This window comes from Capricornis sumatraensis, chromosome 8 (assembly GCF_032405125.1).
Source record: "Capricornis sumatraensis isolate serow.1 chromosome 8, serow.2, whole genome shotgun sequence".
NCBI lineage: Eukaryota > Metazoa > Chordata > Mammalia > Artiodactyla > Bovidae > Capricornis > Capricornis sumatraensis.
Genome location: NC_091076.1, coordinates 4,148,443 through 4,217,528, shown reverse-complemented (window position 1 = coordinate 4,217,528; position 69,086 = coordinate 4,148,443). Strand labels below are relative to the sequence as shown.

The 69,086-nt window shown below is 54.2% G+C and overlaps 3 protein-coding genes across 5 annotated transcripts; 2 read left to right on the top strand and 1 right to left on the bottom strand.

Moving 5' to 3' along the window:
* Positions 1–17,702: 17,702 nt before the first annotated feature.
* On the top strand, positions 17,703–30,188 carry CCND1 (cyclin D1). The gene is made up of 5 exons (XM_068976303.1): positions 17,703–18,035; positions 19,618–19,833; positions 20,331–20,490; positions 24,368–24,516; positions 26,904–30,188. Exons 1-5 carry the CDS (start codon positions 17,838–17,840, stop codon positions 27,066–27,068), a joined length of 888 nt encoding a protein of 295 aa, XP_068832404.1. The 5' UTR covers positions 17,703–17,837; the 3' UTR covers positions 27,069–30,188.
* Positions 30,189–38,636: 8,448 nt separating this feature from the next.
* LTO1 (LTO1 maturation factor of ABCE1) lies at positions 38,637–45,977 on the bottom strand. Of its 3 annotated transcripts, XM_068978288.1 has the most exons (6): positions 45,835–45,871; positions 44,872–45,038; positions 44,265–44,370; positions 43,127–43,197; positions 40,250–40,367; positions 38,637–40,006 (listed from the first exon to the last, which is right to left on the bottom strand). In XM_068978288.1, exons 2-6 carry the CDS (start codon positions 44,898–44,900, stop codon positions 39,938–39,940), a joined length of 393 nt encoding a protein of 130 aa, XP_068834389.1. In that variant the 5' UTR covers positions 44,901–45,038; positions 45,835–45,871; the 3' UTR covers positions 38,637–39,937. The 3 variants fall into 3 exon arrangements, with proteins under 3 accessions (XP_068834389.1, XP_068834388.1, XP_068834390.1); XM_068978287.1 differs by lacking the exon at positions 44,872–45,038 and having other exon boundaries at positions 45,835–45,977; XM_068978289.1 differs by lacking the exon at positions 44,872–45,038 and having other exon boundaries at positions 44,265–44,392; positions 45,835–45,930.
* A 3,778-nt stretch (positions 45,978–49,755) lies between these two features.
* On the top strand, positions 49,756–51,750 carry LOC138083404 (outer mitochondrial transmembrane helix translocase-like). The gene is made up of 2 exons (XM_068977285.1): positions 49,756–50,483; positions 50,571–51,750. The coding sequence occupies exons 1-2, from the start codon at positions 49,794–49,796 to the stop codon at positions 50,877–50,879; spliced, it is 999 nt and encodes a 332-aa protein (XP_068833386.1). The 5' UTR covers positions 49,756–49,793; the 3' UTR covers positions 50,880–51,750.
* The last annotated feature ends 17,336 nt before the right edge of the window (positions 51,751–69,086 follow it).

The following is a 69,086-nucleotide window of genomic DNA, read 5'->3' as shown; positions in this document are numbered from 1 at the left end:
GAGTACTGGAGTGGGGTGCCATTGCCTTCTCCGAAGAGTGTGTGACATATACCCAGTTAATTGGCCCTCAGAATCTTTTTTATGGTAACTTTATTGGCATCCCACAGCACACTAGACTACTATAAAATCAGACAGAAAATAAGAGAAGCATTTTGTCTAAAGATGTCATTTCTTAAAGTGAAATCTTGGAGACAGTCTTAATTTACCCGAACACGGGAAAGGTTGTCCAATTCACTTGTACCTGGTAAGAGATCTTTTGCGTGGAAGTTCCCTCTTGTCTGCCAGGTAGATAAGGAGGTTTTTTCGACTCCTAATTGAAATCATTGAGAAAGACTTGAATAGGACGAGAGCCCTGCGCTTGTCGCTGGAGCTCCGTTTCCTGAGATGCGCTGCTCAGGGGTCCTTGTTTCATCGGGAAAACTAACTGGATTCCATTATCATCTTATCCAGAGATATTATCAAAAATCACATGCCCTACTGCAGGCAGACCGGAAAAGTATTCTCAGCATTAGATGCACGCATATCTCGGTTAACCTTCAGAAAGGGGAAGAGACAGAAGCCCGGTTCCCCATTGATGGTGTCAGCTTAGCCAGCTGACCCCTGATTAGATCTCAGTTCGGGCTGGGATCGGAAGGATAGATACATGCGCATCTTACTCAGTCTTGCATTCTGCCCATATGTTTGCCTTCAGGTTTCCTAGAAAGCATTCCTGTTTGAAAATGTCCAGTCTTCTCCCAGCCACGTGGAGGGAAAGAGGAAATTCACACTGCTTTGGTCACTGGTGGGGGTGGGGGATTGAACCAAAGAAATATAAGTGAAAAACCAGAGCATCGAAGATTCACCCGCAGGTAACATACGTTTACAAGGGCAGTGGCGAGGAACGCAGCCCATGCCGCCCTGCAGGGACAGAGAGGCTGCGGACCCACAGCTGTGGACAGCATTCCCCCCACCCCCACCCCTCACCTCATTCAACCACTTGAATCCCATGCCTCCCACAACGTTTCACACACACACACACACACATGCATGCTCGCATGCACAGAGTTTGTCTGTTTTCTCAGTAGCCTGATCTTCGTAATTCAGGAAGCAAGAGAAAGTACCAAAGTGGTCACTAGCCATAGAGAACCCATGTGTTCCCAGCAACATTCAAATGACTTTGGCCATCAGGAAGACCTCTTGGGGCAGACCTCAGCCTGGAATGACCCTCGAAGGCCAGAACAGATGTTCCCCCTTCATCCCATTCACTCCTCATTCCTTGGCCCAACACATCAGTGCAGAGCCCCTCAGTGTGCATGACCCCAGAACGGGCTGACTTTTCTGTCTCCCCTCCTGCCGCCAAATGTTCACAGTCTAGGACACGGAGCATCTCAAAGGCCCATGTCCAGCAAAAATGAAGCCGGCCAGCTGAGTGCATTTAGAATGAGATGGCAAATGAGACTTGCATTTCCAGGTTTCCAAAAGCAGCCATTGAAAGGGCCGGTCTCCATGGCCCAGGAAGGCCCAGCCTTCCCGGCCTGTCTCGGCTGCAGGAGAAGGGGCCTGTGTGCCACCGGCTTTGATGGCTGCCCCTGGGGGCCGAACTCCGTGGCTGGTCACCAGCGGAGGTTTGCAAGTTTATCACATTAACTGTGTCTGATCCCTGAATCCAAATTACAGGCCAAAGCCACAAAATTGTCTCCCAATCAGAGGCCTCTTGCTCAAGTCCCCCACAAACACCAAATCCCCCTTAATCAGGACCCAGGGGACAGGCCAGGCACTCTGCAATGGGGAGCACACTCATTTTTTCTTTTTTCCAATTTTACAAAGTTCTTCTGCAGCCTCCCTCTAATTTTCCAGCTCAAGTTCTTTTGAGGCGGTTTTGTGCCTTGAGAGCCAGAGTCCCACGGCAAACGGAACAACAGCAGCAGCACAAGGCCAAGCTAGAGCCCTAGCGGGCCGCCAGACCAGCCGCCACCCTCGAGGCCTCCTGCGGGCTTGCCGTTCACGTGGTCTTGGTGCTTTAGTCTGGGCATCTGATCACGAGACGCTCGAAAGCTATGAGCTCCGTGCGTCTGCGTGATTTCCAAAGAGCCACCTTTGCGGGCAGAACCCCTCCTCCTTGCATCCCAGCCCTGCATCCAAATTCAGAGGGAGACAGCTTCCCTGGAGGACAACCTGGGTTTCTTTTTCCCTTGAGCTCCTGGCAAGGCCAGGATGGTGGTGGGAGGGGGCAAGTGGTCACCAATTCTGAAGGGAACAACTTAGGCCCAGCCATGTGGGTGGGCCCCACAGTGTGAGAGGCAGACCGCAGAGCAGCCTTTGCACACAGCACTGGGGTCTCGCGCGAAGGCCAAGCTGTCATGCACTTGGGGACGAAGGACCATTGCAAAGGGAGGCTGGATGCCAAAGGCAGAAACAGAGGAGTGGTGCCCGCGTGGAGGTTTTATAGGAGGAGTGGGAGGGAAGGGAGGAGGCGTGGTCATGGGCAAAGAGGGTCTTGGAACACCAGGCTACTCACCGGAGAAAGTCTTCAGGGGGCCTTAGGGGGGCCACTAGGGGGTTCCTGAGCTTGGACACAGAGGCCTCAGGTGCGGCCCACAGGGAGAGTGGGAAAGAGGAACAGTTACACCAGAGCAGTGGAACAGTCCTAACGTCAAGCCAGGCGATCATTATAGTAACAACTCACACCTTACTCTCACGGCGGCTCTACTTGTCTGCACAGCTTTATATTAACTCCTAAGGCCAATAGTATCAGTCCTCAGACTTTGTTCTTTATACCGTGCTGGGTTTCACCTGTCCATAGAAACTTCAGAATCAGTGTGTTGGTATCCACAAAAGAACTTGCTGGAATTTTGATTAGATAGCATTGACTCTCTAGACCAAGTCGGGAAGGAAGAACTGATATCTTGAGAAGTTTTTTTCCTGAACATGGAATTTGTTTATTTTGTTCTCTGATTTTTTTCATCAGAGTGTTGTAGTTCTTCTCAGACAGAGCTCATACAAATCTTGTTAGATTTATTACCTAAGTATTTTATTGGGGAGGGGGTATGCTAATGTAAGGGCTTCCCATGTGGGTGCTAGTGGTAAAGAACCCATCTACCAACGCAGCAGATAAAAGAGATGGGGGTTTGATCCCCGGGTCGGGAAGATCCCCCGGAGGAGGGCATGGCAACCCACTCTGGCAGTCTTGCCTGGAGAGGCCCATGGACAGAGCCTGGAGAGCTATGGTCCATAGGGTCACGAAGAGTCAGACATGACTGAAGCGACTTAGCACAGATGCACGCATGCTAATATAAACAATATTGTGTTTCTCATCTCAAATCCTACTTGTTCATTGCTGGTACTTGGTAAGCAGGACTGACTTGTATATTAACCTTGTATACTGCAACCTTGCCACATGCCTTTGCCTTTTAATGATTCAGCCCAAAAGGTTTACTCATCACTTTTACTCATAATTTGTTGGCTAGGACAAGTCACATGGCCCTACCAGCAGCCAGGGAGACTGGGAAATGTCATCTGTCCGTGAATAACAGGTACCGAGGAAAAACCCCATTTTTGTAGGGAAGGGATATCAGAGGATGCAGTGATACCCGGCCCCTCGCCCCTTCCCCGGGCAGTCTCTCCTTGCATGATTCTCTCTCCACGATGCCCTTGTTAGGAATCCAGCCTCCTTCTAGGTATCTTTATTTGTCCTAGTAGACATCAGGTAACTGGGATCAGCACACATGTGCCTCCCAAGTTCAGTTCAGTTGCTCAGTCATGTCCAACTCTTTGCGACCCCATGGACTGCAGCACGCCAGGCCTCCCTGTCCATCACCAGCTCCTGGAGCTTGCTCAGACTCGTGTCCATTGAGTCAGTGATGTCATCACCAGCTCCCAAAGACCACTTGAATTGTTAGAGATGATGCGGCCCACATCCACATCAAGGAGAGGACAGCCACGCCAACCGCTTCTCATTCATGCTCTCAGCACCAGCGCAGCCTCAGAGGGAAGAGTATTTTAAACGTTGGTCTCTATCTGCAGGCTCCTCTTTGCATTTCCTCCTGCCTTCAGCCAACACCCTGCACCTTAGGGGGCAGAGGCTGGGCCTCCTCTGCTCTGAAATGGTCACTGCCCAGCGATGATCATACTGGCTATGTGTTTACAAGTATCGTCTACGCTGGGGCCCAGTAAACTCTGCCTAAGGCACCAGCTTCCCACCCCTTTGTCTGCGGGAGCCATGTGTGAATTCAGGCTTCTCCTGGCCTGGCACCTGGGATGCTCGTTGGTGACAAGGAGAACCCCATGAGGCCGCGTCCTGATGAGCCACAGGGAGTCTGGCTCAGGGGTCCCCAGGACAGACAGGGGGCCTGAGGGTCTGCAAAATGCCTGGGCATCCTTTGGAGTTGTTTCGGGTTCGATTCTTTTTTTCTGGTTTTAATATAAATATTTGTTCATAAGAGGATAGAGTATATGGAAAGGATGTGGTAGAACATAGAAGGAAGGGGGGAAAAAATCAACCTTATCAACCCCTCAAAGCTCAGCTCCTTCAATTTTGTGATATGTCCTTCAAACCAGTCACGTGCGTCTTACGGTTGAGCTAGTGCGGCACCTGCGCATCTGTATCTTGCTGTATTTCAAGCTCCGGATGCTCCATAATCCACCATCCCCTATGATTGGACATGAGATCATTTCTAGGATGACTCTTGTAAGTTTCTTGTTTGGCAGTGAAGTCATAGGTCTTCGTGCAAGCTGCAAATGTGCTCAATCATAGCTCCCTTCTCATCCAAGTGTTTGGTTGCAAGCAACTGAAAGCAATGCTGATGGGTTTAAGCGAAAAAGGAAAATCAGATGGAGAAAATGGGCAGGGACAGGGGAGGTACGGCAGCATGACTTCCAACCAGACTGGGCCCCGATCCTGTCTCAGGAGGAGCTTGAACCATCCCCAGCACCGGACCTGTGCTGGCCCAGACCCTGTCAGCAGATGCTGTGACCTTAGCCATCGCTGCGCCTGAATCTGGACGCCCTGCCAGCCCTACAGGAGGGATTTCCTGCCTCTTCTGATCCTGTCCATCAACGGTTCCCATTCAGCACAGTATTACCTTCACTGAGGCTGAGGGGACAAAGCAGAGGGCCACTGCATGGACACACCCCAAATCTTTCCCCGCAAGGGGTGCGGTGATAAGCCTCTGCTCCCAGATGAGTTGCACGTCCTGAGGGCTCTGCCAGCTGAGATCTACAGGCCGAGTTCAGTTCAGTCGCTCAGTCGTGTCCGACTCTTTGCGACCCCATGAATCGCAGCACGCCAGGCCTCCCTGTCCATCACCAACTCCCGGAGTTCACTCAGACTCACGTCCATTGAGTCAGTGATGCCATCCAGCCATCTCATCCTGGGTCGTCCCCTTCTTCTCCTGCCCCCAATCCCTCCCAGCATCAGAGTCTTTGCCAATGAGTCAACTCTTCGCATGAGGTGGCCAAAGTCCTGGAGTTTCAGCTTTAGCATCATTCCTTCCAAAGAAATCCCAGGGTTGATCTCCTTCAGAATGGACTGGTTGGATCTCCTTGCAGTCCAAGGAACTCTCAAGAGTCTTCTCCAACACCACAGTTCAAAAGCATCAATTCTTTGGCGCTCAGCCTTCTTCACAGTCCAACTCTCACATCCATACATGACCACGGGAAAAACCATAGCCTTGACTAGACGGACCTTAGTCAGCAATGTCTCTGCTTTTGAATATGCTATCTAGGTTGGTCATAACTTTTCTTCCAAGGAGTAAGCATCTTTTAATTTCATGGCTGCAGTCACCATCTGCAGTGATTTTGGAGCCCCAAAAAATAAAGTCTGACACTGTTTCCACTGTTTCCCCATCTATTTCCCATGAAGTGATGGGACCAGATGCCATGATCTTCATTTTCTGAATGTTGAGCTTTAATCCAACTTTTTCACTCTCCTCTTTCACTTTCATCAAGAGGCTTTTTGGTTCCTCTTCACTTTCTGCCATAAGGGTGGTGTCATCCGCATATCTGAAGTTACTGATATTTCTCCAGGCAATCTTGATTCCAGCTTGTGTTAGAGAGAATAATCTTGGACATGTTTCCAGATTCTTCCCCTTCCTCCCTCCCAAGTCTGTAAGTGTGTTTAGGAAAGTCTTGAAGTGTGTTTAGGATTTTCCTCTCCTTTCACAGGCTGGACCCTCTGGGTTACTCCTGGGATGCTAAAGGAGTGGGTTTATTTGGTAAGAGAGCTGACACACCCCAGATGACTGTCAGGGTCTCAGGGAAATCCTCAACCTAACCCATCTTCATAGTGCATGGACCTCCGCACGGCTAATTAGGACACATGCCCATCCTATCAAGTTTCTTAATGTCTCACACACCCACACACACACACACACACACACACACACACAATTTCTGATGCATTCTTATTCATGGTTCTAGACCTTAGGACCTCCCTGAAGATGGAGAAGGCGATGGCACCCCACTCCAGTACTCTTGCCTGGAAAATCCCATGGACGGAGGAGCCTGGTGGGCTCAGTTGGACACGACTGAGCACCTTCACGTTCACTTTTCACTTTCATGCGTTGGAGAAGGAAATGGCAACCCACTCCAGTGTTCTTGCCTGGAGAATCCCAGGGACTGGGGAGCCTGGTGGGCTGCCGTCTATGGGGTCGCACAGAGTCGGACACAACTGAAGCGACTCAGCAGCAGCAGAAGATGGAAAAGAAAAGATGAAAGAGAGAGGACCAGGTATAGAAGGGCCAGGCAGGAGGTTTGAAAGCACTGAGAAACCCTCTTTGGATGTGTCTAGATCTCTCCAGTCCCAGAGAACAACTCTCCCCCCTAAGACCGACCCTTCACTTGATTGTATAGAAAAGATGACCCCTGATACACAGAGAAATGAAAACATGAATGCTCAGAACAACATTATGCTCACAGTCCAAACACAGAAGTAACCCAGATGAATCCATAAAATCTGGCACATCCATACAGTGGAATATTACTCAGTATAAAAAGGAATTAAGTACTGAAATGTGCTAAAAACATAGATGAACCTTGGAAACATTATGCCAAATGAAAGAAGGCACAAAAGCCCCATATCAGAGGACTCCATTTATGGGAAACAGTCAAATTAGGTAAATCTATAGCGACAGAGAACAGATTACTGGTTTCCTGGGGTTTGAGGGGGTGAGGGGCAGAGGAAAAGGGTGTGTCTATTAATGGGTTCATGGTTTCTTTAGGAGTGATGGAAATGTTCTAAAATCAAAGAGTGGCACTGGTTGCACAGCTCTGCGAATATACTGAAAATCACTGACTTACACACTTTAAATGGGTGAACTTTATGGTATATAAATTATATGTCAATAAAGCTGTTTTTAAAATGGTGAACACTGCAGTTTCTAGGGGCTTCATAATTTGCCACTCCCTCCTCTGGGTTTTAGAGTCCGACAAAGCCAGAAGCACCCCAGCTTTGTCATAGCTAATGACCCTGTGGGCCTCGATTTCCTCATCTGTAAAATGGGGATGAAGTGACTGTCCTCAGAGGCTGATGTGACGATGAATTAGCTGCTCTCTGTAAAGCAGCTGCGTGGGTATAGAGGAAGAGGACTGTGGGGGGGGGGCAGGGTGGGGTGGTTCCTAACTTTCCTTCCTGCTCCCACTTTCCTGATCGCTGGATTCCCCCCTCCTCCCACCCACCTCCAGGCATCGCAGTCACACCTTCCTTGCCACCATCCTTATTTTTCATCTCTTCTTTCCAAACAGCCTCTTTCTATGACTGAAACTTGCACGGGAACTTGCTGGTGGGTGGACTCTGAGTTTGGACTCATCAGCCAGGAAGGGCAGGAAGAAGGGATGGGTGAGCCTTGGGAGGGGGCCAAGAAGAGCCTCTCAGGCCTCCCTTTAGGAAAGCTCAGATTCCTCTTCCCCGAGAGCTGCTCTGACGTCACCCTTGTGGCCCCCAACTCTGCCCTCTGCCCTCCACCCTCCATGACCCTCAGTGGCTCAGCTCTTGCTGTCGTAATCCCAACCTGGAAAGCCACAAGGAGTTCTGAGACCTATTGTTTCCAATCCATCCAAAAGCACAGAGCAAAGAGTGCATTCAGCCAGAACAAGGCAACAAAACCCAATTCCCGCGTATTTCCCTCAAGTCTGGAAGGCTGTTGACTTGGCCTGACAACACTGCTACTCACTGCGCAGAGCGGCGGCTTCTCGCCAGTTGCCGGTGCCTGGGCTGCTCATTGCGGTGGCTTCTCTTGTGGCGGAGCATGGGCTCTAGGCGCGCACGTTGACTGATCTTATTGGCAGTTACAGAAGCTTAGATTGAAAAAATGGGGAGATGAGTTGGCTGTGACTTAATGAAGGGGCCGTTTTACACGACTACAATTTTCAGATTTATTGTGAGCCTCAGGGCTTCCCTAAAGAATCTGCCTGCAATGCAGGAGACCCAGGTTCCATCCGTGGGTCAGAAAGATCCCCTGGAGAAGGGAAGGGCAACCCACTCCAGTATTCTTGCCTGGGGAATTCCATGGACAGAGAAACCTGGTGCGCTACAGTCCATGAGGTCGCAAAGAGTCAGACACTGCTGAGCAACCGCACTTTCACAGCTAATAACAGCTGCCCTCCCCGCGCCATCTGGATTCATCCACCCGAACTCATTTAGTCTCTGCGAAAACCCTGTGAGGTCAACACTATCCTTAGCAGTCCCTCACATCCACGGGTTCCCCATCGTGGATTCAATCAACCACAGGTCAAAAAATACTCCAAGAAAATGAGACTTCCAGAAAGCTCCCAAAAGCAGAGCTTGAATTTGCTGCACAGCGGCATCCACGACAGAGCACCGACAGTGTCGTGGGCGTCACCCGCAACCACGAGGCGGCTGCAAGCGTGTGGGAGCGGGGCTTCCCTGGCGGCCCGGGGGCTGAGAACCCGCCTTCCAACGCAGGGGACTCCGGTTTGATCCCTGGTCGGGGAACTAAGATCCCACTTACTGTGGGGCAACTAAGCCTGAGTCTCAACTAGAGAGCCTGCATTTGACAACTAGAGAAAGCCCGCGTGCTGCAAAGACCTGGCACAGCAACAGCAACAACAACAACAACAACAACAACAGCAACAGCAACAACAACAACAGAAAAAATTTTAAAATGAAGTACAATGGGAAGCTGTGCGTGGGTTACATGCAGACACCATGTCTTTATAAATGAAGGCCGCAGGTACTGGCAGACTGTGGCATCTAAGGGGCTTCTGGAATCGGCCTCCTGTGGATGATGACAATGATTTATCTCCGTTCCCCGCCCCCCCAGTCTGCTTTAAAGGGTTCAGAGACCCTTTGCTTTTCAGCCAAGTGCATACCCTGCAATTTCTCCTTGCAGGGTTTCCTTTATGCTGTTCAAATGCCTAGAACATTGTCTCCTCTCTCAGCCTTCCTCATTCTTGGATAAAGCCTTTCTCTTTACTCCTCCCTAAAATTCTAACTGTGGAACTTCCCTGGTGGTCCAGGGGTTAAGACGCTCCCTTCCAGTGCAGGCAGCGTGGGTTCAATCTCTGGTCAGGGCCACAGTCAAGATCAAACCCAGGTCTCCTGCATTGCAGGCAGATTCTTTACTGTCTGAGCCACAAGGGAAGCCCACCTAAGATTCTATGTGGCCAAAAATAAATAATATTTTTAAAAGAACATTTTAATTCCAACCATTCTTCTCTTGACTTCTCCCTGTCTACCTCCACAAAGGAATGAAGAGGACGGGGATAGTGGTTGCCTATAGAAGGCATCTGCCTATTTTGCCACAAACTCACATTTAAAAATAATATTTCCATGTATTATTTCTCAGGCCCCCAGTGGAGAGTCCTGGAAGACACACATCATAACTCAGTTATGTTTGGGCCCTGTCCCCCTGCCCCCTGACACAAATGAAGACCTTATCAAACACAAGGATTTGATGGCAGAACTTAAACTTTAAGACCCGTCCCATCTTTGCTCTTCTTCCCACCTGTAGCGGGCTGAATGGTGGCCCCCAAGAGTCATGTTCACCTCTTGACCACCAGAGCCTGTGAATTCGACTGTATTTGGAAATAAGGTCTCATCTTGGATTATCCAGGTGGTCCCTAAGTCCAATGACAGATGTCCTTACAAGAGACAGAACAGGACAAGACACACAGGAAAGAGAAGGTCCTGTGAAGACAGAGGCGGACACTGGATTGATGTGGCCACAAGTCAAGAGACAGGGGAGCCTCAGAAGCTGGAAGAAGCAAGCACGGGTCTCCCTGGGATTCTGCAGAGGGGACAAGGCCCTGCCAACATCCTGATTTGGGACTCTAGCCTTCAGAACTGTGAGAGAATCAGTTGCTGTTGTCTGAAGCCACCTAGTTTGTGGTCCTCTGTTAAGCAGCCAGGGAACCATACTCAGCTGGACTCGCCAGGACCAAAGATGGGTCGAGGCTCACAGCGGCGTGGCCAGCCCTCTCACCTCACTGGAGCTCAAGGAGCATGGATTTGCCTGTTGACCAAGCTGCCGGCACTAAGCTTGCATTTTGCTCGAAAACTTCCCAGCTGCTTTTTCCAGTTTCCTCTTTGGGTTAGAAAGGTGATTAAAACTTTCTAATCACCAAGAAATAAAAGAAAGAAAGTGAAGTTGCTTAGTTGTGTCCCACTCTTTGCGACCCCATGGACTGTAACCTATCAGGGGATTTTCCAGGCAAGAATACTGGAGTGGATTGCCATTTCCTTCTCCAAAGGAATCTTCCTGACCCAGGGATTGAACCCAGGTCTCCTGCCTTGCAGGCAAATGCTTTGCCATCTGAGCTACCAGGAAAGCTCCATTCTAAAGGCTATGACAAACCCAGACAGCAGCATATTAAAAAGCAGAGACACTTTGCCAACAAAGGTCCTTATAGTCAAAGCTATGGTTTTTCCAAAAGGCATGTATGGATGTGAGAGTTGGACCATAAAGAAGGCTGAGCACCGAAGATTTGATGCTTTTGAACTGTGGTGCTGGAAAAGACTCTTGAGAGTCCCTTGGACTGCAAGGAGATCCAACCAGTCAATCCTAAAGGAAAAATCAACCCTGAATATTCATTGGAAGGACTGATGCTGAAGCTGAAACCCCAGTACTTTGGTCACCTGATGCGAAGGGTCAGCTCATTGGAAAAGACCCTGATGCTGGGAAAGACTGAAGGCAGGAGGAGAAGGGGGTGATAGAGGATGAGATGGTTGGATGGCATCACTGACTCAATGGACATGAGTTTGAGCAAACTCAGGGAGATAGTGAAGGACAGGGGAGCCTGGCGTGCTGCTGTTCACGGGGTCGCAGAGAGTTGGACACAGCCGAGCGACTAAACAACAATCAAGGAAGGAGCAAAGGAAAAGGGCTGACCAGAGTCCTTCGGGCACCAGGAGGCCCTCCGGACTGGTGGTCCAGGAGTCCTCTCTCCGCAGTAGGCCCAAGCTGCAGCTAAATGTTTAAACCAGCCTCCCCTGTCTTCCCCTCCAGGGACCCTGAGGGGAGCCTGTGCCCTGGCAGTGGGCTGACGCTGTCAGTAGCTTCCAGTCCGATGGCTTCTTGACACTTCTGCCTCTTTGCTTCCGCCAGTGTCAGTGACCTGCACTTTTGGTGAGTTTCACTTCTGATCACCTCTCCCCACCCCCACCCTTTTTTTTTAATGACTCCGGGCCCCACCTATCCAAAGACCTGGGTAGGGCCTCAGGCTGTCCGCCCTCTTTGACCACCCAGAAATCCCCTTTTGTTTCTGACCCTCAGCCTTGCCTTGACACTTTAACCCTTATCTAACATGCTTCCTTTTTTAATCATTGGGGTTTCCCTGATGGCTCAGCAGTAAAGAATCTGCCTGCAATGCAGGAGACAAAGGAGACGTGGGTTCGATCCCTGGGTCAGGAAGATCCCCTGGACAAAGAAATAGCAACCCACTCCAGTACTCTTCCTGGAGAATCCCATGGACAGAGGAGCCTGCTGGGATATAGTCCATGGGGTCACAGAGAGTTGGACATGACAGCGTCTGAATGACAATTTTTAAAATTAACTTTTTTACTTCTTTTGCATGTTGAGAAGTAAGAGGGGAAGATTATCATAGTTAAACTTTTTTTTTAATGCGTGCTCTAGGATTTAAATCTCATGTCCACAGATAGCTCAGGAGAAGTCAGCAAATAAAAGTGAGTTTATAGACTATAAAGCCATTTTGTAATCCTCTTTCTGAATATAAACTGAAATGTTTAATTAATTCCACATACAGCCTGCATCACATGGCCTTCATTCTGCACAAGAACAAATACATGAATGAATAAATCCAACAGGCCTTGACATATGCCAGGCCCCACTCTAACGCCCCACAGGCGTTACCATAATTACTCGTCTCCACAGCCTTCCAGACACACAGTCATGCTCCCTTTTACAGAGGGAGAGAGATTTGCCCGATTGCACACCTACTGGCTGATACAGGTCTGTGTGTGACACTCTTCTGCAAGCTCACAGATATGCTTGCAAACTTCCTGGCACCCTGAAAAAGTGGTTTGGTTTTGCATGAATTTTTGAAAAGTAGATCATTATCCTGGTTCTCAGAAAAAGACCCCTAATGATTTTTTTTTTTAATAATATAGGTAGCAACCCACTCCAGCATTCTTGCCTGGAGAATCCCATGGGCAGAGGAGCCTGGCGGGCTACAGTCCATGGGGTCGCAGAGTCGGGCACGACTGAGATGACTGAGCACGCAGGCACTGGTGGTGCCGCGGGTAAAGAATCAGCCTGCAATGCAGGAGGTAAGGGAAATGAGGGTTTGATCCCTGGGTCGGGAAGATCCCCTGGAAGCGGAAATGGCAACCCACTCCAGCATTCTTGCCTAGAATCCCACGGACCCAGGAGTCTGACAGGCTACCGTCCATGGGGTCACAAAGAGTTGGACACGACTGAGCAGCTAAGTACAGGCAGCTTTATGGACGTTCCCTATGCTCTAAGGACGTCATAGGTTCTCTTTCCCAGTCTCACGGATATTGGGTTAAGCCACCGACTGATTCGGAATAGTCAGAAAAAGAATGCCCTCCTTGAAGGCTGCAAGTCCTCCACTAAGGTCTCACCGCTGTGAAGGCAGAATGGTCATCGGTCCGGTTCGGTGACGTTCCTGAGACGGACAGTCATCCTCCTGACATACCAGTGGGACCTACCAATGGATGTGTCTCAACTTCAGCTGTACGCTCCTTGTTACGTAAAAAGGAGCAACCTCTGTATTCACCCAGACAGAGTGGGCAGGTCGGGATTCACCCTGGGAGGTCCGCAGGCGCGCCCAAGCTGATGCGTGCGCCTCTCTTCGGAACCTTACGGTAAGCACGGCGCGCGCCGCGACCACGTGGCGGCGGAGCAGAGGCCGGGCGGGAATGTGCGGAATGCCCGGCGCGGCCCTGGAGCCCCGGCCCGGGTTCCCGTGGCGCGCGCTCTTCCCTCCTCTCTCTGCCTCCCCGCCAGGGCCGCACCCCGGTCCCCAACTTCGTTTCCCTGGACTCCCAGGGCAGGCGATTCTAGCGCAAGCAGGCGGGCGGGGCGGGGCCTTTCGAGCCCCTAGAACCCCGAACCCCAGAATTCCCCAAAGCCGTGTCCCGTCACTAGCCCCGACGGCGCGAGGCCAAGGGACCCTAGCGCGCTAAGTACGCAACCCCTCTCTCCGCACTTGGAACTCTGCCCCCGCCCCCACCCCCGAAGCACGTGTTGGGAGCCCTCGAATATCTAGATGGCCCTTAACTAAGAGCCCCCCGGCCCTTCCCCAGGGCCAATTCAAAGGATGGGAACGTTTTCAAGGCATTTCCACGGCACAAAGAAGCAGGCTGGAAGGCTCGAGTACAGGGGGTCCTCCCCGCGGACACTCTCCGGGAAAAGGCGAGGACAGGGGCGCTAGTGACAAGTCCTGAAGGAGGCGGAAGGGGTGTCGCGGGAGCCCACGGGGGTCTTAGAGAGGCTCCTTCCAGCGGAAGTTTTCCGACGCCTCGCGGATCTCTGCAGTGGCGCCCTGCTCTCTGGGCGGAGATTGGGCGTCGGGGACGCGGGGCGGAGGAGGGGGCGTGGAGTGGTGTCCTGTTCAGCCGTGGGTAGGCTTGTTCGAGGGAGACGCGGGAGGGGTATGGCCTCCTAGGTCTTTATCCCCACCCGCCGCCCAATTCCTTCGCCTTGGCGGGAGCTGGTTATCAACCTATATCAGCCGGGGCACCCGCCCCGCGGCCATTGGTTAGAGACCGCCCAGGAGGCCTGAGCCAAGAGGCCAGACAATTCCTGGTGAACTTTGGGGGTTCGTATTACTCAGAGCACCAGGCGATGCGTTTTGAGGGGCAGAGGTCAAGGAGTTCGAATCTCCTTTCATCTCCGAGCGTGCACCTTCTCCCTTGGGATCCCAGAGGCTTTGAGGGAACCGGGCCCCGCCCCCCAGCCTGTTGGGGTTTGCTTTTAGCTTCCGCGCGCACCTCGCCCACGGCCTTAAGGGCTGAGGGACGGTGGTCCCGTCCCCCGCTACCTGCCCGATAGCTTGGGGCGGTGGGAGGCGAGGCTGCCCCAGTTCCCAGCCTGTGAGTGTCCGGGTGGGACTTGGGGCCAGAGTTGGCTCCGGCTTGTTCGGCAGCTTTGGGGCGCAGGTGATCCGCATCGCGTATCCCCGGCGGAGCTATCTCAGCACGTGGACCGCCGTACGCGCCCCCCCCCAAAAGCGGGCACTTTGTGGGGGAAGTGAAGCCCCCGGAACCCCGCGGCCCGCACTCGGAAGCGTTTTCCAGAACGACTTAAGGGCTTAACAATGGAAAACTCGCAGAGCTGGAGCCAAGTCCTTTCAAGTCGCCGCCAGGTATGCGGCTGCAGGTGACCCCACCTGCACGCGCCCGCCCGCCGCCCAATCCTCTCCGGGGAGGGCGGGGGCCGGAGTTCTACTGCAGGGGGAAGGTCTCCGCTGGGCCCTGCACCCCCTCCCCAGAGCCCCCCGGCCCGGCGGCGCGCAGCCGCGGTGCGCCCGGGAGTCGGCGCCGCGGCGCGCTGGCTCCTGAATGAACGCGCTCCCTTCCCCCGCCGTGAATGAAGGTTCCCACAGCCAGGGACGGTGGCAAAGGCGCCCGCCGCGGAATTGGCCCTCTCGGGGCCGGCGTCCCTCTCGGCTTGCGGGCACTTCGGCAAGGGAACAGGGGGCGAGGAAAGCGGAAAGGTGATCTAAGTGACTTTTGCATTTTCTTCCCAGCCAACTTGGTTTCCCGTTGAGCCACTGGCCCTTTGTTTCAAAGGGTCACCAAGAAATAGCACAGAGCACTGTAAATGAGCCCAGAACTTGTTCCTGCTTCGCGGTGGGTTTTCTCAAGGCCGTGCAAAATTAAACCTTAAGCAGTGAAGTTTTTAAAAGTTGCTTTTCTCTCTCAAAAAAATAAAATAAAATGCGCCCCTGCTCTCCTATAAGCAGCCTTTATTAAAGGCCCGAAGCTGTTGCACGCCACCCCCACCCCCACCCCGGTTCTCCAGGGAACGCGGATCTGGGCTCCCTGGGGTGGGGGCTGGGCGGCGGGCTCTCCCCACCGGGCGCCAAATTCCAGCGCCTCCCCCCCCGCGGGTTCCTGGACGGCTCTTCACGCTCGGCAGCCGGGCTTGCACTTTTGCGCCCGTCCCTGAGCGGGGAAATCAACGAAGTTCCTAGTCTAGATCTGCCCGGCCCGCCTAGTAACAGCGCCGCGCCCCCATTGGCTCATGCTAATTCCAGTTTCCTCCGTCTTTCTCCGGGGTTAGGGGGAAGCTCCCTCCTGGACCTGGAGTCCGTCCCGCCGGAGTGGGCGATCCTCGTTACGACCTGCTGCCCCTCCCCGTGGCCAGTCTGCCTCGGGCCCGGGTCCGGGCACACGCGGGGCTCGGACCCCTTCGCCTCCCGCCCTCCGGGACAGAAGCAACCCGGTGGTAGCGCGCAACCCCATAAATCATCCCGGCGGCCGCCGGGTCGGGATTTTATGAATGAAAAGCAACCCCGCCGCCCTCGTGCACGGGCTGATGCTCCGAGGCTCCCGCGTGCCGGGGGCCAACGCGAGCCTGGGTGCCCAGGGAGGGGGACACGGCGGTGGGCGCTCCCTTGTCGGGCCATCCGCTCCTCCCGAGGCGTGAGCCCAGGGTAATTACCCTCCTGGACCCGGAATATTAGTAACCCTGATTCTCGGCGGGGGAGGGGCGCGGGAAGAATCAGCTCTGGAAAGTGAGGGGGTCTTGTCCTGTTGTGTGCGCCCTTGCGAAGGGGCGGGGGGCTCTTTAATCCGTTTTCTTTGAGCCTTTAACGTTAGGGTATCAGATGGTTTGATGACACTAGACTGTATTCAGAGGGAAGTTAATGAACAGTGTTCTTAATTTGGGGCAGGTAGAGTAAAAACTTTAAAAAAATGTTAAGACTGGGTAAGATGTCCTTTTATTTTAAAAAATAAGCACCAAAGAGACTGAATCTTTTCAGTCTCTGAAACTATATTCTTTTATATTATAAGTTTGCGATTAATATTGGGGACTCGCGTATAGCCACGAATATATATAGGTTTTGTTTAAAATCATCAGATCAATACACCTATTTCTTTAACTTGTAATTGTTCTGATTGTTGCCAGACCCCCGCCAACCGCCTCAGGCTCTCGAATGCAGCCCCCGGGCAAATTCTAAAGGTGAAGAGAGGTCCACACCCCCAACAAAGCCAATTAGGAAGTTTCCGGTGGTCTTCTCCCAGGCGGGGAGGCGACCAATATTTCCAGCGATTTAGCTTAATTTTTAATTAAAAAAACGAGACAGGACAGAGACCACTGTTGCAGCCTTCCTTTCAGAGTGTTTTTCTAGCTGTTAAATTGCCGGCACAGGGCGGGGGCGGGGGGGAAGTGTTGGGGGCCCCCCGCAAGAATGGACTAGGTAAGGTAGGAAGACAGCGCGCAGATCCCCCAGGCGAAGAGGACAGGGCGAAGGAAATGCTGGCCACCATCTTGGGCTGCTGCTGGAATTTTCGGGCATTTATTTTATTTTATTTTTTGAGCGAGCGCGTGTTAGGCTGAAAGCCCTTTAACTTTGGGGGTTACCCCTCCGGCATTTGCACAGACCCCCCTCGGTGCGGGAATGAAACCTCCACCGGGGTTGTCGGCTCTGCCCTGAGTCCCTGAATGGTAAATGGTTCCTGAAATTTACACGTGTTAATGAAAATGAAAGAAGACGTAGACGCTAAGATCCCTTGGCTGCCTCCGCCCGTGGGTGCCCTCGTGGCGTTCTCGGAAATGCGCCCATTCTCCCGGCTCAGAGTGTCACCGAACCCCAGCGTCCCCCTCCACACGGTCTCCCCCAGCTGCGTGTGGCCTGCCCGCCCTCCTAGTTGTCCCCCTCTGCAGAGCCACCTTCACCCAACCCCCCAAATCCTGCGGGACCCGCTCGGGGAGGACAGACCCCCCCCAACCCCCGCTCCTGCACCCCTCTTCCTCGGCGGGGAGAAAGGCAGCCTTAGGACGGTTTGCATTTCTATGAAAACCCGGCTTCGGGGGCAACACCGCGCGGTGCAGGCGCGGCGCCTCCGGGATGGCTTTTGGGCTCTGCCCCTCGCCGCTCCCCGACGCTCGGCGCCCGCGCCCCCTCCCCCTGCGCCCGGCCCCCCTCCTTCCCGCTCCCATTCTCTGCCCGGCTTTGATCTCTGCTTAACAACAGTAACGTCACACGGACTACAGGGGAGTTTTGTTGGAAGTTGCAAAGTCCTAGAGCCTCCAGAGGGCTGTCGGCGCAGTAGCAGCGAGCAGCAGCGTCCGCGCGCTCCGGCGAGGGGCAGACGAGCTCGAGGGAGCGCGGGGCAGCAGGAGCCCGAGCCGAGAGCCGACCCAGCCCCGGACCCACCGCCGCCCCCCGGCCACCTAGCCGAGCCCCCAACCATGGCACACCAGCTCCTGTGCTGCGAGATGGAAACCATCCGCCGGGCGTACCCCGATGCCAACCTCCTCAACGACCGAGTGCTGCGGGCCATGCTCAAGGCGGAGGAGACCTGCGCGCCCTCGGTGTCCTACTTCAAGTGTGTGCAGAAGGAGATCCTGCCGTCCATGCGGAAGATCGTGGCCACCTGGATGCTGGAGGTGCGGGGCTCCGGGCGGCTCTCTTAGCACTTTCCTGCGACTTGTTGCGCAAACCCACTTTTCTTTGCCACTCATCACCCTCCCTTCTCTCCCACCCGAACTTTGAAGTTTGCCAGAGTGTTGCTAGGAATCGTAGTTCCAAAATATATAGATATTCAGGGTATTTTTTTGAACAAGGAGGGAGTGGGGGTGGGGTCATTAGATAATTCCTTTCGTGGGGGGGGCGGCGGCGGCGGTCGAGGAGGGGTACCCTGGGGGAAAGCCACTGCCCGGGCACCCCAGTTGGCTTCAGGGTGCGGGCCCGCAGGCTGGGCGTCCTTTGTGGCCCCCGCCGGGACCTCCACCGCGCAGCCCCGCTGCGCCTCCTCTTGGGGCCGCGCGGCTGCTGAGCCGCCAGCTCCAGGGGGAGGGGGCATAGATTTGATTTTTAAATTAATATCCATGGACACGTATGCAAGGGCCGCTCGTGCCAGTATTATGCGCCATCTTTGTTCTTTTATTGCAAAGCAAAAGTGTTTATTAATAATTGGGGGCAGGGTGGGGGCGGGGAGCGGCCGGCCAGGCGCTTGGGGCCGCCGCGAGGGGCCGCGCCGCCACCGGGAACCAGCGGGAGGGGCGCGGGGACAGAGCTCGGGTAGTTGTGGGGGGACCCCTCTCGGGAAAGGGGGCCCCTTTGTTCAAGCAGTGGGTCCCGGGGCGTCCCGCAAGGCCAGCTTGGGCCAGAGAGCACGCCGGGCTGCAAGGTCGCGTGGCCCCCAAGACGCTAGGAATGGACCCTCATCTGCCGGGATCTCAGCTTGGGGGACCTGTCTGGAGCGAGCTGGGGGCCAGGGGCACGTTTTCAGGCCTTCAGAGGGCTCCCCGGGGCACCGCAAGTATTTTAAAATAATTTTTGAAAGTGCGGCGTGGTGCCCTTGCGAGAAGGAAACGGCGCCCGCGCCCAGGGGGAAGGGGGGCCCCCGAGTTTGAATTCCTGGGGCTCTCCCCTGAGCCCGCAACGAGCTCCCGACTCCCGGCCTGGGTAAAGGACAGTCTGAGGGTCATTTTCAGGGCATTTTTATGTACCCACTTAATTTTTTTATATTTTTAAATATTTTTTGAAAAGATGACGTCTGGGGAAATGCGGCGCGGCGGCCTGGGACGCCACCTTTGTGTCTCGCAGGCGCTGCGAGCGCGGCGCCCAGCCCCGCGGCCCTCCCCGCGGCCCTGCGCCCCATTTTTTGCCGACCCCAGGTCTGGCGGCTCCCGAAGCACCCACGCGGGCCGGGGTCCCCGGGACCCACAGCCCGCGCGCGGTACACGCCGCCCAGCTGTGCCCGCTCCCGCCCCCACTGTGCCAGCCTAGCTGGGACTTTCCCTTTCAGTTTCGGGGTGGGTGAGTATTGGGGACTCCCGGGGAAGAGGGGCGCGGCGGCGGCGGCTTCTGCTGCCCCTTGCCCCGACCCTCCGCGCGCTCAGAGACCTCGCAGTCCAGCCGCCCTGGCGCGAGCCGGGTCGGGGGGCGCGAGGTCTCCGCAGAGGGGGCCGGGCGCTCCCGGCGGCGGCGGCGGCGGCGGTCACGGCCCCCGGTCCCCCCCGGCAGGTCTGCGAGGAGCAGAAGTGCGAGGAGGAGGTCTTCCCGCTGGCCATGAACTACCTGGACCGCTTCCTGTCGCTGGAGCCCGTGAAAAAGAGCCGCCTGCAGCTGCTGGGGGCCACCTGCATGTTCGTGGCCTCGAAGATGAAGGAGACCATCCCCCTGACGGCCGAGAAGCTGTGCGTCTACACTGACAACTCCATCCGGCCCGACGAGCTGCTGGTAACCCTGGGACCCCCGCCACGGCCCCTGAACGCCCCGTTAGCCGCGGGACCCCGGGGTGGGGGAGGCGCGGGGGTCCCCGGCGGGCCGCCGAGAGACCCTCGGCCCCCAAGGAAGGCGGCCGCACGGGCGGGGCCCCGCAGCCGCGCCGCCGCCCCCCTCGCTTTCTCTCTGACTCCCACCACCTCTGCGCCCCCAGCGTTGCGAAAAGTGGGGGGCGCGCGCCCTCCAGCGGCGGCGGCGGGGCGGCGCCCGCGCGGTTGACCCGGCTCCGCGTTCCAGGTGTGGGCGGGCCCCTGGTCTCTGCTGGCCCAGGGTGGGCTGAGTTTAGGGCAGGACCCTTGGCGAGCAGCACCGTCCCTGCACGGAATGTGGGGTCGCGCGCTCTCCCCCTCACTTCCCGGACCCTCTAGCGACCCCCATCCCCTCTCTCCGACCCCTGCTCCACTGGGGTCCGCGCCTGCGCCTCTCGACACGCGTTTCCCCTGGGTCCGCAGCACATGGAGCTGGTCCTGGTGAACAAACTCAAGTGGAACCTGGCGGCCATGACCCCGCACGACTTCATCGAGCACTTCCTCTCCAAAATGCCGGTGGCCGAGGAGAACAAGCAGATCATCCGCAAACACGCGCAGACCTTCGTTGCCCTCTGTGCCACAGGTAGGGTGCTGGCCCCCGCCGCTGGTGCCCGGGAGGAGCTGCTTGGCCCGTGCCTCGGTTTCCACGTCGGGGGAGATGCGGGAACATCTCCCCCGGGCCCCTCCCGTTCTTGGAAGCGCTCCTCTGTCCCCTGTTCTGGGGAGCAGAGAGGGCTGGGCTGCTTTTAAGGGCTCCAGGGAGGGGGGCGTTGCCTCCTGGGCGGGGGCAGCAGAGGCTGGTCTGTTACCACCCAGTGCCTGGGGGCCGCGGAGGCGGGTGGCCAGCCTGCCTGTGTCCAGCTGCTGTGGCTCCTGCTCCCCACTGCAGGCAGGGGTCATTCTGTGCTGAAAGGGGTCTACCTTGGCCGTCCAGCCCCCACCGTTCCCCTCCCCACCCGTTCCTCCCATGTCCTCAAGGAGCCTGTGCTGCCGGGGCCCCCTCCTGGCCTCTCCCCGGCTGGGCCACCTGCCAGGGGCGCCTCCAGGGGTGGGGAGCGCCGGCCGGCAGCGCCTGGACCACGTGCTCTGGGCCGCAGGCCGCGGCCCTCGCGCGGGGGCGGCCAGCAGAGGTGCTTGGCTGCCTGAGGCCCCGCCAGGGGCTCCAGCTCCGCTCCCTGCTCTCCCTGGGGGCGGTTTCAGAGCGCCTGGGCTCAGGCCGCTGCTGTTGGCAGCAGGAGCACCCCCCCACAACTCCCCTGGCACCGCTCTGGACCATCCCTAGGGGACCCTCCCTGGCAGGGCCCTCTCCCCAGCCCCCAGGCGGCCAGTCACTCAGAACCCAGGGAGACACAGGTGCCGCCTCCTGCTTCTCCCAGCCCTGCCTCCTGAGCCCTGTGACCCCTTCCTCCCACTGATCCCATGCTCTGGGCCCAGGACCCCTGGGGAGCCTGACCAGGGACCCATGCCCCATCCTGCCCAGCTCTTCTGCGGGCCGTCTCTCCCCCTCACCAGGCCTCAGCAGTCAGACCTGTTGGGGGCTCCCTCTGGGCGATCTGAGGACCATGCTCCACCAAAGAGGACTTGACATCTTTCACCTCTTCCCCAGAAGGGGTGGGGTCACCCGCCCACCATCTGATGTCACCCTCTCCATGTCCAGGGGCTCTAGTGGCTGAGGTTTCCAGGTTAGGGGAGGTGGAGAGATTGTGCTGCCCCATTTTTCTGCCTGCTCAAGGCATGAACCCTTCTAAGAAGGACCCCTCAGAAGTCATCCTGCCAAGTGAGCCATGGGGTGGGGGCAGACGAGAGGCCAGAAACATCTCAGTTTGGATGGATCTGAGGGGTGAGGGTGCCCCCTCCCCTGGCTCTCCTGCCCCGCAGCACCCGCCCTTGGGCAGGGATGGTGTCGGGTGGGGGGGGGCTCTCACACGTGTCTCCCCGGCCTCCGGGGGCCAGCCCGGCAAGCGGGTAGGGAGGCATTCTCTGGCTGGGATACCTCCGAGAAGAGAAGCCTCCAGAGATCTGCAGGCAGCCTTTTATGGAGCTGAAAGTGGTTCGGAGAAACGACCAAGTTTCCCGCAGATAATGCAAGGAACGGTTCCTGCACGCGCTCCCCCGAGGATGGCTGGGACAGCCCGGAACACCCCCCCCCCTACTCCAGGGACCCCTGGGAAGTGGGGTGTGTGGCCTGGGAGGGGGTGCAGACAGCACAGAACCCCGGCACAGAGGCCGTGCCTGCGCTCTGGCGGTTGTCTGAGAACCGGCCCAGCCAGCGCCCCTGGCCTGGAGTTACAGATACCTGCACACACGTGGGGTGAAAGGCGGGGGATGGCCCGGGGTGACTCAGCATTTCATCTGCAGCAGCACTGGGGGAGCCGGGGAGCAGCACCCCCCAAAGCGGGTCCTGAGCTGTTGAACTTGAGTGGCACAGCTGTGTGCTTGAGTCACAAGCCGAGGTGGGGGTGTTTTCTTGAGGTGAGAAGGGCATGTTACAGCCTCAAACAGGTTTTGTGAAGTGGAGGCATGAGTATGTGCCCCAGCCCTCCACATGGCAGGGGTCCCTTTGAAAGGTGCTAGGGAGGGGGGTGGGTGTCTGCTCTTCCTGGTCCATGCCTGGCAGACCTAGGTTCCTGACTAGGTGCCCAGGGGTGGTGGGGCACGTCACCCACACACCGGGTAGGGTTTTGCTCTGCTTCTAACGTGTGTGTCCATGTGTGCACGCTACGTGCTCAAGTTGCTTAGTTGTGTCCGACTCTTCACGACCCCATGGACCATACCCCACCGGGCTCCTCTGTCCGTGGGCTTCTCCAGGCGAGAATACTGGAGTGGGTGGCCGTTTCCTTCTCCGGGGGAATCTTCCCAGCCCAGGGATCGAGCCTGGGTCTCTTGTATCACCTGTTCTGGCAGGCAGATTCTTTACCAGGAGTGCTGCCTGGCCCGTGGGTGTACACAATAGCGCGTTTCTTGTGAGGAGCGCCTCTTTGAGACTGGCACAGTACCAGGCTGAGAGCACAGGACCTAGGGGGTCAGCTCCAATGCCCACCCTGGCTATGGCCCACTGGACTCTTGGCCGCTTGGTCGTGTCTGACTTCCGGCGACCCCATGGACTGGGCAGCAAATAGGAACAGCTGTTGGAGCTTCCAAGTTGAAATCTGTGCACCCCTCATCTAAGCAGATAAGGCCCCCAAAGCACCTGCACAAGTACGCACGCTTACGCTTGTGCACACCGTCCAAGCGTGTCATCCCTTCCCTGCTGGACAGGGCTCTCAAGGTGTGGCTAGTCAGAAGCCGTGCTCTGGCCACAGTGATGTCTGAGATTCTGATGGGCCCTGATGAAACGCCCCCAGGCTGGGTGGACCTGCTCCCGTTTAGAGGGAAGAGGGGAGACACCTCGCGGGGGCATTTCTTTTCTAAGTGGTCAGAGCGCGCAGCCCCAACTTTGTCTCCCCTTCAGGGCTGGCTGTCTTCCTCCCCTCCCAGCCCTTCTGCTGGCTCCCGCTCCCTGGAAGGAGGCCCTGGCTGTTCGCTCTTACAATGAAGTCTCAAGCCAGACTGTGGGGTGGGGGCGTGCTCCCCAGCCCCGCGGCGGTCGCACTGCCTTTGTGCACTGTCCCCTCCCACTCAGCTCAGTGATGCAGGGTGAGGCAGTGGGGACTGACCTCCTATGGCCTGACTCCAGGCTGAGAGGCCACCCTTGCCCCCATTCAGATGCTGAAATCAGCGGCCTCCCGCCAATCATTCCTCGTTGAAAACGACAGAGGTAGCCTGCAGGCCCTGGGTCATTGCAGTGTCCCTCGTGGCTTTTCCACCTTCCATGACACTGTTCCCCCGAAGGGAAGCCAGGTGTCCGCACAGCAGGGAGTGGCCGACAGGTGACCTTGTCTGGGCACCACCCAGGGAGCCACCTCCCCCCACCACCCCACCGCCTGGGGTGGACACTTGCCCAGCAGCGTGGGGAGAGCTGCTGAGGACTGGCGGATGCAGTAATGAAGTCACGCTGCACCCCTCCCAAGTCCCTGGCGGGGGAGGGGGTAAGTGGAGTGAACATCTGGGCATGTCTTCCCACGTGGAGGATGGCCGTCCGGGTGCTTGGGGTTAGGGTTGTAGAGGGACACCACCTTCCTCGTGGGTGTTCCCCGCCTTCTTACGACTCTGCTGTGTGCTTGTGTGAATAAGCGATCCATTCATAGGCTTCCATGCCAAGAGGCCTCCGCCAGCGGTTTTCCTGGTCTCCTCCCCGGTGTCTGTAAATGAGCGTCGCGGGCCGTGTTCGGGGAGCCTGAGCTGACTTGCTCTCTCTGCCGCCCAGGATGATGACCAAGGCTGGGGCGTGGGGAGCCTCGCCTACTTCCTGACCATCCCTTTGAAATCTGCAGGACAGGCTGGGGGTGGAGGCCTGTGAGCACAGGGTCCCAGGGTGTCCTCACTCAACCCCCTTGCCTCTCTGTCTCCCCCTGCCACAGACGTGAAGTTCATTTCCAACCCACCCTCCATGGTGGCCGCCGGGAGCGTGGTGGCCGCGGCACAAGGCCTGCACCTGGGAAGCGCCAACGGCTTCCTCTCCTATCACCGCCTGACGCGGTTCCTCTCCAAGGTGATCAGATGTGACCCGGTGAGTGTCCCGCTCCCGCGTGGGCAGGGGGCCTGCCTGGCTCTGGGTACTAGAAATCATCAAGGGCCTGGGAAGCAGGGGCCACGTGGAGGATGGATAGACCAGCGGCTGTCTGCGTCCAGAGGCTCGGGGCCAGGCTGCGGCCCTGGCAGAGTGCCTGGGGGCACTCCACGCCCTTTCCCAGGGGGCGGGGCTCCTTTGGGGAGAAAAGACTCCGGGAACTTATCAGTGGGTAGGAGGGTGGTCCCCGGGGGCCCCTGGAGCCTAAACTCCTCCCAGGGTGGGGGAGCCATCCAGGAAGAGGGGCCACAAGGCAGGCAGGGTCAACGGTCCGTGCCCTAATGCAGTGTGGGGTGGGGACCGGTCGAGCTTTGTCCGGGCGACAATGTGGATGCCCGATAAATGGAAGCTTCACAAGGGCCCCTGTGAGATCTCACTCCACGGCGAGCCCGCTCCAGACAACTTGTTTTTATGGCCTCTTTTGAGAGGCTGCTTCTGTGAAAGCCGGAGTCCATTGTCTCTTTCTCCTTAAAGATGCCATTGTCTTATCCCCCATTCTTATCCTAAACAATTAAAGTGACAATTACAAGGGTCGGGGGCATTTACCAAATTAGACCAGCAAGGTTTGGTGGTGGGGGAGTCACACCGTCCCTGCCAGGGTCCCATGGGGGAGACAGTGACCGCCTTGACCCCAGTCCAGGTCTGGTTCGGGGTGTGGGGTGGATGCCCGCCTGTTCTCTGCCAGCGGCGCTTGGCCACAGCCTGCGTGGCCCCCAGTGGAGGAGGCTTTCCTGTCTGGAGGCGTGGGCATCTTGGAGAGGGAGTCCCGGGAAGGAGCGGGCATCTCAGCCTCACTGCCAGGGGTGAGCCTCAGCTAAAAACACCACTGATGGTGCTGTCCCCAGACAGTTGTAGGAAATGGCTGCGTGACCCCTCATTTGAATAGAGATTGTTTTAATTAGACCTGAGACAAAAGCTTCCCGGCTGAAGGATGGGGCTGTGGGGGAATCGTTAGTCTGGTGACCAGGTGACAAACAGCACTGAGTTCAGACAAAGTTCTTGGTGGTGGAGGCGTGGCCCCATCTGCCTTCCACGGGATGCGGCTGTGAGGCTGAGGGGGCTGTGGGGTTTGGGGCTCCGCAGAGAGGGGGGCCCTTCCTGTACCCCTCTGCTCTAGCTCCACCACACAGCCCCCCGAGTTGCAGTGGCAAGTGAGCTTTCCCCGGGAGGGGAGAGGGGGCCTTCCTGCTATGGTGGGGTGGGGGGGCTTTCCGGAGGCAGTAGTAGGTGTTTGAATGGGAGCCTGAGGGGGGTGTTGGCAGTCCTGGGTCTCCCGCCACACCTTCTGGGCCTCAGTTTCCGCCTCTCTAAAGTGGGGCCATGTGCACATACATGCCTTCTTCCTTTGCCGTGATGAATATTGAAAAGGTGTCTGGGAAAGCCTCCCCAGCCTGTCATCCCTGTACCGTGGGAGATCCCCGTACCCGTGGGAGATCCCCAGGGGTTCACTCAAGCCCTCCTGCTACAGCTTCACTTCTCTGGGGTGACGTTCACCGTTTCCAGCCCCATCTAGGTGGACGCTGGGGCTGCCTTCCCATGCCAAGCCTTGCTCCTACTGTGGGAAAGGCATGGGTCTGGGTTCCAGGCTGCCCTGAAGCCTTTTCCTGGTTCCAGAAGAGAAGCCCTGTGTGGCCTCTCTAGCCCCGGAGCCTGGCCACCCGACTGCCAGCGGCGCCTTTGAGCTGCTGGGAGATTTGCCCCCGGGTGGGACCAGCAGAGGCCCACGGCCTTCATGGTTCCTCCTCCCCCTTGAACGCGTGGGGTGGTCGCTGTGGGAGGAGGTCTGTGGCAGGAGCCATGCCCGCCAGAGCGTCTCCCGGGATGCAGGCTCGAGCGGGAGAGGACGGTGGTAAAGGACCCAGGTCCCCCAGGGCCACCCGGCGTTCATCCTCGGTCAGGCACAGCCTAACGCTTTTGACAGCTGTTCATCACGGGAGGCTGGGTTCACCACAGGGCTGACACGACAGAGATTAAGTCCAAGAAGGGGGGCTCAGAGGGCCTCCAGTCCGGGCTCAGATGCTGCTGCTGAATGTGCTGAGGGGGCCTCAGTGGGGCCAGTGGGAACCTGGAGGCTGGGCTCTGCTGGGGGCTCCGGGCAGGTAGGCAGGGTCAGCTGTGTCCACCGGAGCCCCTGGGTCCTGAGCGGGCTTGCCACCGCCTGGGTGATCTGTGGGCTCCTCGGGCCAGGGCAGGGGAGCAGCTGGTGGCCAGACAGCGTCGGCACTGTGGATCCTGGGGTCCAGGCAGCGGCCTAGAGTCTGAGGGAAGCAGCATTTGAGGTTAGTGGAGCCCCTTCTGAGAGCCCCGTGCCCACCCCCCTCGCCCAGGACTGCCTCCGTGCCTGCCAGGAGCAGATTGAAGCCCTCCTGGAGTCCAGCCTGCGCCAGGCCCAGCAGCAGAACTTGGACCCCAAAGCCGCGGAGGAGGAGGAGGAGGAGGAGGAGGTGGACCTGGCCTGCACGCCCACCGACGTGCGCGACGTGAACATTTGAGGGCGCCGCGGCGAGGGAGGGGCCGCCCCGGGGCTCCGGCCTGGCCCCCTCGGGGGGAGAGCGGCCCCCTCCTCACCGTCCTGGTGTTTTCCTTTGCTCTTTCTCCCTTCCGTCTCTGACTTAAGCAAAAGAAAAAAGTACCCGAAAAGCTGTCTTAAAAAAAAAAAAGGAGAGGAAAAAAAAAATAGTATTTACATAACCCTGAGCTGAAGAGAGGGAAGAGGGTTGTGTTACAAAAATAGAGGATTTTAAGCCCCGTAATCAACTAGTTTTGATATTCATGTGTTTGTGTCTCTGTGTTGTAAGAATAGACATTAACACAAGGAGCGAGTCTGTGGGAGAGGATTAGATTCGATTCTTTATGTGTTTAAAACAAACAAACAAAAAAAGCATAAAAATATTTCTTAAAAAAAATAACAGAAAAAAGTCCACATCCCGTTTTTAAAGTAGAAGAGGATTTTAGATAGGGGAGCATACTCGTGTGCTTGTCTTAAGGACACGGCTTTAAAGCAGTTTTAGGCATCCTGTATCTGGCTTATGCATGTAGTCACTTTATAAGTCATCTGTTTATTTTATTTTGTAGGTAGGCGTGTAACCTTCACCTTGTCAGTGGCTGATGTAACGTAACCTCTCGGCTAGGGTAGCATTAGAGTTTGGCATCTTGGAAAGGCTAGTCCTCTTTCTCCCTGTGGACTGACCACCGGGGGGGTTTGTCAGGCGCCAGCCTGCATCACGGTGACGGAAGGCCACCGCCAACTCCTAGCGTCCACTACCAGAAAGAGAAACCGCGATAGCGACCTAATATATTCTATGTTTATAATCTTCATATTTTTGTAGTTAGCCTGTTTATGAGATGCTGGTTTTTTTGTTTTTTTGTTTTCACTCAACAGACCTGCAGCCTGCTTATATCCAGGTGAAATCTACAGCTGTTTTGTTTTGTTGGTTTTTTTTTTTCCTTCTCGATCTTCCAAAACCATTCCATTTCAAAGCACTTTCAGTCTCTAGGTGACATCTCTGCTTCTGTGGTGTGTGGAGGGCGGGGAACAGTTTCCTAATGGAATGGTTTGGGGATATTCCAGTACTAGGGTGCAGACAGGACGCAAGGCAGGTGTTTGTCACTGTGGTGTGAGCGGAAGTGGGCGGTGATACTTCGGAGGACTAGGTTCTGGTCGAGGAGAAGAAAGTGTGCGTCCATTCTTCATGTTGCCAGGATGGTGTGTTCCTTTCCTTTTCTGTAGAGAAGCTGAAGTTTAGGAATCCTTCAGTGCCAACTGGTGTCTGAAAGTAGAGGCCTTAAAGGTTTACCTAGAGAACCAGCAGTTTCAGAGTTAACTTTAGATGTTTTGCAACGGAAGGTTTTTAAACACTAAAATATATAATTTATAGTTAAGGCTAAAAAAGAATATTTATTGCAGAGGGTGTTCGTAAGGCCAGTATGATTTATAAAGTAATGCAATCTCCCCTTGATTTACACACACACACACACACACACACACACACACACACACACACACACACACTTTTCTGCCTTAGGTGTTGCGAGTGTAGGACAGTTTATTGAAGTTAGATCCTTTTATAGGAGAGGGGGAAAAAAATCCCGAGAGAAAAACACAAAGACGTGAATTCAGCTGATCTGGCCTGTTTGGTGTTTCCCAGAGTGATCCAATTGGAGAGGCATCAGTTTCAAGGACAAGTAGGATGCTTGGAAACAAGTTCAGTTCTAATACGATCTCCGACCCCTCCTTTCATAAAAGAAACTTAGCAACTGATAGGTAATTTGCACATCTTGGCTATGTACCTTTTTGTCATTATTCTGTAGGGAGTGTTTGAAGGGAGCGAGGAGGTGAGGGTGGAAGTGTGCGGAGGGGAGGCAGGCGGGGACCACGCGAGGGACAGGCTGCGGCTCCGTTTTCTTTATTCGCTGCTACCGATGACTTCCCAGAACAGTTTGGAAACATTCACATTGCTTCTCTTTATCTTTCACATTGTTTTGCTGCTATTGGAGGATCAGATTTTTTTTGTTTGTTTTACAATGACATATACTAGCCATGTTCTAGTTTGAATTTTCTCATAGAAAAAAAAAATGTATTACGGATGCCTTTTTTTTGTAGGTTTTTTTTTTTTAATGTGATCAATTTTGACTTAATGTGATTACTGCTCTATTCCAAAAAGGTTCCTGTTTCACAATACCTCAAGCTTCACTTAGCCATTTGCAGACCAGGCGGTCAGGCTCTGTCTGACCCACGGCCTCCTGCTTCGGCAGACAGACATGTGGACAAGAACCCAAAAAAAGGGGCCCGGTGGGGATTCCCCGACCCCCGGCCACATTCACGAGGACCCCTGGGCGTGTTTCCTCTGCCCTGCGCCTGTTATGCTGGACTCTCCACCTGACCTGAGATTGACCATCCAGTAGGTTTTTTACAGCTGTATCGTTCTCTTCGTATAGCTATGAAAACTGAATTGTTGTTGTTGCTGTTGGCGTAACAAGTGTGTCTTCATGTGCCACCGTGGTGCTGTGCTGTAGGACTTGGTCATTTGGCATGATTGCAATCGCTCCCAGACCGTGTCTCGGTTTGGGGTGCGTTATATGTGTTATATTAGTGTTCTGTTTGTGGTTCTGGTCATTATAGCAAAAAAAAAAAAAAAAAAGCTCATTTAAAGAGACTTCAGATCTCAACGATAAGCCAGCTAACGGGGCTGTATGCCCAAGAGCCGCCAAGCACGCTGCCGAACCAAAAGGACCTGCACCGTCCACCGCAGCCCCAGACGGGGCAGCCGCGACCCCCAGGCCCCTGGCAGGTACAGCCCCGCCTCGCCCGCCCTGCAGCCAGACCCTCGCTTGTGCTTACCTCAACCCTCCTGGCTGTGGCGCCTCTGAACCAAACGGGGTCCGAGCGGGACGGTCTGTCCGTGGCCGGCGGTGGGGGAACGTGTGTGCGCTGAGGCCAAAGGCAGGGCGGGTCTGGGGACACAGGCAGTCTGTCCCAGGGCCGGCGAGCGGGCGGGCGCTTGGGGGGGTCTGTGTGTGGTTATGGTCGCACGCCGCGGTGTTTCCCAGCACAGACATGTAACCGGCACGTTTCCAGCAGGAAACAAGACAAACGTGAAAAGTCTAGAAATAAAATTGGTAAAACCCCAGCATGGCGCCTGCTTGTCTGTCTCCTGGGGCGGGCTGACAGGTGGGCCGCTGCGGACACAGGGGCCGGGTCAGGCCGCCCCGGGCGCTGTGGGGTGTCGCGGGGTGTCTGCCCGCCTCCCTGGCCTCCACCTGCTAGGTGGTGGGACGTTCAGTGTTGACAACCAAGAACGCCTCGGCATGTGAGTGGTCCCCTGGCGAGCAGCAGGGGGACATCCAGCCCAGAGGTCTGCTGTGGGGTGGGCCAGGTGGGGCCCTGGAGATGGGGGACGTGCTTCAGGCGGCCCTAACCGCTGCAGACAGCGGCTCGGGGCCCAGTCATGCAACCGTACTGTCCGCCCATGGACCAGCCCACATCTGACCAGTTCGCCCTCCCCAGTTATTTGCAGACAGCCAAGTAAAGCTGGCATTCCTTAACTCTGCTGGCGCAAAATGCTGTTTGCTCTAGGTGAATCGTGGCCCCAAGGGGCCCTGAGCCCGGGGGAGTGACGTGAGTGTCCAGTCTGCGGTCCAGTGGCCTCCACCCAGACCTGGTGGCCTGAGAGGCCTGCTGGACATCTGCAAGGCCTCCTCTGGGCTTCAGAGGCCTGCGAACTGCCCACATTCCCAACGCCAGGTGGAAGTAGTATGGGAACCTTGGTCCCACCCCTGCGGGTCCTCTTCTCAAAGCCTGGGGGTCCCCGAGGTGCCCTCTCCCAGCCCCCCACAAGCATTCACTGAGCTAGGAGCTCAGGAGCCAGGAGCAGGCCTGGGTCACGTGGCCAGTCCACCACGACGCACCAGGTCAGCTCACTGCAGCCCTTATGAAGCGCCTGCTGTGTACCAGGCTGCAGGGAGAGGGGTGGGGGGACCCACGAGTCCGTGGAACCTGTCGCTTCTGGGAGAGGGTGGGGTGGAGGGGCTTGATTGCTGCCTCCTCACACAAGCGCTGCAGCGGGATGTGGGCAGGAAAGCAAGGTCCCTGCACTCTGAAAGGGGGTCGTGCCCTGTCTTTGTCAGCACCGGGGCCCAGAGATGTTGGCGGTCTGTCCCCGCGGACTGCAGGCCTAGAGGGGCCCAAGTGAGGCTCTGATGCCACCAGGGCCTCAGGGTATCTTGAGGGGCAGTTTCAGGGGGGAATGGGGGCTTTCCTGTTGGCTCTGTGGGTAAAGAACCCGCCTGCAGTGCAGGAGACACAGGAGCCGCAGGTTCAATTCCTGGGTCGGGAAGATCCCCTGAAGGAAATGGCGAACCACTCCAGTCTTGGAGAATCCCATGGACAGAGGAGCCTGGCGGGCTGCAGTCCATGGGGTCACAGAGAGTTGGACATGACTGAACACACCTTCCTAGAGGCAAAAGTGATTGCAGTAATTTCCAGCGAGAATCGACAGAGGAAGCTGTGGGGACAGGGTGTGGGGGGAGGTGGACGCTGGGGTGGCCGGGGCTGCAGGCTGTTTTATGGAGTCTAGGGTTTCAGGTGGAAGATCTGTTCGTGTGTTGACAGGTCAGACAGTGGAAGGAAGAGGGCGTGACGGGGAGGCGGCCCTTGTGTGCCGAGCAGGGGAGGTGGGGAGCCAAAGTGGGGGACCCGGTGTGGACGAGATGCATGGCCCCCAGCGCACAGAGGGTCTGGGCTGAGAGTCCTCCGGGGCCTGTCTTTGCAGCGGCGAAGCCACCAGGAGGCGGCGGCTGGGGTCCCCTCAGTTGTGCTGCAGGCCCAGAGCTCTCCAACCACCACCGTGCCCTTGGGGTCCCCTTCTGGGATGGCAGTGAAGGCCCTGTCCCCTGGCTGTTTGGCTGCCCCGTGCCTGTCATGAAAACAAACCCAGGCTTGTGAGGGGCTTCTGAGACAAAGCTGTCCAGTGTCAGTCCACCGCCCCCTTCTGGAACCCTGGTCTCAGTTGGGCCCACGGCCACTCACCTGGGGCCTCCCTGCCTCCCAGCCGGTCTCCCTGCCTCCGGCAGCCCCTCTACCCTCTGCCAGACCTCCCTGGGGCTTCTAGCTCCTTCCGGTTCTGTCTGAGGTCCTGGGCCCATCTCCAGGGCCTCACCCCCATTTCCCCCAGTGTCACCCCCTCTGTCCCCAAAGTGCCCGCCTTCAGGACTGCAGGACACGCCAGAGGACTAGACCACCTCCGGTTTTGTGCCTGGAGTCCCCTCCCCCCATCCTCTGCCAGGCCGACATAAGACCCTCTTCGCGCATTCCCCACCCCACCTAGACGGGCGGCTCTGCGTGGTCCAGGAACCATCACACGTGGTGCTTCCCCGCTCCAGACTGTGAGCCCTGGAGGACAGCCGTCTGGCTGATGGGGTGCGCCCCTGGCCTGCACACAGTGGGGCTGCGTGGAGCTGTAGAGGCCCTTTGGGACCTGGGTGTGGTGGGCAGGCCCCCCGTGTTGCGAGGAATCCAGGGCTGGGGGCTCCCCTAGGGCTGGCCAGCTCCTGATCCTGCCAGAGGTCCAGTAAGCCCCAGGACACGGCCTGTGTGCTAAGGCCAGGGCAGGGGGTGGTCCCTGGGCAGGCATGTTTGCAGAGGTCACAGTCGGGGCCCTGGGTGACCACAGCCTTGGGCCAGGCTCCCACCTCCCCCCGACCCCGAGCCTGTCCCCCTGGAAGCCAGGCAGCGGTATCTCTGGGCCCTGCAGGTGGCAGGGGTCGGCTGTCCTGCCGTGAATCCAGCCCCAGCTCCAGGGGGGGCTGAGGAAGGGGGCGCCTGTGTGGGGCGTGTGTCCCGCACGCTGGGCCGCCTCTGAGCGCACAGGGCTCTGTCATCCCAGGAATGCCTTTGATCAGGAGTTGGTGCAGGGGGGACGCAAGCCGGCCCCTGGCCTCTAATCCGTTCCCACAGTCCCCCTGCCCGCCGGCCCCTGCCCTGAGCCACACCGGGGCCCAGGAGACAATAGCCGCGGCCGGTGGGCGGGCAGCTCAGCGACGGGGCTGGAGGCCCACATCCGGGGGCATTGTCACTGCCGGCCCAGGGTGCACGGGGACGCGGGAGCCCTCACCGAAGGGCCGCCACCGGCCGGGGCAGCCCAGCTCACCCTTACGAGCTGCAGCTAACACAGCCAAGATGGCCTCCCCAGGGCGGTCCTCCGGAGCAAGACCCGTCTAGCTGGAAGGCCAGCCCACAGCCTGGAGCTCGCCAGGCAGTGGTCCTCCCAGGCCTATCGCGGGAGGTCAGTAGCTCAAGTTCACCAGCCACGCCCTGGGGACAAGATATTGTGCTATGGGCCAAACACATCACTTCTCCCTAAGTCTTGAATCAGCCCCCAGGGGTTGCTGACAGGCAGGGGGCATGCCGGGGATGGGCCCCGCGGAGCCCACGTTCACTCTGGGAGGGACGGTTACCCCATCTCCCAGGTCAAGAGTTGGCAGGCTTTCCACAAAGGGCCAGGCCAGGCAGTGGGTGCTCGGGGCTTCACAGGCTCTGTTCTCCATGCAGGTCCTCAAACCTGCTGCATGGAGCCCCGGGCACAGCCAGCCTCGGTCTGGATGAGGGCGGGACTGAGCCGACCTCTGCTGCAGGTGTGGAAACAGGCCCAGAGAGGTGAAGTCACTGAGCCAGGACCGCACGGCAGGGAAGTGACGGAGCCAGGCCAGTGGCTTGTGTCTCTGGGGCCTGCACTGCACCACCCGCCATCAGTCAGCCTGGCTGCCCCGCTAAGAAGGGCACAAGGGCTTCAAAGATGCACTTGAAGAAAATGCACGCAGCCTTCATTTGAGTGTTTTCACCCTCTGCTAGCCCTAGAGGAGATCAACCCTGAACATTCGTGGGAAGGACTGATGCTGAGGATGAAGCTCCAATACTTCGGCCACCTGATGAGAAGAGCCGACTCACTGGAAAAGACCCTGATGCTGGGGAAGACTGAAGGCAGGAGAAGGGGACGACAGAGGATGAGATGGTTGGATGGCGTCACTGATTCAATGGACAGGAGTTTGGGCAAACTCCAGGAGGTGGTGAAGAATAGGGAAGCCTGGCGTGCTGCAGTCCATGGGGTCACAAAGAGACGGACGTGACTGAGTGACTGAACAAGCACCCTACGCTTAGTGCGTCCACTCGGGGCCCTGATGTGCCCGGAGGCCCAGGGGTTGGGGTCAGGTCCACCCACATCCAAGGCGTCTAGTCAGTGGTCCCTGTGGTCAGCGCAGCATCCTGGTCAGCGGGCCAGGAGAATGGAGGCCAGGCATGCTAGCGCGGCATTTGATGTGGTTGGTGGACACACCCTCTCCCCCACGAGCACATTCAGAGGAAAAGATCCCGGAGGGGGATCTCAGCTCTGTAACTTTCAGGCTGTGCAGCTTCTCCTCCTGGGCCTGGACTTTCTTACGAGAACATGGGGATTGTCGTGGGACTGCCCTGGGGGTCCAGTGGTTAAGAATCTTCCTTCCAATGCAGGACGTACGGGTTCGATCCCTGATCGGGGAACTAAGATCCCGTATGCCTTGAAGCAACTAAACCCGCGTGCTGCAACTGCTGAGCCCTCGACACACAGCTATTAATAGAGGCCCATACAAGGCAATGAGGATCCAGCAAAGCCAAAATTAAAAAAAAAGAAAACTGGCAACAACCCTGTCTATGAGAAAGGAGGCTCCAGGAATGCGTGCTAACGTCTGTGACGCCCAGCAGGGAAGCGAGATGGGCTCTGTTCAGTGCCCGCCTCCAGGGGTGATGGGAGGACCGATGACTCGAGGTCCACGCGGCCCTGAGCACACGCCAGCTGCACGGGCATCACTCAGTAAGTGCCCCCGTCCCGCCAGGGCCATCGTCGTCACCCCTCCCAGCTGAGCAAGGAGGCCCCACTGGTCCCCAAGGGTGGTTCCCTCCCCTGGCAGTTCCTGGTCTTCCTGCCTCTCTCCTGGTGTTGCCAGCCCCCAGATTTCGCTCAGTGGGAAGCACCATTCTCAGCTCCGTGGCTTTGGGGGGACTGACCACCTCCCTGGCTCCAGGACAGGTGCTGAGGGGCTCAGAGCCAGCAGCATATCTGCCCCCTGGGAAGAGCGGCAGGTTCAAGGGTAGATGTGAAATTTAACAGCCAGCAAGACTCGGGAGAGATTTTTCTGGAGCTTCTGGCAAAGAGAGCCTTCCACCCTGATCCTTAGGACGTCGGGGGTTGGTATGGCCCTTCTGCTGCCTCGAGAGGGGCACCTGGGGAGCTTTGGCCACGGAGTGGAGCCTTAGCGCGAGCTTGGTTGGGCGGGAGAGCAGAAGGGGGACCAGGCCTCCAGGAAAGCCACTGGATCGAGCCAGCCCCCTTGTTCCAGGAGCCCAGGACTGTTCTTTACTGTTGGAGTTCATCTGATGTGGCCTTCCCGGCATTTTCAGACCTTAACTGCTCCACGGTCTGCATGTTTTCGAACTATTTCCAAAGAAGGTCCCATTCCCAGGTGCCAGAGGCTGGAATGTTCTCGTGTCTTTTAGGGGACACAGCTCAATCCAACAGGTGTGTTTGAGCTCTCAGAGCTAGGGAGCACATTCGTGGAGCACCCCGTGATCTCGGGGGTACATGTCCACTGAGAAAAATGGAAGTTCAGTAAATCCTGGCTGAAAGGGTGGAGACACCCGCCACACAGTCTTCAGTTTCATGGCTGTTTACCGGGGCAAGGGGTTCCCTGCTCCGTCCCACTCTTTAGTCGGCAGAGACAGGATCACATTCAGGTTTCACTACGACCCCAGTGACCCACAGCGCAGCCGATGTGATCACGAGGCACCCAGGAGCTGGGGCTGAAGTGCTGGCTCCACGGGTCCCCCCAGGGACAGACCAGCCAGGGCCTGGACGTCAGGTGAGGAGTGTAGTCACCATCAGGGCTGCGGACAAGAAGCGACTGTCCTTCTTGGAACCGTGAAGTTCCCACTGAACCCCTCAGTCCTGGTGGCACAGACAGGACCCTGTCGCCCCCGGGTCCTGGCCCGGCATCTGCACGATGCTCATGTCCTGGGGGAACTGAACACAGCGCTCGCTTTTCTCTGCTTGATCAGACTCACTTGGGGACTCGTTTCCTGGGCTGCAGACTGGTTCCTCACTTCACTCACTAAGGACTGGAATAACTGTGGAGTTGGGACCACCTTGTCTGTTAACTTGCAGCTTTTGATCTCTCCAGACTTCCTGGTGTTCTCAGGCAGGGTGGAAGAGACATTCTCCGGGGTGCTGAACACAAACGAAAGCGCCCAGTGATCGTGCCAAGATCACCTCCTCCAGGAAGCCTTCCTGCCCTCCTTCCCACTCTTATTCCCCAGGCAGAGCTGAACACACCCACTACGCACATTTCCGGGCTCCCCACCCATACTTCAGTGAGCCCTGCTCACAGGGTTGGCGGCAGGTGCTGGTCCGTTTCTGCTCCCGCCTCTACTACCGCACCCAGCACGGGTCCCGACCCATAAATCCATCCGCCTCCACTCCAATCAGCTAGATGCAAGACTGGTCACACAGACAGGCTGTGAGTTATCAGAAAAATGAGGCTCTGTCCTGGCTACGAATAATTCATGCAAACCGCTCAACCCCCGCTGTGCTTAGTGAGGCCTGAGGTCGGCCACTTACTGCAGCCGGGGGTTCATCACTCAGCTCAACTGTGTGCCCCATGCCTCCATCTGCAGCAGGGGTGGGGGGTCGGGTGGGGGGAACAATGGCCCCACCTCACAGGCTTTGTGGACGCTTCAGGGACCTGAAGAAGGTCAAGGCGGCCCCGGACAGCTACTCGGCAAGTTAAGACTTCTTATCCGTCCCCCAGATCACTCCATTCTCTCCTTACCACTGGGTGGAGAAATACAACAGGCTGAATGAAGGTGAAATAACTAAGTGTGGCGGGCTGCGATCCGGCCTTGGGTGGGTGTAAAACCCTTCAGCCATCACAGTGCCTGAGAGCGTAGCCCCGAAGGGTAAGTTTAGCTGGAAAGTGGATTAGTCCGCTTATTCCCAATTATAATGTTCAAGAAAAGCAAGATGGAGTTACTTCAACTTTTAAGTGGAATGGCATTCTTCTCTCCCAAGTTAAGTCTGTCCAGGCAGCCAGACGGGGTGGCTCTTATGGGCTGAATGATGCCCCTACCAAAATTCATAGTGGAGAATGGATGCCCAGGACCTCAGAACGTGACTGTATCTGGAGATGGGAACTTTAAAGCCGTCATCAAGGTAGATCCCGATCCAACAGGGCTGCAGTCCTTAAGGACACAGGATGCCCACATGAGCACACGGCGAGGAGACGGCCATCATTCACGCCCAGGAGAGGGGCCTCAGGACGGACCAGCCCTGCCCACACCTGGGTCTCGGATTCCAGCCTCAACTGGGAGACAGCACACACCTGCTGTTTAAGGCCCTCGGTGTGGGGCATCTGCTGTGGCAGTCCGGGCTGACTGATAACGCGGCAAAAACACGCTGGGGGGTTTCCGATGGGGAAAGACTGAGCAGGCCTTGGGAAACCTGAGCCCCCAGAGAGGGGGTGAACCCTTGGTGAAATCCAAGGGTTAGGTGGACAGGAAGAGATGGGACAGGATGTGGGAGGTGAGCAAGGCATGGGAACCTAGGCAAGAAAGACAGGAGCGGGGTGCCATTCCCTACTCCGGGGGAACCTTCCCGGCCCAGGGATCAAACCCATGTCTCTTGCGTCTCCTGTATTGCCAGGCAGGTTCTTTATACCATTAGCGCCACCTGGGAAGCCCAGAACCAGGGCACACACCAGGCTCCTGTAACTCGAAGTTGGCCAGTGGGCGCCTCAGGAGCTGGTTGGCATAGCTACTCTGGGATGACATCAGGGGGTCCCCCTGGCTCAGCCCTGCAGGCGCAGGGGTGGCTCCATCAGTAGCTGCCTGTCAAAATTCCGGTATCACAGCCCCACAGGACAACTTCCAAAAGAGATCCCATCTCCTCCTTCCCCCGAAGCCCCCCAGCGTCCTCCATCATTCCATCAGCCAGAAAAGCAAGCTCTCCGGACCCCGTGGCTGGAGGCGGCACAGTGGGGTCAGAGTGTGAGCGATGGAATGGGGACTCTGTACTATGAGCCAGGACGCCTCTCTGGTGAGCAAGGGTTCCCGGCCACAGGGGCTCGTCCTCCATGAAGGAGCCGGGCAGGCACAGGGCAAGCCCAGGGTCCAGAGGCCCTGAGGACCAGCAACAAGGCAGCTGAGTCCCAAGGAATGGGGGAGAGGAAGGGGCTGCTGAGGGGCTGGCTGACACCAGGCACGGCAGAGGCTGAGACGGGGCAAGAGGGAAAGGGGGGAAGGGGGACATGCAAGGGGCTGGGAGCAGGGGCAGGGGGCAGCAGGACCGCCCTCCCACGGAAGCCGCCTCCACGTGTATTAGTTAAAGCCAGACACAACCGCAAGAGGGGGCCGCCCGGTGCGACCCTGGTTCCTCAACCCCAAATACCGTGGAGGAAGGAACGAATTCACTAGAAGTCGCGTCAAAAAGGTCCCAGACAGCCTTTGGCTTTAAAATATGCTGTTTATTTTTTTTCTCCAATTATAAAAATAATACATTATCCAAACAGCTAGCTCAGGAAACACAAAATTCAGCCCAGGAAAACAACAAAGAGAGCCCTCCACCCCGCTGGACGGAGACGAGCTGGTGGTCTCTGTGACGACGGCGCGGCCAAGGCCCGGCCTGCCCAGAGCTGAGAAGGGGCTGCAGGCCAGGAACGCACGGTGAGACGCACGGACAGAGCCACGGCGTGTCCACCAGCCTCAAGACACCGACCCTCCCTCCTCGGTGCCTGGGGGCCCAACGTCCAGGCCCCGCAGGGACCCTCAGCGGCTGCCAGGGAAGCAGAGCGCACCCAGACGCTCGGGGAGGATTTTAAAAGCTGGACTAGACTCACAGGGACCCCAAGGCATCTGCACACGGCTCGGCGGCCTTCAGATCTCCCCCGGGGACCATTTTCAAAACGAGTTACCTCCCCGCACCCGGGGACACGGAAGAGCACGTCCCAGCTCCCCAGGCACAGGGCCAGCCTCTCCTCCTCTCAGCCAGATGCCCACGTCCACAGCACAGGAGGCTACAAGCACAGCGCCGACCGCGGGCGGGGACCCCGGGCCTGTGGGTGCGAGCGTGCGTCCCAGGGCACCAGGAGACAGGGCGAGTGCCAGGGCTGGAGTCCCAGCTCTGCCGCCCACAGCCCTTGGACCGGGCGGTCTCTCAGGCCTCGGGGGCCTCCATAAACCATGAGTAACGCCTGCCTCGCGGGCTCCCGAAGGGAATAAATGAAACACCAGGGGCAGGTCACACAGTGTTGGCACACCTCAAGGGCACTGTGTGCCACCGCACCCGTCACCCCTGCCGTGCCAGCCCTGTCCCCCATTTTAAAAACGCGGCCCCTCTGAGCACTGACCAAAGCCCGGGGAGTAACAGGGGTGTTTCTTCCACCCAGAGCCAGGTCTGGATCCAGCCAGGCCTGCCAGGTGGCGGGAACCCACGCGCCAGTGGCCTGGACCCTGGAGCGCAGACGAGCAGCCCTCCAGGGCTCTGCCAGGGCCGTGCCCAGACTTCGGGGCAGACAGGACCCAACCCAGGATGGGCTTGTGCAGAGGGGCCCCCGGCAGGGGAGGACGCAGGCCACGCGGGGGGGCCTCAGGGAAGGGGGGCCTCGGGGAAGGGGGCCTCGGGGAAGGGGGGCCTCGGGGAAGGGGGCCCTCTCACCGGCCAAACTGGACCCGACCCTGTAAAACGATGAATCCTCCTCACTGTCTTGCTTTTAATCATGTTTTTCAACACTTAACACGTGAACATCTGCTCCTCGATGTCCCGTCTTTGTTCATCTGTTGTCCTCAGAATGAAAGTCCAGAACCTTCCGCACTGATTTTAAAGTCGGGCTGAACGTTCAATAATGAACAAAGCTGGAAACACAAGAGGAAAAGGTGGCTTTTTAAATGAGCGCAGACCTCTCTCGAGGCCACCACCCTCCACGAGGTCCTTGCACCTGCTCCCTGGATGCCCTCGGTTTCCTCACAGCGAGGTCACAAGGACTTGCTTTATGGACCACTGGTGGCCCCAAAACCATTAGCAAAGGGAGCCCCCGGGGCGCCCAGCCACACCTAAGACGGGCACCCTGATCAAAGAGGAACACACGGGACACAAACCTGCTTAAACTTCCCTCTAATTCTGTCTAAGTCTTCATGAAGTTTATCGTAAGTAGGGTCATCATAAGGGAACTTCTGAATCATCCCAATCAATGCCTCTAAGACCTTCATCTTTTTGCTGTAAAACACAGAAAGAAAGACCTTCAGTCCCCAGCACGGCAGGCTCAGCCTGTGCAACAGGTGCCGGGCGCAGCCCTTAAGGCAGTGGCGCTGAGCACGCCGGGGTACAGGAGCTGGCGGCTAACGCAGTCATCACACTAAACAATCTGCCCCTGCCTGGCAACGGGTGCCCGCCCCCCGCGCCCGACATCAGGTGAGAACCAACCTCGCCGGGCCGGCTGCGGCCTGGACCAGCGGCCGAGGCGACGCGACGAGCACCCAGACCACCAGTCCCCAGGCCTGAGCCCGGAGCAGACAGAGCCAGAAGGAAACAGCGCTGGGCGTGGTTACGCCTGCTCCCATCTGGGGGGTTTCTCGGCTCCAGAACCTTCCCACCCAGGGCCTCAGGGAGTTTAACAGCAGGTAAACACCAGGCCTGCTCCGTCCACAGTGTCTGCTGCCTGAGTTCAGCCCCCTTCCCCAGGAAGACGAGGGCCTCAGCCTGGAGCAGGACTGCCCTGAGGCACTCAGGGACTTCACGGCTCTGGGCCTCGGCGTCCTCACCTGTAAAATGGGGCCCTGATGGCCACCTGCCAGGCTCAGGAGGATCAGTAATCCAGAGAAAGCCCAGGGCCTGCCACAGAACAGCGCTGAGTAACTGTCAGTCTCCACCACACCCTGGAGGCCAGGACTCCCACTGGGGAGGGCAGGCGCCCTTCGGGGTCACAGGCAAGCGACCCTGCCCACCTCCGATCACTGGGCGTCAGGAGCATACTAGCTATCTGTTCCCAGGGAATCTCGAAGGACTTGTCCTTATGAAGCAACAGCCATTCAAAGTGACCAGGACCCGCTCACATTTGCTGCTCTGAAACCAGCTTACAAGAATTACGACAGCTGCCTCTCGGGGAAAACACAAACCGGCGAAGCATCACAGTGAGTGAAGGAAAGCAGCGAGGCGCTAGGTTCCAGCAGACAGAAGGCAGATGCCCACACATGGGAACCGCTGTGCGTGCCAGACGCGGGGACCACCGCCCACTCCCAAGGCCGCAAGCAGCCCCGCCCGATGGCCGGTCACTGCAGCTGCTCCAGACGCACGGCCTGGTGCATGGTCAAGGCCGGTGCACGGTGGGGGTGTGGCCCGCTCATTGTCAGGTCAGGAAAACGGGGCTCCACTGGCCTGCGGGAGGGCAGGGCATCTCGGGGAGGGTCCGAAAGCCATGGTCACCCGCTGGACACCCCGTCCTGCAGGCTGAGATGGGCCCCCACACGCCTTCTCCAGGTGAGAAGGCCCCGGCTTCACTAAGTGAGGCTGCACAGGGCGGGCACTTCTCCTCTAACATCCTTACTTGGAACCTAAGGCAGTGGGAGGTCCTCTGTCCGCCTTCTACCGTTTTTTTTTAAACTGTAGAGACTTAGAAAATCCAAAAGTCACTCCTCTAAGATGAAGGGATTTAGGCTGTGGTTCAGAGACCACCAGGCTCTGCTGGTGGGGTGGGGGCAGAGGGGCTCCGACCAGCCCTGACACAACCCACGTGCCCCTCCCCCTGACAGAGCCTGGGGGCACGGCTTTAGGACGGCGGCGGGGAGGAGGGGGACCCTGCCCTGGGGTGTGAGTTGGCAGCCCCCAGGTACAGGAGCCTTCACACCCTCCATGCGCTGCAGACGCCAGCAAAGGGACAAGGGGAGGCTGCTGGAGAATTCCAAGACCAGGCGCGCCACCCCCACCTTCGCGGGCCAGGAGTGCAGAGGCACCCGTAGCCCTGACCGCCACCCAGTGCTGCCACGTGCTGCCACCCACTGTCCCAGCCAGATCACCGGCTACGCCGCCGCCCGCTGGGTCTTCAGAGGAAAACCTCCTCAAGGTGGCCCTGCGTGGTGGACGAGTCTGGTCAGATCCCACTTGATCAGTGATGGGACAGGTCAGAAAGAAGCAACCCCAGAATCACCCAGACCCTGTCTAGAGCATCCCTGCTCTGACACATGAATATGGCGGTGGCACAAATTCTAGAAATTCAAAACATTCCAAATAAGATGACAAGTCACGTGGACGGGGGAATGCGGCTTCTGCGCTCTGTCACTCACATTCCTGGAGCCCCTCCCTGGCCAGGCAAAGCCACCGGGCATCCGAAGGACATGGGGCAGCCGCTGAAGCCCCCCGTGGGCCCCGCTGAGCGGCAGCACAGCCTTTCATGGACGGGTGAAGAGTGAAGACCGCAGGTGGGGACAGGGTCCTGGGGCTTCAGGAAGCGGCACCCGTAACTTCTGACAGGTTCAGAAGGTTCTGACACGCTACAGAGGACAGCTAACGGCTCCTTAGCACTTCCTGACACAGGCAAAACACACGGGCCCGATCACCTTGTTACACCTTCTGGCTACGTAAAAGGTCCCAGTGACAGTGGGGTCACCATTTCTGAACCTGGATCACACCCATACTACTGTGCTCTGTTTATCAGAAGCTCAGGGGAAATGAGAAGATAAAATCGTTTTCAACCTGCCTTGACTGGCAGGGAGTGCTTGAAGGCCTCCAGGAAAAGGCGGGGGAGATCAGAGGACCCTTGAGAAAACAGTAGGTGTTCATCCAACACCCCAAACGGGCCCGCACCTGCTAGGCACTATTTCCTGTAAACCTTGTAACAACTGCACAAGGTTATTTCAGCCCGACTGTTTTCTCCAGTTTACAGATGAGGGGACTGAGACTCTAATCCCTCGCGATCAGGGCACGCCACGGAACGGCAACTCTGGTCCAGACGCCAAAGAAGAAAGGAGGTTCGGCCTTACCTGTCTCTCTCAGTGGCGCAACCGTGCAGGAGACCTCTCCAAGCAAACGCGAAGCCTTGGTAGCACCCAATCTGTGAATTGACGAGACATTTAAGAGCGCAATGAATAACCAAGCGCTGTATTTGATCTAATTATCAAGCTCTCAAAACTAAAGTGGGGGAGGACGGGAGGGGGCGCAGGGCGCGTCTTCTCGTGCTAGAGCAGGAAATGGAGGTCGGAGGTCGAGTTATCAGCGGGACAGCCGGCCTCCAAGGCGGCCCACTGGCCCCGCCTCCCACTCCACTGGTACTTGTGCCTGTGGGGTCTCCCGACTGTATCGGGTGGCCGTGATGAGCAGAACACAGAAGAGGTGGCACGTGACCTCCGGATTTAGGTGTTAACGGGCAATGTCACCTCTGCCCTGCCCACCCGGGCCACCCACACAGGGTTAGGAGGACGCTTGGGCGGCTCTAAGGAGAAGTCCACATGCAGAAGATGCCGAGGGAGCGAGCCATCTGAGAAGTACCTCTTCTGGCCCCAGGCAAGCTTTCGAGTGGCTGACTCTTAACTCCAGCATCAAGGGGCCCTGAGCCAGAACCACCCGGCTCAACTGCTCCCGGACCACGGACCCCCAGGACCTCTGCGAGATAAGTAACACTGGTTGTCTTAAGGCCACGTGCCTTGTACTGATTTCGTTTTGAAGCCACAGATGCCTAATACAGTTCCAGTGGTCTCAGACTTCGCTGTTTACAGCCAATCACCTGTAAGTGAGGGCCCATCCAGGACAAAAGGCAGGAGAAAAGGAAAAATGGGGAATTTATGGAATTCCTGTGTAAATATCCACGGCACGCTCTCACATGACACCGGGGTGCTCACTCTCTGCAGGAGGACTCGGCACCACAACACTCGACATCCACTGAGGTGACGAGGGGCTTGTTTTTCCTCCAGCCCATCTGCCTGCATCATCGCCACACAGCCACAGGCTGTGCAGGCTCTGTCCTAGGAATATGCCTCCATCCACAGTCTATCTAGCCTACTGCCACTTTAAGAGGCCTGAAATTGTGGCTTGATCATACTGACCGTCAAGGTAAACTGTCAACAGTAAAAGAACAGGACTCCTTTCTAGGTGGCGGTGGGGCAGGGGGAGGTCCCCACTCACTTCAGATCCGACTTTAGCTCCATGGAGCGTGCCGTGCCGTCTCCCTTCGATCATACCCAAACTGCTTCCTTCTTCATAGCCTTCCCGGTACCCTTCCCCGTGAAACCTGCGACGGAGAAGCAGCAAGTCTGAGTGAATAAACAGGAGAAAGACGATTCTTCCTGGAAAAACTCATCTCCTCCACGTGACCCAGACCTAGACCCAGACTGCAAGACGAGACCTAGCAGCATTACAGAAAAATAAGAGAACCTGAACCATAAAACTTAGGTCCAACGTCAGCTCCACCCCTCCCCGAGCCTCTGCTGTGGCAAGTTGCTGTACTTCTTGAAGCCAAACTCAGCTCTTCTACAATGAGGAAGCTGGGCTAAATCAGGGATTCCCAAACCGGGGAGAATACTGGAAACACACAGGAAAATCCCAAAGATACAAATTCAGGAGCCTTGCCCTTCATCTCACTAAAGTTCAGGAATCCGCTTCTTGAAATTTCCCCAGTGACTTAGTCAGCAGCCCCAGTTCTGTGAGTCTGTAAGCTAGACTGTTTGGGCAAGTGCTTCAAAACAGACAGACAAACGAAACTCTGCCGTCTGCACCAGGCTTTCCATCACACCTCAGGAGCCAGGCAAGGAGAAGCGCCATCTGCTGCTGCTGCTGCTAAGTCGCTTCAGTCGCGTCCGACTCTGTGTGACCCCACAGACGGCAGCCCACCAGGCTCCCCTGTCCCTGGGATTCTCCAGGCAAGAACACTGGCCGCAAAGTGTACCATGACGGCAGGGCCTGTGGTAGAATAAAGGCTCTGACTTACAGGGGCCGGCAGCGGAACTGTCACAACCCACGGGCGACCAAAGTGAAAGGGGCTGGCTGGAGCACCCGGCGAGGCCAACTGTGTCATTCCCACTTATACTGGCTCCCGCCCCGGGAGTGACCTTGCCTCCCCATCTCAAAGACGGGATCTAGTCCACAAGTCGGGATAAAACAGATAACGGGGGTACAAGGCTTAGTTCAGCCTGCAGCTCACAGCAAGTTCCAAATGAACTGTCATGTCAGCGACTGATCGCTTCCTGCTCCCTCTTTCTCAGGGACGTCTATCGATGTCTCAAGCGGGCTGGGCACTGGAAGACAGCCATCAAAGCAGCCAAGAGCTCCACCACCCCCACCCGCCGCCACCCCTGCCTTGTCACAGCGCCTAGGCGCTGCCCAGGGGCTCAGGAGGGAAAAGGATGACGCCTGACACCTTGATGAGCCTGTCCGTGAATGCGGCCGTCTGTCCTACTAATGAGGAACGAGAAAGAGGTGGACAGCGCCCATATGGCAGAGGTCCGCCCCACCCGAGGACGGGGCGTCCCTGGAGGGAGGCAGTCACCAGGCCGAGCAGATGCATGGGGGCAGCCCCGGAGGAGGGAGGCGGGTCCTGAGGAGCAGCTGGGCACCTGGCGCTCGCCAGAGAAGGGGAAGTAACAGCATCCTGGGCCCTCCCGCGCCGGATGCCCCCAGAGCCCCAGTGCGCTCCCCCAGGGCCGCAGCCCAAGGCTGAGAGCCGACACGCCAGGGCTGGGGGCCCCGACCCACCCACCTCTCATCTGCCATCACGACAGCGTCGAACATGTCCTGATCCCCGGCCATGGCGGCCGCCGACCAGCCCCCGCTCGTCGGGCTCCGCCGCCCCGCGATGGAGCCGCGGACACGCGAGGCCACAACTCACTGAAATCCCGGCCACTCGCGACGCCAAGTTCACTTCCGGCGGCGACCGCGCGGGGCAGGCCGGGTAACGACGGCACGCCGGAGGGCTCAGCACTCGCCGGGGCGCTCAGCACTCGCCGGGGCAGGCCCAGGGCGCTTGCGCGGCGGCGGCGGCGCTGGGCGGGGCTAGACCGGGACGCGGCCCCGCCCCGAGGCCCCTTGCCCCGCCCCCCTGCTCGGGCCGCGAGCCTGTTGGTCGGTCCCCACCTGGAGCATCCGCATGGCCACGCGGGGCTGACCCATGATCTCACTTTCCCAAAACCAGGCAGAGGCCACCGAACTGCCAACAGCGGCTCAGAAAGGACCAGGGAAAGAAACTTGGAAAATTTATCAAAGAACCAAACGCCTCCCCGAGCTCTGGCCAAGAGGCTCTGGGCCCTTAGGGTTGGGGGGAAAAATGTCCCAGGAAACGCAATTCGCGGAGTGGGGACAGTACCCAGACAAGAGTGGCCCGGTCCCCCGCCGACCCCGATCCACAGCCAGGGGCCACCTTCCAGGACCAAGTCAGACTTGAGACGCCCCACCTAAAAGGCCACTGAATCCACGATAACAGTATTCCAGGGCATTTGGGCTTTTGTTCGAGAAACAACGCAGGGCTGACCCGAGCCCCCGGGAATCTGAAACAGCCGTAGGTGACAGGAACAGCCGAGGTCCTCTTAACACTCAATGAGTAACTGTTGGCATCCGTTCTTAAAACTTTATAGAGTTCTTTGAAAACTGTAAATAAAAGTGTTTGTGTTTTTATTCTTGCGGTTGTTTTTAAAGCAAAAGCAGAAAGAAAGAGGAAGTGTTGGTCGCTCAGTCGTGTTTGATTCTTTGCCACCCCATGGACCATAGACTGCCAGGCTCCTCTGTCCATGGAATTCTCCAGGGCAAGCATATTGGAGTGGGTTGGTATTCCCTTCTCCAGGGGAATCTTCCCAATCTAGGGACCGAACCCAGATCTGCATTGCAGGCAGGTTCTTGACCATCTGAGCCAGGAGGAAAGCCCCAGTAAAAGTAGTGAGTGAAAGTGGCTCAGTCACGTCCGACTCTGTGCAACCCCACGGACAACACAGGCCATGGCGTTCTTCAGGCCACAATACTGGAGACGATCTTCCCAACTCAGGGATCGAACCCCCATCTCCCACTTTGCAGGTGGATTCTTTACCAGCCGAGGCACAAGTAAAAGTAGACCTATTCATAATTCAGGCAGAGAGTCAAGAATCAGCATGAAAGGATTTGTAATTAACAGCCCCCAGAGCCCTCTGTCCAGCTGAAGGCATCCCCCCTTAAAAAAAAAAAAAGCTTCTAGTGTTAGTCCTCCCATCTGTCATTTCCAAGGCAGGCACTTCCTGGACACGGTTTTTAAAAGGTGTGTCAAACTGTCAGACACAGTGGAACATAGATATGAATTACCAAAAGTTTTCCTGCTAAAATCAGGAGTAAAGCGAGAATGCTTTGAACACATCCAGTAGACCTAATCAATGCAATAAAATTGAGCAAGAAGTCTTAACTATCTTTGGGGAAAAAAGAAAACAAAGTGCCATTATGTGTATAGGTATGGTGGTCCATCTAGAAATTCCAAAATAAGCACTTAAGACCCTCTCAGAATTTGTAATACAGTTCAGTAAGTACCTATGCGGTTGAATCGCCAAAAAAATCACTTGCTTTTCATTATTCTAACAATGATTAGTAGTGGTCTGAGCAGGGATACTCAGGGAAATCCACTTCACCATGGTCACAATAGTTTCTTAGAAAGAAGGTTGAGCAGAACCTATACAAGAATAACTACCCCCCCCGCCCAAGACAGGAAGACATGCAACCCCAGTTTCCACAGGATCTGGGGGAAATGTGTCAAACTCTAAATTCTATCTGGGAACTCCCCTGGTGATCCAGTGGTTAAGAATCCACCTTCCAGTGCAGAGGATGCAGGTTCAATCCATGGCCAGGGAAGCAAAATCCCATATGCCGTGGAGCAACTAAACCCTTGAGCCACAACAAAGACCCAGTGCAGCCAAAGCAATAGAAAATTAAAATAATAAATAAATTTCGTCAGGATGAATAAGTTGGTAAGAATAACTAAGATGCTTTTGAAAGAGACAATGATATAGAGGACTTGCTATACCAGATGTGTAAAAAGAAAGTCTCCATAAAAATATGGCTTCCCGTGTGGCTCAGTGGTAAAGAACCCATCTGCCAATGCAGGAGATGTGGGTTCTGTCCCTGAGTCAGGAAGATCCCCTGGAAAGGAAATGGCAACTCACTCCAGTATTCTTGCCTCGGAAATCAATCCCATGGACAGAGGGGCCTGGAGGGCTACAGTCCATAGGGTTGCAAAGAGCCAGGCACAACTTAGTGACTAAACAACAGTATCCAGAATGATACTGTAGCATGTTTGTTCAGGAATAGACAGACGGATGAACTAGGGATGGAATGGCCTGGAAGGGGACTCGGGAAATGTAAAACCTTCCCACAGGATAAAAAGCACCATGAATTAATGGGGGAAAGGGATATTCATCAATCACTAAAATGGGAAAACTTGTTGTCTGGGAAAAGTCAAGTTCCATGTATTGTTGTGCCCAAGTCGCAAAATCTCCCAATGACCACCAGGGAGCCGATATCCGATGCAAAAGCAAGAGCGTTTTTATTACCAAGCTCGAGCTGGGGCTCCCACCGATACTGACACAGCAGCTATAGGGAGGAGCCCCGAGCTCTGGGTTTCATTGTTTATACAGGGTATTCTCGCGCGAAAAATTTGAAAAGCGGGAGTTTCCGGGTTGGGAGACGTCTAACTGGTTACCTTCTGTGGAAGGGTTAGGTGTTGGGTTCTGATTGGTTCCCATTTCCCGGGCTGGCCACGGGCTCTGATCGGTCCCAGGGTGGTGAGGTGAGGTTAAGGGATTTCCAAAAAGCTCTTTTCCGGGAATTTTTACAAACTAGAGTCTTCTTTCACAAAATGGAGTAGCTTAGGTCCTTCAGTATCTCTCATGTACTCAGTCACTCAGCCCTGTCTGATTCTTTGTGACTTCATAGACTATAGCCCGCTAGGCTCCTCTGTCCATGAATTTCCCAAGCAAGACTGTTGGAATGGGTTGCCATTTCCTTCTCCAGAGAATCTTCCCAACCCACGGATCAAACTGGTATCTCTTGTGTCTCCTGCGTCTTCTGTGTTGGCAGGTGGAGTCTTTATCAGTATGCCATCCGGAAAGCCTTTATATCTCATACCATTCATTAAAATAGTTCTAAATGAATTAAAGACTCTTTTTTTTTTTTTTTAAGAAAAAAGCAAGACATTTTAAAATTTAGGTGGAGCATTCAGGTAAGTATGGAGATTCGTTTTTACTACGTGAAAAGGCACAGGGGAAATCACAGAGGGAAAATCAATGCAAATTGATGCAAGTCCAAGCGAGGCAATAGGACTTCCCAGGTGGCTCAGGGGTAAAGAATCTCCCTGCCATTCCGAAGGGGCAGGAGACATGGGTTTGATCACTGGGTGGGGAAGGTCCCCTGGAGAAGGGCATGGCAACCACTCTAGTGTTCTTGCCTGGAGAATCCCATGGACAGAGGAGCCTATAATCCGCAGAGTCGGGCGCGACTGAAGAGCCTGAGCACACACCTGCAAACGTGGTAATGAACCAAATGAAAAACCGAAGAATAATCTGGGGAAACACTGGTCATAAATATTATAACCAAAGGAGTAATAGTTCTGGTTTATGAAGAATCTATTAAAATGGATAAGAAGTCCTTCCTGTGCAAGGCTGGTAAGGGCTCCTGCGGCCGCTGTTTCAACCCAGGAGGTTAACAATCAAGATGGTACATGCTGAAACCTTTTCTCGTCCCTTGAGTCGGAATGAAGTTGTTGGTTTAATTTTCCGTTTGACAATATTTGGTGCAGTAACATACTTTACAATTAAATGGATGGTAGATGCAATTGATCCAACCAGAAAGCAAAAAGTAGAAGCCCAGAAACAGGCAGAAAAATTAATGAAACAAATTGGTGTGAAAAATGTGAAGCTTTCAGAATATGAAATGAGTATTGCTGCTCATCTAGTAGATCCTCTTAACATGCATGTTACTTGGAGTGATATAGCAGGTTTGGATGATGTCATTACAGATCTGAAAGATACAGTCATCTTACCTATCAAAAAGAAGCATTTGTTTGAAAATTCCAGGCTTCTACAGCCTCCAAAAGGTGTGCTTCTCTATGGGCCTCCAGGCTGTGGCAAAACATTGATTGCCAAGGCCACAGCCAAAGAAGCAGGCTGTCGATTTATTAACCTTCAGCCTTCCACTCTGACGGATAAGTGGTACGGAGAATCTCAGAAACTGGCTGCTGCGGTTTTCTCCCTTGCCATAAAGCTACAGCCTTCCATCATCTTTATAGATGAAATAGACTCCTTTCTACGAAACCGTTCCAGTTCTGACCATGAAGCTACAGCCATGATGAAAGCTCAGTTTATGAGTCTCTGGGATGGACTGGACACTGACCATAGCTGCCAGGTCATAGTGATGGGAGCTACTAATCGTCCTCAGGATCTGGATTCAGCTATAATGAGGAGAATGCCCACGAGATTCCATATCAACCAGCCTGCTCTGAAACAAAGAGAAGCAATCCTGAAACTCATCTTGAAAAATGAAAATGTGGATAGGCATGTGGACCTGCTAGAAGTTGCCCAGGAAACTGATGGGTTTTCAGGCAGTGACCTAAAAGAAATGTGTCGAGACGCTGCCCTCCTCTGTGTCAGAGAATATGTTAATTCTACATCGGAAGAAAGCCATGATGAAGATGAAATTCGACCTGTGCAGCAACAGGACCTGCACCGGGCAATTGAAAAGATGAAGAAGTCAAAGGATGCAGCGTTTCAGAGTGTTTTAACGCACGTCTGTTTAGATTAAGAGTAAAGGTCATGTGTACAGTTCAACATGGTCTAGTTTGGTGTGCCCTCTTATCATTAGTGGAAATAACTGAAGGAGGAGTGTTCTTTCAACAGTGAGAGAGTTTTATGTTCATGACACTGGTTTTATACTCTGAATTCTAAGTTATTGAGACATAGTTGTTACATAAATGGTATTACTACTTGTGAAAAATCATGAGGAGGAACAATTTAATCAGCCTGACTGTGGGTGCTTGTGTTTGACCTCTTTAGCCATATGTTGCAGCCTTATAGCGTCTAAGCTGGTCTTAAGGTAACAAATGATTTATTGAGTCATTAGTGAGAATTGGAGACGTGGTTAAGTACTGGTTTCTAGATATGTGAGAGTATGTGTGTGTGTGTGTGTGTGTGTGTGTGTATTAAATGTATATATTCACACATTTTATATTGACATTCTGTAGATAGGTTTGAATACAGAAACTTTTTTTTTAATCCCAACTACTGAATCAAAAAGTACCAAATAGCATATAGCAAAACTAAGATTAATGGTTGTGTCTAAAACATACAATGATTCAGCCATTTCTAGTTGTCACTTATTTCAGGTTTTTTTTTTTTTTTTTTTTTTTTAAGTTGAGTGTTTCTCTGGAGTTAATAGTTGAAGTCAGCGACATCAGAAACTTAGATGTGGCTTAATTATGGTTGTCGGGATAATTAAATAAAAATGTTTGTTCGGTGATCAACACTGAATGGTTGTCAGGCAGTTGTGTGATCAACACCTGCTTCACCTCTTGCTGCGAGCATGCTGAGTAGAGACATTATTTTTACTGATATATGTAAAGGTGGGCTGAAAGCCTCGCAAAAGAATAACTTTGAAAAACCTCAGTGCCATTCAACCCATGTATATGACTTTTCCTTTCTTCGTTTAATGTAACAGTTCTGTTGTAACCGTGGGTTTTCAGTATTTTAAAAATATATGTTCCTTAATTATGTCAAATATAATTTGGTCATCAAAAATGAAATGATAGTTTAAAACTAGCTGTTACTAAATGTGCTAAAAATACCCATTTTGTAATCCTGACTTTTTGTTTTCTTAGCATATTATAAATTATGCCCTACTTAGTATGGATACACACATCAAAATCCCCCTATTGTATCTGCAGTCGTTTGATGCTATGTGCACAAAAGATGACACATTTTGTCCAAAATGTCATTAACCAGAATTCTGTTATAGGCACTTAAAACACAGGCATGAGGAAAATGGCACGATATGATCTTGAGTTGCCTTCTGACTTTTTGTTTTTATTGTATTTCTTTGAAAACTCTGTTGTTTATTTATGAGTTATTAATTAATTTCTTTGATAATAAGTCTCTCACAGGAACCCATTGGATAGTTTGTTCATCATTTGTTCTTTGAATGATGGGTGGGGCAGAGGTTCAAGTTTTGAAAAATTGTGAAGATGATTGAAAAACTGATGCAAAACACAAGATACCAAAAATAAAATATTTCATCTCCATTTTTAATAACTATTATACTATTATTTTATAAATATGCAATAAAGAGGTCCCTCTTAAAATGGATAAGAAGTTAATGCATCTTAACAGGGAAAAGCATGGTCCAAGGACTTGAGTATACAATTCACAGAAAAGAAAAATATAGTTTGCTGGCAAACAAAAGTATAGCAAAGACAGACGTACTAGTAGTAAAAAAAAAAAAAAAAAGGATCAAAAGAATAAGCCTCATTTTTTACCTTTTCAAAATGGAAAAAAGAATCATCATTTTTAGAAGGAAAATACTGTCAACGCCCACAGATGCCTAAGTTAAAGCTACCTTTTGGTCTAGCAGTTCAAAAAGATAAGAAGGATATTTTAAATGTTTTTACCCTTCTACCTAGCAATTTCCTTTCTAGGACTTCAGCTCAAGGAAATAAACAGAGAAAAGTGAAAATTTTTTGTACAATGATGTCCAATGCAGTATTATAGCATGAGCTACAAAAGCCAGAAAGAGAAAGCAGCTTATGATGACAAGGTGAGGAGGAAGGTACGTATATGGTAGGATGTTTGCAGTGAAGACTTAAAAATAGTATTTGAAATAAGAGTAACGTCACAGAGAAGGCTCCTGATGTTTAAAGAAAAAGAGAAAAAAAAATCCAGTACACCTAAAACGTGATATGGCAAATCAATGATACTTAAATAAAAAAATACAAATAAAAAAATAGAAACGAAGGGTAAAAAATAAAGAAAAAGGTCTACATATACTCTGATACCAATGACATTAAATAATTCTGCTTTTAAAAACTAAAGTAAGTGTACCCAAATGTTAACAGTGATTATATCTAGATTTTGGAATTACAGTAATTTTAAATTTCCTCTTTTATATTTTTTTCTGAATATTCCGTGTTCACACAGTGAACATGTTACTTAAATAAAAAGTCCAACAAAAATATATTTGTGAAGATGAAGTGAAGTAGACTTTGTATTATTTTGTTATCTTCTCTTTGTTAGCTTTTTTGTCCAATTTTCATAAACAAATGAAATCACAAAACATTTGGGATGTAAGAAAAAGGGCAAAATATGCAAGCAAACAAATCCACTCTGGTCACCGATTCATTTTTGCTAATTTTGTCACATTTTCCCCTTTAAATTTCCACAGAAAAATAATCTTCATAGATGTACAACTTTACATCCAACACCCCCCCCAAACACTTCACATTGTATTGCAAACACATCCCAAGTAAGGGAACTGTTCTCTTATTATTCCATAGATAAAATACATGTCATGAGCATAAACCATTATCTGCTGAAAGAAAGTAAAAGCTCTGTCTTTTGGCACAGGGAAACTGATATGTGATGAGAAAAAAAGAGACTGATTATGTTGTATTGGGAAGATTCCCTGGAGTAGGAAATGGCATCCCAATCCAGTATGCTTGCCTGGAAAATTTCACTGACAGAGGAACCTGGTGGGCTACAGTCCACAGAGCCACAAAGAATCGGACACAGCTGAGCACTCACATAGCTATACGGTAAAACTCACGGGTATAAAGACTTATACAGAAGAGCATGAGTTAATTTCAAGCTTTAAAGAAGTGTGCAACAGCTTTGAAAGATTTTATGTGCTACAAAAATCAACATTACTAGTCTGAAAATTAAAGCTTTACAGGGACTCCCCCCAACCACTGCATTTATTTCTCTGATTGTGTTCCCAAAATATTGTTTTGAATACAGATTGTCTTGACGTTGAAGGCTAAGAGTTTGATTACATTATTTTGGCTTTTTAATATTGTTTTCACAAATTGCTTTCTTTTCTAACAAGGACCAGACTTTAAAGCTAGGGCCTTAAAGGTAGAAAAAGGCTAAGTTTTAAGTTCAAATATAATTTATTGCAAAATTTTTAGCTAAATTTCAAATTTGGTGCCCAAGTTAGCAACTGAACCCATAAGAAGCAAGCAGGAAAAATCAGAATTGATCTCTCTCCTTGTTAAACTAGTTTCTGAGAAAACGCTATGATATTTGCTTGTATTTATCTCAGGAAGTGAAATTTCTCTGTCTAATTGAATGGAATAAAAAATGGTTTGGGGGATTCCCTGGTGGTCCAGTGGTTAATGCAGGGGGCATGGGTTCGATCCCTGGTTGAGGAACTAAGATCCCACCTGCCACGGGGCAACTAAATCCAAGCACCACGACAGCTGAGCCTGTGCTCTAGAGCCCGTGGTCTGCAGCAGGAGAGGCCGCCACGGTGAGAAGCCCGTGCACCCCAACTAGAGAAAGCCCGTGTGCAGCAGCGAAGACCCAACACAGCCCAAAATAACTAACTTAATTTTAAAGACAAGGGATGGTTTATATGGGTGCAATGAAAACTATCTAAAAAGGTTTTCAAGGGTATAGAACTTTCTAAGCTTCCATTTTTAGTTTCCTCTGAAAGCTGCCTTAATTGCACTTATTCCAATGGTTTCAAAACATTAATATTAAATAATTTATAAAAATATAAAGGAGCTGGTATAATCAACTCCCAGTGAAGTGAAGGTCACTCAGTTGTGTCTGACTCTTTGTGACCCCATGGAGTATACAGTCCATGGAATTCTCCAGGCCAGAATACTGGAGTGGGTAGTCTTTCCCTTCTCCAGGGGATTCTTCCCAACCTAGGGATCGAACCCAGGCAGGTCTCCCACATTACAGGCAGATTCTTTCCCAGCTGAGCCACAAGAGAAGCCAGGGAACTACCATATTAACAAATAAAACACAGTTTTAAAAATAGAAATGTTTTGCATATTCTTCTCTCAAAGAGAACCAGGTGGATATAACTGAAATGAAAAACTTCATCAAAGTTGATTGGAAAGTGTTGTCTTATTGGAAATTATTTTTTTTCTAATTTTTATATTCACAGTGAAATAGTAGGCAACCTCCAAAATGAACCAAACCAAACCTGATCTGAGCTCTATAGTGGCTGACCTGGAAACAACCATTTTATTAGAATGAAAAAAACAAACCAAGTTAAAAACAAAATGTGTCATTTGCTCCTGTGGTGGTTGAAGACGGAATCTGCAAGCATACTGACTGTTCTTAATATATGTTCAAAATTAATTTGCAGACTTGGGGTCCCTTTCCTAGAGTAGATTAATCCTATCTAAGTCCTTGAGTTACAGAGCTTCCTCTCTGGGGGACAGGACTGATGAGATCATAAATAATATTTATTTTCTATGTTTTTATGAGTTTGATTTTTTTTAAATCACAAAGTAACATAGTCTTTCATAATCAGGGGGGAAGAAACGGATTTCAATGTCTTAAACGGAAGTCATTAAATGACAACTCACTTCCAGGAAACAAATCTCCGTCTTGTACTATATGCTTCATGAAGTGAAAGTGTCAGTCACTCAGTCGGGTCCGACTCTTTGAGACTCCATAGACTGTATCCTCCGTCCACGGAATTCTCCAGGCAAGACTACTGGAGTGGGTAGTATTCTTCTCCAGGGGCTCTTCCCAACCCAGGGATCAAACATGGCTCTCCTGCATTGCAGCCAGTTTCTTTACCAACATAAGTGAACACACAATTGGAAAAAGAGGTATTCTTGAGGCTTTCATCCAAGTGTGACCCGCTGGGGCAGGGAACCGAGAATCCAGGGGTTGAGTCCCTTCCAGCCTTTCTGGCGGAATCTCTTCTGCTCCTTGCCTGCCAGAGGCGCTCTGGAGCCTGCCTGCGAGGGCCATTTTCCACCTGCCTCCACAGGAATCCCCCGCAGCCACAAAGCAGACCTGGGGAGCCTGAGCTGTGACCCGTGGCCACCACCAGGGGTCCCCCGAGCACGTTAAAGCATGGGTCCCCCGTGGAGACCTGTTAGGAAGGCAGTGCGCAGCAGGCGGTGCGCGGTGGCCAGTGGGCCATCCGAGCTTCACCTGCAGCTCCCCACTGGTCCCCATCGCGAGCAGTACCTCCCGAACCCCGCCCCCCTCCCAGACGGTGGAAAAATTATCTTCCCTGCTTCCTAAAAGCTTGGGGATCACTGCCCTAGAGAAGGGCCCTGGCCAGCAGGGGTCAGTCTCTGCCCCCGAGGCAACAGGGACCCCTGGGTGGTTGAACGGCACAGGCCAGCACTGTGCAGGACAAGCTCTGAGACGCGGACCAGACTGTGTGAGCCCAGCCCCCCAGCTCCCGGCCATTCGTCTTTCTGCCTCTGCTCCGGGATCCACAGAGGCAGAGCCTTTGATTCCAAGTGCTGGAAGGAGAAGCAGGATTGGCCACCACTTCCTTTCTTGAAGGAAGCAAGGGCCAGACTCCTTGCTTCCTTAAACCCAGGCTGGTCCCCGGGAGTAATGCGCTGATCGAGAGGCAGAGAGGACTTGGGGAGAGTAGCCCAAAGACAGGGCAACAAGCCCTCCGCGGCGAGGGGCAGGGAAGTCAGAGGGGAGACTGCCCACCGTGTGTTAGGCTGAGCTAGGCTGGGCTGCAGGAACAGAGAAACTCTGCTGTCTCAGGGGCTTAACCCTGGAAGGGCTATTTCCCACTTAAACAGAATCCATTACGGGCCCAGCAGTGGTTTCTCCAAACCCAGGAGTTTCCCAGATGGTGCAGTGGTAAAGAACCCACCCCGCCAGTCAGTGCAGGAGATACAAGAGATACGAGTTCAATCCCTGGGTCAGAAGACCCCCCTGGAGCAGGAAATGGCTACCCACTCCAGTATTCTTGCCTGGGAAATCCCACGGACAGAGGAGCCTGGCGGGCTACGATCCATGGGGTTGCAGAGTCAGGCATGACTGAGTGTCTGAGCACAGCACGGCACAAAGGTGGAAAAGACGAGATGAACATCCTTGAGTGTTAGTATTAATAGACACCAAAACTGCAGAGCTCATTTTGTGCAGGCTCAAGCACCGTGTGGATGCCCAACAGATGGTTGTTGAACAAGTAAGTGAGAGGCTGTTGAATGAATAAGTGAGGGGACCCAGATGGCTGAGAAGCAAACCCCCAGCTCCTTGGAGGGAGGAGGGGCCAGAGGCCACCTTGGCTGTGTTTGCCCCCAGAGCCTTCCGGAAAGAGAAGGTGATCAGAGAAAGGGTTTTCTGTCCAGAGCTCAAAGATCTTTCACCAGGAGGGGAGGCAGCCCTCTAGGAATGTACTGCGTCTGGAGAGGCAGAGCCCCGGACCAGGCAGTGACCGATCCAGCCGGGCATGGTGTTCCAGAGACGGAAGGGGCCTGCCGAGGTCAGATGATGGGCAAAGGCACAACCCATCCGTCCCGCAGGGCACACACGACTCATGACCCCAGAGCGGGGGCCCTCCAGCGTCTCCACGTGGCTGACACCCCTTCCTTTCCTCAGAGGGGCCTCAGCTCTGGGCCTCCAGTATCTGCCTCCCAGCTCTATAGCCCCTCTGGCCTGGGACCCCTCTATGGGTTTTCCCAGCGCCACAGCCCTTCTCCCTCCAGGCAGCCCCTGCCCCTTCCCCTTTCTTCCCCAGCTGGAAGATGGCATCCAGAAGCCCCCAGTCAGGCCCAGAGTGGAGTCTCCGGCAATGACGGTTGGGGGGCGGGGGGAACGGTCCTCAACAGCCTGCCCTTCCCTCCTCTGCTCTGCTGCAGGAAACCAGCTTTGGCAGCATCTGAAATGGAGTCTCACCCACTGGGCATTAGTAGAAGTCCCCTGCCGATCCCTCAGTTTGCCCATCTGTAAAATGGGAGGGATATTGATATCCACCTCAGAGGGCTGATAAAAGGATGAGTACCTGGCACGTGGGAAATATAGGATGAATTCATAAATATTATAAAGACATTTTTAATGTCAGGTTGCAGAAGGGATGAAGCGTTCCTCTCCTTTCACACTCTCCCGGAGTCCATGATAGGAGACTCTCCCGCCTCCGGGGAGAGGGTTGTCTGCGAAAGAGGACGGGTGGGCTGCCGCTGATCAACCCCAGGATGAAATCTGAGCTCGAGGATGGATGGAGAGGATGGAGCGGGAGCTGGCAACACGAGCCTCCGGATCCGGGGCCGCCACTTGGGGGCGCCATTGCGCTTCGGATGGGCTCCCGCCCCACCCGAGCTGCCGCCGCCCTGCGCCAGGGCTCCTGTACCGCTCAATCGTTGCCGGCCTACGGGTGCTGGAACATTCTACTCCCCAGCTTCCACTCCTCCAGCCCGGAACCGTAACCACGATAAGGACCCACTGTGTGTCAGACCCTCTTCTCAGGTTATCACTGTCATCTTGAAAGCAGGCGTGGAGACGGAGTTTATCAGCATTACTCACAGAGGCTCCGGACAGCTACTGGGCTTTGAAGAGGCAAATGTCCAAGCCGGGGGCCCGGGGGCAGCCACCTCTGTTGCAGCTCGACTCAGCCCCCTGACTGCCCGGCCCCTACTTCGGACTGACCACGGAGCCCCGGCCCACTTCCCCTCTCGGCTCAGGGCCCTTAGATCACACATGGGGAGAGTGGGCCAGGGGACAGGTCACCCGGCTCTGATGGGAGAAGCCGGGTTATGGAGCCCCGCCTTCCAAGTCCCCCAGGGGTGTCCTGGAGCCTGGTCCAGCCAGGTGGCTTGAATCTGAGTCCCGCTTCAATCCAAGGTCTCAGATTCATCGTGGGCTGGCGTTGGGGTCCAGGCTTCAGCCTCAGTCACTCCACCTGGGACCCCGGGCCGTGAAAGAAGAGCTGCAAGGAAGGAGGCGACCCCCATAGCCCCCAGCCTGCCTCAGGCCCCGCCAGCCCTTGCCTATGGGGAAGGCAGGGCTCCCAGCCTGGGCTGGGGTGGGTGGTGGGTGAAACTCTGAATGAGGCACCATCACCACCTGTTCTCATTCTCCCCAAAGTAAATGGAGGTCGGGGCTTCTAAGTCTGTCTCTGTGCCCAAGCGTGTGTTAACAGCGCCCCTGGATAAACTGAGGATGCAGTCTGACAGCCTCTGGCAATGTTTCCAGTGTGCACGCCCTTTCCAACACAGGGCTTCCCTGGTGGCTCACGTGGTTAAGAATCTGCCTGCAATGCAGGAGACCTGGCTTCGATCCCTGGGTCAGGAACATCCCTTGGAGAAGCGAATGGCTACCCACTCCAGTAATCTTGCCTAGAGAATGCTATGGACGGAGGAGCTTTGCAGGCTACAGTGCATGGGTCCCAAAGAGTCGGATACAACTGAATGACTAGCGGTTTCCAACATAGCAATTTTACGAATGTCTGTCCATCTGTCGTGGGTTGGATGGCCCCCGAAAGGTATGATTAAGTCCGAACCCCAGAACCTGTGAACGTGACCTTAGTTGGAAAAGTGCTTTTGCAGGAATAAGGCCCTGATGGTGAGATCATCCTGTTTATTGCCCACAAGGCCCTAAATCCAAGGTCCAGTGTCATATCGTGACAGAGAGAGCAGACACACAGGGGAGAAAATGACCCCATGTGAAGATGGAAGCAGAGGCTAGACGGACGTGACTACAAGCCCAGGGACTCCTGGAGCCCCCAGAAGCTGGAGCAGAGCTCTGCCCACACCTCCATCTCAGACTGCTGGCCTCCAGAGCTTGTTGCTCAGTCGCTCAGTCATGTCTGTCTCTGCCACCCCATGGACTGCAGCACGCCAGGCCTCCCTGTCCTTCGGCATCTCCCAGAGCTGGCTCAAACTCATGTCCATTGAGTTGGTGATGCCATCCAACCATCCCATCCTCTGTGGTGCCCTTCTCCTCCCGCCTTCAACCTTTCCCAGCATCAGGGTCTTTTCCAGTGAGTCAGCTCTTCACATCAGGTGGCCAAAGGATTGAAGCTTCAGCTTCAGCATCAGAACTGGCCCCCAGAACTGGGAAGGACAAATCCGTGCTGCTCCAGTCTCCTGGTGTGTGGCCCCTTGTTATGGCAGCTCTAGGAAGTCACCCCGGCACCCATGGAGATGTGTTCCAGGACATCTCTGCTGATAAGGGTGAAGCATCGCAGCATCCGTGGGCCTCCACGGTGCTGAGAGTGGTCTGTGCGTGGGATGGAATCCGGTGTAGACAAAAGGCGGCCTGGGTTAGTCAGTGTGGTCTGCACTGAAGTTCGGGGGCGAGATGACTCCAGGCAGAGTCTAAGGGTGAGGGGTCAGTGGGGAGGAGCCGTGCAGAGGCTAGAGAGGCTGGCAGAGAGGTGGGGGGCAGGGAGTGGGAGGTAGGGCAGGGAGAGGAGAGGAACGAAGCAGGGGTGATGGGCTCGGGACGGCAGTGGTGCCCACCACGTAGGTGGCCGCTCCCTCAGCAGCCCAGAATGGTGAAACGGTGGGCGACAGCGGCTGAGGCGGGGACCGACTTCTCTGCTCATAGAATTTGCTCTTTCACAAAAAGAACTCATGCATCTTTGTCGGTGTAATTAAATACACACCTTTCTAAAAGGACAATCACATTGAATCCAAAGACCCAGGTTCGAGCCCCCATTTTACAGGTGGGAAGGTGGAGGCCCAGAAAGAACCAAGCTCTGCAGCTGATGTCCGAGCTGTGACTGGAAGGACTCTTCACCAGGCTCCTCAACTCCCCCTAGTTGTCCATCAGCCTCCCACCAGAAGAGGAACTACACCCTCCAGGCCTGGAGGGGGTACAGGTTCCGTGGGCTCACATGCAGGGAGCCTGGAGGTGTCCAGGGGCTGGGGGTACAACAGGGAGGGAACATTAAAACCTGCCTCAAGGGGCGTACGTTGCAGGAAAGATGCGCTACGTGCAGGTTAAATTCTCTCATCTGGACTGCATTCTCGGCAAAAATAAGTGGAGATATTTATTAATTTGCTAAGTATGTCATGGGCTTCCCTGGTGGTTCAGTGGTAAAGAATCCACCTCCAATGCAGGAGGCGTGGGTTCGATCCCTGGGTCAGGAAGATCCCCTGGAGAAGGAAATGGCAACCCACTCCAGTATTCTTGCCTGGGAAATCTCATGGGCAGAGGAGCCTGGTAGGCTGCAGTCCATGGGGTCACAAAGAGCCAGACACGACTTAGCGACTAAATAACAAGTGTCCCATAAGAGGATTATCCTGGAGTCCCACTCCTGGGCATATATCCAAAGAAAACTCTAATTCAAAAAGACACATGTACCCGTGTTCACAGCAGCACTATTTACAAGACAGGGAAGCAACCTAAATGTCCACTGAAGAGGAATGGATACAGAAGACGCGGCATTTATGTGCAGCATGGAGTATTATCATATTCAGCCGTAAAAATGAAATGACGCTGCCTTCAGCAACGTGAATGGGCCTAGAGATTTTCATACCGAGCGAGGCAAGTTAGGAAGAGAAAGACAGATGCCAATGACATCACTTATATGTGGCGTCTAAAGTATGATACAAATGGCCTTTACAAACCAGAAATAGTCTCACACTTGAAAATGAACTTATGGTTACCAAAGGGAAAAAGAGAGAGGAATGAATTAGGAGTTTGGGATTAATATATATACATCACTCTATCTAAAATAGGTAAACAACAAGAACTTGCTGTCTAGCACAGGAAACTATATTCAATATCTTTTAATAGCCACTAATATATATATACACACATATATGTATATGTATGTATGTATGTATAACTGAATCGCCTTGCTGTACACCTGAAACTAATACAACGTTGTAAATCAACTGTTTCAATGAAGTTTATGAAACCACAGACGAGGGCCTTAAACAGCAGAAGCGTGTTGTCTCTGTTCCTGAGGCTGTAGGGTGGAGGTTCTGCCCCTCCTGAGGCCTCTCTCCGTGGCTGGCAGCCCGCCTGGCCCCGTGTCCTCTTGTGATTTTTCTCTGGGTCCATGTCTGGTGTCTCTTCTCCTTATAAGGACACCAGTCATGTTGGATGGGCAACCCACCCTAATGACCTCCTTTTAGCCTCTTTAAAGGCCTTATCCCCTCATACAGTCACACCCAGACATATGTTGGGGGTTACAGTGTCAACATATGAATTTGGGGGAATGCAATTCAGTCCATAATATAGATGTATATACAGGCTATATCCTACAGTTCTATGCTCTCTGCACTTCCTTCCGGAGAGGTCCCCTGCACACCAAAGCCTCTAGGAAGGATGGCAGTTGGTGACATTTGCCTTAAATCCTAGATGGGAGGAAGAGAAAGCAAGCAGGAAGCTTAAAGTGATCAAGGAAGTTAAAGGAGAGGATGGAAGGAAGGGAGCTTATATGGATGCTCTGGATGAGGGGATGGCTGGGGGGGATGGCTGGGGGGGATGGCTGGGGGGGATGGCTGGGGGGGATGGCTGGGGGGGTGATGGCTAGGGGGGGGATGGCTGGGTGGGGGATGGATGGTTGGATGGATGGATGGATGGATGGAGGGTTGGTTGGATAAACGAATATGGATGGGTGGATGAAGGGTTGGTTTAGATGGATGGATGGATGGGTCGAGGATAGATGGTTGGTTGGACAGATGGATGGATGGATGGATGGATGGATGGATGGGAAAGGAAGAAGGAAGAGGTTGAGTTCTATCTTGGTTCAGCGAGGCCACCCCAATAACAGAATTCCAAAGACCAGGTGTCTCCGAATGAAAGGAGAATAGACATTCTCAGACAAAGGAAAACTAGAAGGATTTGTTGCCAGCAACCCTACCAGTAGAGAATAGCTAGAAGAGGTTCTCTGAAGATGCAAAGAAATTAGAAGCAGGCCTGGAACTTCAGAGAGGAAAGACGAGCATCAGACTGACCAGCTGTCTGTCGCACCAGGGGCAAATATTAAGACATGAGACCATCCTTCTCAGGTGGTTCTTAAAATTCTGTTTGACAGGCGAATCAAAAATGACAACCTCTTATGTGGGACTCAGCATTTGCAGAGGAAATACTTAAGGCAACTGTACTTAGAAGGTGGGTCAGAGAGCAGAAGATCTAAATAAAAAGACGCTTCCTCCCCTTCACTCACGTCATGAAAAGCCTGGAATCTCCTTTCTCCGTGATGAGGCAGTCCCCAGCCAGCAGGGACCCCCACAGTGACGGGAGTCATGTGTGTGTCTTGTGACACCCAGAGTCTGTCTCTGTCCTTCTCTGTCTTTCCCCCTCATTGCAAAACACACTCCTCCTCGCCACGTTCCTGTAGCCGAGCCTGCTTTCTGCTGCCCCGATAACGCGGGAGGGGAGTCTAAGAGCGGGGCTGGGAGGTTGCCCTGCCCTTTGCGACTGGGTGAGCAGTTTCTGCATCCTGGGGGGGGGAGGGGGGAGTGCCATATTCACCCACCCTTCAGATCTCCCAAGGTTCTGGATCCTTCGTAAATGGCACGTCCTGACCCAGAAGCGAGTAAGTGGAGTATGTGTTGTTGAATCGTGTCCGACTCTTTGGGACCCCATGGACTATAGCCCTCCGGGCTCCTCTGTCCATGGAAACTTCCAGACAAGAATACTGGAGTGGGTGGCCATTCCCTTCTCCAGGGGATCTTCACGACACAGGGATGGAAGCCGGTTCTCCTGCACTGCACGCAGATTCTTTACCATCTGAGCCTCCAGGGAAGCCTCAGCCCTAGATGGTGGTTGTAGGCATTTAGAGGGAATTTCTGTCCCCCTGGGTTTCCCTCTAGGCAACCAACCCCCGCTCCATCCCAGAGCTTCATGGGGACGAATCCTCCGGGGGCTGGAGGAAGTGACACAGCGCTGGCCAGCCAGAGCATCCTGGCTCCTGGCCGTAGAGATCTGGTGCGGAAAGAAGATGGGACGTGATAAGGGTCCACCAGACCTGGGACTCCTGCAGGAGCCGTTGATAGGAGAGACTTGTGCGTCACCCCTACTGCTGCGGCAGAAGGATGGAAGAGAAGCCGGAACCACTGAGGACGGCCTCATCATCACGGAGGAAGGACATGCCTGGGAGCAGAGACGAGACCCTGACCCCAGATGCTGGCTGGGCCCAGACCCAGCGTGCACAGGCCTTGCAGGGGTGTCAAGACTCTCACTTTACAGACAGGAGCCGGCCCAAACAAAGACTGGAATTCTACGAGGGTGCCCTGCCCATGGGGTCTTCCGGATTCTGCATCTGGGCTCTGATTCCTGGACAGGGTTGTCCAAATGAGCCACTTTCTGCCCCTGGCCCTCCCTCATCACTTCACCCCATGTCAGTGGTGAGGAGCTGAAGCTAGGATGGCCAGATGAAATCCTGGACATCAGTTTTACATGAATTTCAGATGAACAATCGATAATTTGTCATTGTTGTTCAGTCGCTAAGTTGGGTCTGACTCTGTGATCCCATGGCCTGAAGCATGCCAGGCTTCTCTGTCCTTCACCATCTGGAGTTCACGCAAACTCAGGTCCATTGAGTCAGCAATGCCATCCAACCATCTCATCCTCTGTCGTCCCCTTCTCCTCCTGTCCTCAATCTTTCCCAGCATCAGGCTCTTTTCCAATAAGTCGGCTCTTCACATCAGGTGGCCAAAGTATTGGAGCTTCAGCTTCAGCATCAGTTCTTCCAATGAATATTCAGGGTTGATTTCCTTTAGGATGGACTGGTTTGATCGCCTTGCAGTCCAAGGGACTCGCAAGAGTCTTCAGCACCACAATCCAAAAGCATCAATACTTCAGTGCTCAGCCTTCTAAAATAATTTTTTAGAATGTCTCAGATATTGCATGAGACATACTTATACTGAAAAAAGAAAAGAGACAAAGCTTTGCTTATCTGAGATTCAAATTTAACTAGGCATGCTGATCTTTCTTTGCTAAATTTGACAACACTATCTAAGCAGGGAGGGGAAAGACAGCAAGAAAGCAATCCACCTTTCTAGGAGGAGGCAGGGCCGGGGGGGGAGGGGGGCGGGTGGTGAGTGAAAATCAGAAGAGAAAGTCACTCAGTCGTGTCTGACTCTTTGCAACCCCATGGACTGTAGCCTGCCAAGCTCCTCTGCCCATGGAACTCTCCAGGCCAAAATACTGGAGTGGGTAGCCGTTCCCTTGGATTCACAACAAGGTTCTACTGTATAGCACAAAGAGCTGTGTTCCACATCCTGTGATAAACCATGATGGGAAAGAACATTAAAAAGCAATGTACATGTGTTCAAATATACGTGTGTGTGCACGACTGAATTACTGCTGGGGACCTACCCTACCCAGGGACTGAGCCTAGGTCTCCCACACTGCAGGGCAGGGGGATGGGTGCCGAGAGGCAGTCTCAAAAAAATAATCTTCCCCAATTCCTGCCAGAGTACCCACATCACCCATAGAGACAGTCATCATGGCCCTTTGGCCTCTGGGTCAAGTGGCAATGTGACCGGAAGAGAAAGCACATCAACCATCAGCACTTTAGTATAAGTTAGATGAGGGAGGTGTGGATTTACTCGTCGTCAGCTATGCTGTAGGGAAGAGGCTCCAGGGAGGGAGGCACATCACTTTTCTCCGAGAGTGTCTGTTTCTAGAGTACAAAGGACGGGGTGTAGACTCTTTCTCTGGTTCTTAACCTAGGCTGCAGAGGAGAACCAAGGCGGAAGATTTAAAAAGTCCCTCTGGCCTTGAAAAGAGCTTTGTGGTTGCTAAGGGGGAGGGGTTTGGGAGAGGAGTGCGGCGGGAGGCTGGGGTTAGCAGATGTAAGCTATTATATATAGGATGGATAAACAACAAGGGCCTACCGTATAACACAGAAAACTACGTTCCATATCCTATTATAAACCATAATGGGAAAGAACATTAAAGAGCAATGGACATATATGTATATATGTGTGTGTGTGCACGACTGAATTACTGCTATACAGCAGAAGTTAACACAATCCTGTAGGCCAACTATACTTCAGTTTTTTAAAAATCCCTGTGTCTAGACCACACTTATTCCAGTTAAAGCAGGATCTCCAGGGATGGGGCTAACCATCCCACCCCAGGGGATTCCAGTGTGCAATCTGTCGACTGAAAGGATACACCGCCCAGAAGGTGAAAATTATGTTCTACTCCAAGACTTTTTGAGGACTTGAGCCTCTCAGACAGCTCTGAGGGAGTGCTTTAAGAAGACCCAAAAGACAAACAAACAAAACCAGGTACTCGCATCAAAACCTTAGACATCAAAAGATTACCGCTACAGAAAAACCAGACATCTCCAGTTAATGAATTTAGCAGTTTTCTCTGTACGGGCAGATGCAGGAGTCTGGGCTTATTGAAATCACTCCTTTGATTGAATCTCAGCTCTTTGGGGCCAGCATCCTGCTTTTCTCCATCCTGAAACCCCTTGGGGTGCACAGTCTGGGGTGGGCGCCGTGACTGAGGGCTTGATGGCTCCAACACCCTTTGTTGACTGTGACAGGTGGCATTTTTTATCCATAGCCAAATCTGAGAAGTAATGGTTCAGGGGGGAGTGTTCTAGCCTTGGCGTAGCCTGCTGTTGCTGGCAGCCTACGCGGTATCAGGATCTTTCACACATAATAATACTCAGCTGCAGGGGCTTCCCTGGTGTCTCAGAGGTAAAGAATCTTCCTGCCAAGGCAGGAGACATGGGTTTGATCCCTGGGTCGGGAAGATCCCCTGGAGTAGGAAACACAACCTCACCAGTATTCTTACCTGGGAAATCCCATGGACAGAGGAACCTGGTGGGCTACCATCGATGGGGTCGCAAAGAGTCAGACATGACTCAGTGACTAAACAACTAGGTTAAAAAAAAAAAAAAAACTACTCAATTTCCTCCAACAGTTCTGCAAGGCAGACATTGTTAATCTCACCCCCTCACAAGGTGCAGACTCAGAAAGGTGAGGGCACTGACTCAAAGTCTCACAGCAGGTCAACGGCCTGAGGATTTCTCGCCAGGCTGGCCTGACCCCAGAGCCCTTCCATCATTCCGCCTCTGGGCTGTGCAGCTTCGGATGTGTGCCTTCCGCTCTCTGGTCCCGCACTCCCTCGTCTATCAAACTGGGCTAGAGGATGATGCATCAGCGAGCGTTGGTACGCAGTTCTGTCTGCCCAGGATGACAGGGCATTAAGGAGGGAAAGGCCCTCCTGACGTGCAAACGAAAGTGAAAGTCACTCAGGCACGTCCGACTCTTTGCAACTGCATGGACGACACAGTGCATGGAATTCCCCTGGTCACGATACTGGAGTAGGGAGCCGTTCCCTTCTCCAGGGGATCTTCCCAACCCAGGGATCGAACCCAGGTCTCCCGCACTGCAGGCGGATTCTTTACCAGCTGAGCCACCAGGGAAGCCCTGACGTGCAAATGGCAGGGGTCGATTCTGAGCGCCTTGGGCACGTCATCAGTGTGAAGGATGGTTTAGAAGGTGGGACCACTTGCTGGTGAGAAGGGCCCAGTGAAATGGCCTTCACAGACTTCAACAAGGCTTCCCTGGCGGCTCAGATGGTAAAGGATCCGCCTACAATATAGGAGACCCGGGTTCAATCCTTGGGTCGGGAAGATCCCCTGGAGAAGGGAATGACCCAGTTCAGTTCAGTTCAGTCGCTCAGTCATGTCCAATTCTTTGCAACCCCATGGACTGCAGCACACCAGGCTTCCCTGTCCATTACCAACTCCCAGAGCTTGCTCAAACTCACGTCCATCGAGTCGGTGATGCCATCAAACCATCTCATCCTCCGTCATCCCCTCCTCCTCCTGCCTTCAATCTTTCCCAGCATCAGGGTATTTTCCAGTAAGTCAGTTCTTCGCATCAGGTGGCTACCCACTCCAGTATTCTTGCCTGGAGAATTCCATGGACAAAGCAAGCTGACAGGCTACAGTCCATGGGGTCACAGAGTCAGACACAACTGAGCAACTAACACTTCAAACATCGTAAGAGGCCCACCTAAGCACCCAGTCACCCTCTGCTGAGTGAGTGAAGCCGACATTTGTCCACACCAGGCACTGTTCTCCACCCATTTTACAGATGAGGAAGGTGAGGCTCAGCTAAGCATGAACAGCCAGTAGATGGAGGAGGATCTGCTGAGCCTCCCACAGTCCATTTTCCAGGCTTCACTCTTAGCCTCACTGCATTTGTGACCTGGATGGCTTGAGGAGCAAACATGTGAGGTTTTTATAAAGTCAGAGAATAGGTTCATTTTGTTTGGGGGTTTTGGAGGGGCCTTATTTTTAATTTAGAATTATTCTAGAAAAATTCTAGATTCACAGTAAGTGGCAAAGTTAGCATAAAGAGGTCCTGTATCCCCTTTGCCCAGCTTCCCCCAGTGTTTGCATCTTAAGTAATCCTGGGGCCACATCAAAACCAGGGAATCGAGGTCAGTCAAAGGTGTGTGCAGTTCTGGCATTTTACCACTTGTGTGGAGCTGATGCCACCACCACCAGGGAGATGCAGAACTGTCTCAGCACCACCTCTACAGCGCCCCCCCCCACCCCCGTCTTAATCCCTGGCAGCCTGGTACCCATGACCTTCACATTTTGCAGCTGAATCCACGCACCTGTACTTGCATTTAGGAGGCAGGTCCTGAATTGGTCACTCCATGGATACCGACCTCAGCCTCCTTTCTCACTAGCAGACACCCGGCCCCCATCCCCCTCGATCAGAACAGCACTGCGCCCCACCTGACACCTGCTTCCCAGCCAGCCCCGCAGTGGTGGTGGGGTGGGCCCTGTGACCTGGCTCACTGGATGCAAGTGGCATCTGTTGGAAAGTTATAAGAAAGCTTCGGCTTTGCAGATGGGAGGCCAAGGCAGCTATGAGTCCATGTCCCTGGCTTAAGACAAAAGTTTCTACTGAAGGCTCAGTACCCACGCTGAGACCGCAAAGGCACACTGTGGAGATGCCACGGGAGTCACAGAACAGCCTGGGTGTCACGGGGCCCGTGACCCAAAGTTGCCACTTGCTTTGTTACTGGGCACGAGAAACCCTGTGCGTTTAGGCCAGAGGTTCTCAATCAAATGAGGGGG

Excerpts from the sequence above, each read along its gene's own strand:
- CCND1 (XM_068976303.1), top strand. The coding sequence starts at position 17,838 with ATGGCACACCAGCTCCTGTGCTGCGAGATGGAAACCATCCGCCGGGCG. Across the intron at positions 18,036-19,617 it reads TGGCCACCTGGATGCTGGAG|GTCTGCGAGGAGCAGAAGTG; the intron begins GTGCGGGGCTCC and ends CCCCCCCGGCAG. Across the intron at positions 19,834-20,330 it reads TCCGGCCCGACGAGCTGCTG|CACATGGAGCTGGTCCTGGT; the intron begins GTAACCCTGGGA and ends CTGGGTCCGCAG.
- LTO1 (XM_068978287.1), bottom strand. The coding sequence starts at position 45,884 with ATGGCCGGGGATCAGGACATGTTCGACGCTGTCGTGATGGCAGATGAG. Across the intron at positions 44,371-45,834 it reads GTCGTGATGGCAGATGAGAG|GTTTCACGGGGAAGGGTACC; the intron begins GTGGGTGGGTCG and ends TCTCCGTCGCAG. Across the intron at positions 40,368-43,126 it reads TGCGCCACTGAGAGAGACAG|CAAAAAGATGAAGGTCTTAG; the intron begins GTAAGGCCGAAC and ends TGTGTTTTACAG.
- LOC138083404 (XM_068977285.1), top strand. The coding sequence starts at position 49,794 with ATGGTACATGCTGAAACCTTTTCTCGTCCCTTGAGTCGGAATGAAGTT. Across the intron at positions 50,484-50,570 it reads ACACTGACCATAGCTGCCAG|CCTGCTCTGAAACAAAGAGA; the intron begins GTCATAGTGATG and ends CATATCAACCAG.